Source organism: Acomys minous, assembly GCF_964271855.1.
Source record: "Acomys minous genome assembly, chromosome: 6".
Taxonomy (NCBI): domain Eukaryota; kingdom Metazoa; phylum Chordata; class Mammalia; order Rodentia; family Muridae; genus Acomys; species Acomys minous.
In genome coordinates, this window is record NC_140487.1 from 115,319,581 (window position 1) to 115,391,669 (window position 72,089).

At 42.4% G+C, this 72,089-nt stretch overlaps 1 protein-coding gene across 1 annotated transcript; it reads left to right on the plus strand.

The window, feature by feature from the left end:
- The first annotated feature begins 11,668 nt into the window (after positions 1 to 11,668).
- Positions 11,669 to 28,653, plus strand: LOC311599227 (phospholipase A2, membrane associated-like). The gene is made up of 4 exons (XM_084784946.1): positions 11,669 to 11,816; positions 26,433 to 26,574; positions 26,872 to 26,981; positions 28,293 to 28,653. Exons 2-4 carry the CDS (start codon positions 26,459 to 26,461, stop codon positions 28,433 to 28,435), a joined length of 369 nt encoding a protein of 122 aa, XP_084641072.1. The 5' UTR covers positions 11,669 to 11,816; positions 26,433 to 26,458; the 3' UTR covers positions 28,436 to 28,653.
- The last annotated feature ends 43,436 nt before the right edge of the window (positions 28,654 to 72,089 follow it).

A 72,089-nucleotide genomic window follows, 5' to 3' on the forward strand; every position in this document is an offset into this window, starting at 1 on the left:
AGGCCTTTTCTAACACCTCTCCAGCCAACCAACTCTCCAGGTGATAAAAAAACACTCTCTCCCACCCTAAAAGCAAGGTGGCGTGCTTCAGTCCTTCCCCAGAATGAGGCACCAAAGTGGTGCATCAGGCTGATCCTTTCCCAGCACACCACTAGCAACTCATTTCCTCACTTCCACCTTCCCCTTCCCAGCCAAATTCTCCCCACTACGAAAGAGAGTCCCGGGGCTCTCACAAATAAAGTCATGCAGCAACAACCATGTGCCTCTCTCTTATATCAAGACGAGTCGCGGATAGAAAGCATTCATGATGAGAGTACCTGCCTTGATACTGGCATGATGGCTCGGTACTTACCACAAACACATGAGTACATGTGTTCGACCTCCAGAACCCATGAATATAAAGCACACACCTGTACACAATCCTACAGATGGGAAGACAGAGACAGGGGAATCTCTGGGGGGTCAGTGCCAGGCTAGCTGAATCAGCAAGTTCCAGTCCAGTGAGGGACCCTGAAAAACAAGGTAGACTATGTCTCAGAAATGACATCTGTGCTTGACCTGTGGCCTCCCTACATACATGCACACATTTGCATGTATGTATAGGCACACACAAACATAGATGGGCACACACATGAGCAACTTCCAGGTCGCTATAGTAGGGTCCCACTCCCGGTACCTGCAGCTTTAAGCCTTGGTTCTCATATTCAAATGGAGATGCCCCTCAGAGCCTTTTGCAAGGCTGGTTTGAGAATCAATAGAGGCAAGAGATGTCTGTCAAGCAGTGTCCATCCAGCCTACAGCTGCCATCTCTGTTAATGGCAGACCTCTCTTTTCCTATCCTCAGGCCAGAGACAACTCTCCTGGCTATTAAAAAATCTGGAAGCTGTCAGAATAAAGTGGAGTTGCTTCTCTCCATGCTTAGCCACACTGAACTCAAAGAAAACAGAGAATATAGAGGATGGTACCTGTGCTCATATGCCTAATGCAGACCTACTACCAGAGGGCTGATGGAGCCATGGTGTGTGCAAAGTGGTCCACTCAGCACAAATAGATCCTGGGACAGGTGCAAGAGGTAAAACTGGATGCTTTGCAGAGATGCTAAAAATGCTCTGACAACTCAGAGGATCCTCTATACCTGTGACAGCAATCAGAAACCAGAGAATTCATATCCTGGTTCTTGGTACAATCCAAGGGATGATTGGAGGACCCACAGGTAAAGGTTTTTGACTGTCTGGTTCTGTTGATTCCAGCTGCCTATTTTGAATCTGCTAACTTTTTAACTAATATTAAGATAAAGACAGGCTGAGGTTACAAACAAAAAGGAAAAAATGTCAACTCCAAGATAAGAATTTTACTTTTGACATTTTGGCCAATAGAAGATGATATTTTTATTTCCTCCCACCACCAAATTCTGATTTTGAAACTTATAGCAAATCCTTGGAATCCCTGGCTTTCTAAGGTGTCCTTCAAAGAAATGAGAAGTCTGGATTCAAGACCTGAAATGAGGAGCTTCAAAAAATTGTTCAGGTTGAGCAAATGTTCTTGTTGTATGATAGAGCATCTTCTGGAAATATTCCAAGGAGTGGAATAGCTGGTTCTCGAGGAAGCATTATTCCCAGTTTTTTGAGATAGTGCCAGATAGATTTCCAAAGGGGTTGTGCTAGTTTGCATTCCCACCAGCAAGGAAAAAGTGTTCCTCTCTATTCATATCCTTGCCAGCATATGGTGTCACTTGAGTTTTTGATCTTAGCCATTCTGGTGGGTGTAAGAAGGAATCTCAAAGTTGTTTTGATTTGCATTTCCCTGATGACTAAGGAGGTTGAGCATTTCTTTAAGTGTTTCTCAGCCATTTGATATTCCTCCGTTGAGAATTCTCTGTTGAGTTCTGAGCCTCATTTCTCAATTGGGTTATTTCGATTGGTGGTGCTTGATTTCTTGAGTTCTTTATATATTTTGGATATTAGACCTTTGTCAGATGGAGGGTTGGTGAAGATCTTTTCTCAGTCTGTATGCTGTCACTTTGTTCTGTTGACAGTGTCTCCTGACTTACGACGAAGCTTCTCAGCCTCATGAGGTCCCATTTATTAAGTGTTGACCTTAAGGCCTGGGCTGTTGTAGTTCTCTTCAGAAAGTTGTCTCCTGTGCCCATGTGTTCCAGGCTCTTCCCCAATTTTTCTTCTAACTGATTTAGTTTCTCTAGTTTTATGTTCAGGTCTTTGATCCACTTGGACTTGAGGTTTGTGCATGGTGACAAATATGGGTCCAATTTCATTTTTTTTACATGTAGACATCCAGTTAGACCAGCACCATTTGCTGAAGATGTTATCCTTTTTCCATGGACTAGATTTTACTCAACCATGTTCATGGTAGCCTTATTCATACTAGCCAGAACATGGAAATAATCTAAGTGTCCCTCAGTAGAAGAATGGATAATGGTACATTTACACGATGGAATACTAAGCTATTAAAAACAAAGAATTTCCAAAATTTGTGGAGTTAAGGATTGAACAAGAAATGAGAATAATATGTGAATTAACCCCAGAAGCAGAAAGAGCTGGACACTAGGCCAAGAGGCATGTCCCATAAAAGTCTTCACTAACAAGGCAAGTGGGACAGAGGGGAGGACATCCTATTGGCACTCTAGGGGAAACAATCATGGGAGAATGGAGAAATACATGGATCCAGAGGGTCCTAGAAACCTACAAGAAGAACATTATGATAGGCAGATCTGTGCCCAAGGGTCCTACTCAAACTATGGCACCAGCCAAGGACAATTCATGCAGTGAACTTCAAGCTCCTACAAAGATCTAGCCAATGGACAGGACATTCTTGACAACTGAGTGGAGAGTGAAGTCTGACTTTCACACAAACTCTGGTGCCCCAAATTTCACCATGTCCCCTGGATGGAGTGGCATGGTGGCACTCAGAGGAGCGATAGCACGGTACCAATAAGAGACTTGATACCCTATAGCATGTACAGGGGGAGGAAATCCCCATCAATCACAGTCATACTGGATGGGAATAAGGGGAAAATGTTAGGGAGGGAGGGAGGAACAGGAGGATACAAGGCATGAAATAACAATTGAGATGTAATATAAGGAAATTAATAAAATATATTTTTTAAAACTAAATTAAATTAAATTTTCAAAAAAGAATTTGTTCTGCCCTTTAAATCACCTGGTGCTAGAGTCTGAGCCTTTTGCAATAAGAAGATCTCTATCTGACATGAAAAAATGAGACACACACACACAAAAAAAAAAACACACAGAAACACATTTTCAAAACTCACTCCAAAATGTGTCTTGCACTACTTCATAAGTCAAAGAAACAATCTACGTAACAAATAAAAGAGGAAAAAATGTAGGAGAAATGCAGGATTGGTGGCAGGTAAGCAAGATAGATTAGAGGTAAAAAATCTTACTAAACACTCCTACCAACCAGAATTTGATCCCTGGAGCCCCATGGTTGAAGAGGACAAAGTTGACCTCTAACCCACACATGTGTAACAGGCACCTGTGTGTTCACATTCACATATAAAATGTATACATACAAATGCATATACAATATATGAAAATAATTTTAAAAGACAACTTATTATTATTATTGTTGTTATTATTATTATTATTATTATTATTATTATTATTATTATTATTATTATTATTATTACCAATGTCAGGATATTTGGGCAGCATGCTCTATACTCAGGTGGACACTGATATGGAGTATCAGAGAGTTCACTCTCAAACACAACCAAAACTGAGCAGGCTCCAGGGAAGGATGTGTGCATTAGCATCAGCATTTATGGGAAGAGCAATACTAAAAAATTTAGTCCATGAACACAATTAAAACACAGTATATTGTGTGTGTGTTCTTAAGGGCACACATGTGTGTGTGGGTGTACTCACCTATATATGCACATGTAGAAGCCAAAATCTGACACTCTCAGTCTTTCTCCAGCTTATTTTTTGAAACAAACCCTCAGGAACCTGGAGCTCACTGAACTACAGCTTGATTAGCCAGATTTCTCCAGAATCCTCCTGTGCTTGCTTATATTCACACTGGGAATATATATTTATACTTTGAGCACCCAGAATTTACATGGGTTCTGTGCATCTCAGGCCTTGGACTTGCACAGAGTCAAGATCTTTCCATTTGTGTTTAGCCATGTCCACATACATGCCTGTTACATGTTGAGCCTACATAGTAACATCATAATCTTCTAGTTGGCTCATAGCTGAGTGATCATTCACTAGATTGAGACTATGTGGAGCAAAGCAATTATCACAATGCCTTTATCTCACATGACCTTAGCAAATTACTGGTAAATAAGAAGGCTTTGAATAGTTTGGTACAATAAAAGCATAGCATTCTTAGCAATTGTGAGCATGTATTTTTCCCTGGATTTTCTGGTAGATATGTTCATACTTGTCTGTTAGATATTTAAGGTCGTAAGCATATAAAGTGGTGCTAATACAGCATCTGAGCCTTCCTGTGTGCCAAGTCTAGCATTTAACTTTTTATGCCCTTCCTTGACCTCTGAATAACAGTGGATAAGGATACTTATCTACTCTCTCTGTTTTCCAAAAAACATAGCCTACCAATAACTGTTAAAAATAAAAAAGTTAGTCAAACTTTTAATCCCAGCACTCAAGTGGCAGAGGCATGTGAATCTCTGTGAGTTCAAGGCCAACCTGGTCAACAGAGTGAGTCCAGGACAGCCAGTGTGACAGAGAAACCCTGTCTCACGGATGGAGTTAGGGAGGTTCATCCTCACTGTGTCAACTGGACACAATTCAGACTCAAACTGGCAGCAGGGCCTCTGGGCTTGTCTGTGTAGTTATTTTTTGTTGTTGTTGTTTTGGTGGTGGTAGTGATGGTGCTTACAGGTTTTTGAAAAAGGATTCTTTGTGTAAAACCCATAGCTGTCCTGGGCTCATTCACTAGACAACATAATGACATGCTATGCAAAGGGCTCACTCGTAGGAGGCTCCTTTACAAATAAAAATATGTTCTGTAGTGAGCTGCTTTAACTGAGAAGGGATGTGTGCTTTTCTGATATCTTTCTCATTTGCCACATCCCAAAAGAATAGAAATTCCATGTTCTAAGAACTGGAGAGAAAAGATGGATGCAGTTCTCAGACCTCAGCAGACAGGTTACTCTGTGCAGGTGGCAGCAGTTAACATGCAAATTCATTCCTGATAGAGAACACGTGTCTGCTTCCCAGAGGTGGACCAGAACATCCAATCCTTCCAGATTCTCAAACTTTGGATCTGCTACAGTGACTAAGAACACTTCCCTTTGCTTTGCAAAATAACCATAACTGCTGAATTGTATTGTGCTTGAAGCTACCATGGTAGAGACAAATATCTTCCCTTCTTCTCTGCACAGGGGACAAGTATCATTGATATTTTAAATGATTAGCTGTTTCTTTTTCATGCCATGTGTGTGAAAGTGTAAAACACAGACGGCAGGTTTGTTCTTGAGAAAAGCTCTCAATCACCCACAGCATTCAGTTGTCCCTCTGTTGTTGGCCTGTGTAACTTAAAAACAAACAAACAAATACAAAAAGAGGATGAAGGGAGAAAGAAGAGAAAATATCCAAACAACCCAGCTTCTTTGCCCCTCACAGCATGTCTCCTGTGCTGCCATCTACTGGGCTCTGCACATCCCTTCAGCTGGGGTGAAGAGGGGAAATCCTCTTCCAGGTGTCCTGAGACTCTCCTAAGGCACAAAACATATCTTGTTTCCTTCCATTAATTTATAGTAGTTGGAGGCTGGATTGGGTATAAAGCCAATGGCTGAGGGACCTCTGCAACTAAAGGCTTCTCTGGGCTTTTTCAGATGTCAGCCAGAAAAAGGACGGAAGCTTAAACCCTAGGTTCTCAAACTGTGGGTGTGACTGCTTAGGGATTTGAGTGACATTTTCACAATGGTCACATGTCAGAGAGCCTGCATATCCAGTGTTGACATTACTATTCACAGCAGCAGAAAATTATAATTATGAAGTAGCAGTAAAAATAATGTTGTGGTTGGGGGTGCCACCACGAATGGACTGTTTTAGGAAACTTAAGAACTACTTATTGGGAGGCCTTTATGAAGGCTCTCTGTCCATAGGCATTGCTTTGTGTGCTCTGCTTCCGCATCAGAATCACATGGATTGCTGACACCATGATTAAACAGGATGTTCTGCTAAGTGTACACTCAAATGTCTTCAGACTTTCACAGAAAGTACACTGTGGCCTTCAGGTTGTGATTACAGTTTTTCCCATGAAAAGGTCAGCATTATCTCCTGAGAGTGACCTTCTGCTTTGTTTTCCCATGCCTGAGATGTGTATAAATTGAGGTGATGGATGAAGTGAAGGGGTCCTACAATATTGACTGAGGGCTCTCTAAATTTATCCTGTGTTTCTGGATAAGTCTTGCCTCAGTTTCTTATTTCCATTCTTTTATTTCTCAATCCTCAATCCTTGATCTAGCATTTCTTCGATATTCTTCAGAGGGGGCTTTGGCAACCACTGAACCACAGAGAACTTACCAGTAGACCCAGAGCTAAAAGAATGCTTGTAGATTTGGGGATAAGATATTCCTCATAATCAATTTGCATTAGTTACAGATGAGAGACCTGGCTTGGCCTCCATGCCCCTTAATCCCACGATGCAGAGGGCTGCAGTCTGCCAGTCTGAGGCCAGCCTGTCACACAAAGTGATGTCTCCTTTCAGAGGGGAAATAGAAGAAAAGAAGGGAGGGAGGAGGAAGAGATAATGAGAAGGGGAGAGCCTTTGTATGGAAGTGTTGGGTTAGGAGCTATGGTCCCACAGATGGAGCCACACCTCAGCAGCTGATACTGCCTGCAGGAGCAGACAGGTGACACTTCTGTGCCCATCCACCATGGGATAATCCTCCTCTGTCACCCAGAAGCACATACAGCCTGGTTATAAACTGGTACTCTGTGCTAACTACATTGCATGGGATCTTCCTCTGCTCTCTGAAACCATAAGGAGGAAACCTCACTTTGCCCTGTGGAACCAAACACTCTCTAAAACTCCTGCCAAGAGGTCTGTAGCATTAAATAACTTCGAGTAAATCTATGGCCTGAATGAGCAGTCTGGGGCTGGTAAGTTGGCTCATGGGTAATGGTACTTTCTCTAAGCATGACTACTGCCTGAGTTAAAGCCCAGGGATCCCCAGATAGGAGAAGTTATTGCCACAGATTTTCCCCTAAGCTACACATAAAAATAATTCAAATGTTTTTAAGGGTCAGTCTGTCTCAGTGTCCGTTTTAAACCAGAGGCTTTCAGAGTGAAACATAAGGAAAAGAAACTGTTGGGTGTGGCCTGCTGGAGTTGACAGTTCAGAGTTCAAAAGTAGACAAGGTTTACTGGACCTCAAGGTCAGCCAGAAAAGGATTGAAGTCAAAATTGTCAAACTACTCACAAAAGCGGGAAACGTTAGCTTTTTTTTCTGCACATTTCTCCAGGGATCATCTCTCCCCTCTTTCCCTGTCCTCTGGCCATTAGAATCACATTTAAGATGCCTTAAAGTCTTTTTTCTAATCTTTTCCCTAATATGGAAATAACAGGATGCTATTTGTTGTGCCCTGTTTTGTTTTCCATGACAGGGTTTCTCTGTGTAGCCTTGCCTGTCCTGGATGCACTCTGTAGACCAGGATGGCCTCAAACTCATAGAGATCCTCTTGAATCTGCCCCAGGAATGCTGAGAGTAGAGGTGTGTGCCACTAAGCACAACTTCCACAGGCTGTTTAAATAGTACTAATTTTCCCATTTACATAGATACTTACTCATCATTTTTCTCTTTACAAGATCAGTGGCACTCAGAGGAAGGAAATCAGGATACCACGAAGAGAGTTGACTCCATATGGACATATACAGGGGAAGAAGTCCCCCTCAGTCACAGTCATAGGAGAGGAGAGTAACAGGAAAATGGGAGGGAGGGAGGAATGGGAAGATACAAGGGATGAGATAACTCTTGAGATGTAATTGAAATGTAATATGAATAAATTAATAAAAAAACAAGATTGGAATTTTTCCATCCATGAGTTGCCTGCCTTTCATTCTCCATCTTGTAAGAAGTATTCTAGAGGCAACATTTTCAATGCTGCGATAATTTAAAACCATCTCCATTCAAATGACAAATACATCATTGTTTATAAGCTATGGGTTTAGCAAACACACACCTGCAAAAGTAGCACTCTTGGGTGAGTGTACTGGTCCTTCTGGAATGTTCCATATTGCAGGTGAGAGATTACCTGAGCCAACTTTATAACTGGACTCTCCTGATTTCAATTCTGTGTTTGTTTTGGGGTCACATATTAGGTTAGGGCTGGTAACTATGCAGTCAGGTTCACATACAGTAGCCTCTTTCTTTCCTTTCTCACTACAGGGAGATGGAAGGCTTCCGATTGAGATCCTCTCTGTGAACTCGGATCTGTCTTTTCCCCAGAGAAAGCTTTCCCAACACATCTATGCAAACTTCTAAGCACTCAGTAGGCCCAGGTGGACTGTGTGATGGGAATACATTAACTAAAGGGCAGTATGATGGTCCTGAGGTAACTAAAGGGCACTGTGGTGTGTATATTTAACTAAAGGGCAGTGTGATTAGGAATGCACAAACTAAAGAACAGTATGATGGGCATGCATTAACTAAAGCACAGTTTGACAGGCATGCATTAACTAAAGCACAGTTTGACAGGCATGCATTAATTGAAGAAAAGTGTGATGGCCATGCATTAAATAAGGCCAGTGAGATGGGCATGCATTAACTAGAAACAGTGTGATCAGCATGCATTATTTAAAGGACAGTGAGATGGGCATATATTAACAAAAGGACAGTGTGAAGGACATGCATAAACTGATGGACAGTATGATGGGCATTCATTAACTTAAGGAAAGTGTAATGGACATGCATTACCTGAAGGATAGTGTGATGGGCATCAACTAACTAAAAGACAAGGTATTTGTCATGCATTAACTAAAGGGCAACGTGATGGGTATGCATTAAGTAAAGGACAGTATGATAGGCATGCATTAACTAAAGGACAGTGTGATGGGCATATATTAACTAAAGGGCAGTGTGATGGGCATGCATTAGCTGAGCGAACTTCTGGTGGGCATGCATTAGCTAAGGGACAGTGTGATGGGCTTGCATTAACTTAAGACCTTTCCTGACATAACTTTTAATTTATATACAGACAGTGCTTATATTACTCATTATGTTCCCTCATTAGAGACTGTGGCCTTCATTACTAAGGCTATATCACTCTTTCTACAAATCCAAGCTGTCATTATGTCTAGATCTCATCCCTTTTTTATAGGCTACCTCCGAACCCACACTGGAATCCTGGGCTCTCTTTCAGAAGGAAAAGCACTTGCAGACCTTGCAACCCATACTGTCTGTCCTGTTGTTGACTCAGCCTTACAAGAGGCCCCAAAGGCACATTCCTTACATCATCTCAATGCTCACACTTTGAGGCTCATGTGCAAAATAACTAGAGAACAGGCTCATCAAATAGTTAAACAATACCCTGCCAGTGTTACATATTTGCCCACTCCTCATTTAGGTGTTAACCCTAGGGGCCTTCTCCCTAATGAAATCTGGCAAATGGATTTCACCCACATCCCATAACGTGGAAACCTCAGATATCTACATGTTACTGTTAATACTTTTAGTGGGTTTATTTTTGACACTCTACAAACTGGTGAGTCCGGTAAACATGTCATCACACATATCCTCGCCTGTCTGGCTACTATGGAAAAAGCAAGGACAATTAAAACAGATAATGAGCCTGGATATATTGACAAAATTTTTCAAACTTTCTGTTCTGCCTTACAAATAAAACATATCACTGGCATTCCCTATACCCTCAATGTCAAGGTATCATTGAGAGAACACACCAGATACTCAAGAACACTATCAAGAAGATAAAAAGTGGAGACTTATACCCTATTAAAGGGTCTCCCAGGAGTATTCTTGCTCATGCTCTGCTTATTCTAAACTTCTTAAATATGGATGTGAAGGAAAAATCAGCTGCAGATCATCTTTGACATCCTTCATCAAAAGACAATTATGCCTCGCTATTATGGACAGATCCATTGACCTACAAATAGTCTGGCCCTGAGCCAATGCTCATACGGGGTTGAGGGTCAATGTGCATATCCGATATAAAAGCTGGACTGGCAAGATGGCTGCCAGAAAGACTTGTAAAACAGGTTCTTATATTGTCCCTCCTGATAATTCTTGGTGGGCCTGTAGTGACAGATTGACACCTTGCATGACTGGAGATCTGATTAAGAAAAATCCATATATGTACAGTGTCTTGGTCCAATTAATTCCCAGGCTAACTTATTACTCAGAAGAACAATTTTCCCTGGCCTGGGATCCAAAAAATGACCACAGCCTCCTAAGAACAAAAAGACAGCCTATAACAGCCATCACACTTGCAATATTGCTGGGCCTTGGGGCCGAGAGGCCCGGGGTGTGTATAACCTCTCCTGTTCTTTCCAATAAGAACCAATAGGTCCAATAATTACTTGGACCTCCATCTGACAATCAATGAAGACCTTGAACAACTGGTATCTGCAATTTCCCACCTTGAAAAATCCCTTACTTCACTTGCTGAGGTTGTCCTTCAAACTAGAAGAGGTTTAGGCTTGTTTCTCCTCCATCAAGGAGGCCTTTGTGCAGCTCTTAAAGAAGAGTGTTGCTTTTACATGGACCACTCTGGTGTGGTCAAGGACTCCATGGCCAAGTTTACAGAAGGCCTGGAGCATAGGAAGAGACAGAGGGAACAAGATCAAAACTGGTTCTCCTCCTCTCCTTGGCTAACTACTCTTTTGCCCTCTTTGTTAGGACCCCTGATAGGTTTCTTACTTCTTATATCTTTCAGCGCTGGGCTTTTAAATAACTGACCAAATTCATGAAACAGCACGTGGAAGCCATCGAGGCTAATCGCATACAGGCCCATTATCACACACTGGAGCTTGCAGACCAAGTCTATTCAGATGAATAGCAGGCCATTCCTCAGGCCTAGGACAGGGCCAGGGGCCAAAAGGCAACCCTTGGACCCAATGACGAGTTACAGAGGGCACCAAGGGATCCAGAGCCAATGAGGGATTATGTACGATCAGTCCCATATCCAACCTAAGACAGAGATGTCAACCAATTTTTAAAGAGATCAACCTGTTGGCTTCTCTATGATGGGTAAGGAATAGTCTGATGAAATTGATGCAGCCTAAGACAGGCCTAGGCCACACACCCAGCTTAAAATATATAGAAAAGTGGGACCTGTGGAGAGCTGCCCTTAGCAGGTCTTGGCTTAAAACATAGGGCAATTCCACCTTGTCTGTAGATTCCATTTTTTTTACCTCTGCCTGGCATTTAGCAGGCTGAGGTCAACCCATGCTACTCCACCTGGACCTGGAAACTGCTGCCTGACACGTAGCAGGTTCTTCTAGATTCTGGGAGGCTGCTTGCTTATCTTGCTTCTGTAGCTGCGTTCCCTCAGAGTTCAATCCCTAATCTTGGAGTTCTTCCTGCCAATGATGGATGGCTAGATATCTACCATTAGGTTCTCACAGCAACCCTGCCCTTGCCCTAGATATTGCCTATATAAACCCTGTAAGAATTTTCAATAAACGGGGCTTGATCAGAGTTCAGACTTGCCCTCATTTCTTCGTGTCTCCTGTCCTTTACTTTCACTTGTGCACCTCATCCCAGGTTCCATTTGAAGACCCCGCTGGAAAGTGCCATGGACATGCATTAACTACAGGACAGCATGATGGGCATGCATTAAATGAAGGTCAGTGTGTTGGCCATATGCTACATACAGGGCAGTGTGATGGGCAAATGTTAACAAAAGGGCAGTGTGATGGGCATATGTTAACAAAAGGGCAGTGTGAGGGGCATATGTTAACAAAAGAGCAGTGTGAAGGGCATATGTTAACAAAAGGGCAGTGTGAGTGGCATATGTTAACAAAAAGACAGTGTGATGGGCATATGTTAACAAAAGGGCAGTGTGATGGGCATATGTTAACAAAAGGGCAGTGTGATGGATATATGTTAACAAAAGGGCAGTGTGATGGGTATATGTTAACAAAAAGGCAGTGTCAGTGGCATATGTTAACAAAAGGGCAGTGTGATGGGTATATGTTAACAAAAGGGCAGTGTGACTGGCATATGTTAACAAAAGGGCAGTGTGATGGGTATATGTTAACAAACGGGCAGTGTGATGGGCATATGTTAACAAAAGGGCAGTGTGATGGGCATATGTTAACAAAAGGGCAGTGTGGTGGGCATATGTTAACAAAAGGGCAGTGTGATGGGTATATTTTAACAAAAGGGCAGTGTGAAGGGCATATGTTAACAAAAGGGCAGTGTGATGGGCATATGTTAACAAAAGGGCAGTGTGAGTGGCATATGTTAACAAAAAGACAGTGTGATGGGCATATGTTAACAAAAGGGCAGTGTGATGGGCATATGTTAACAGAAGGGCAGTGTGAGGCACATATGTTAACAGATGGGCAGTGTGATGGGCATATGTTAACAAAAGGGCAGTGTGATGGACATATGTTAACAAAAGGGCAGTGTGATGGGCATATGTTAACAAAAGGGCAGTGTGAGGGGCATATGTTAACAAAAGGGCAGTGTGAGTGGCATATGTTAACAAAAGGGCAGTGTGAGGGGCACATGTTAACAAAAGGGCTGTGTGAGTGGCATATGTTAACAAAAGGGCAGTGTGAGTGGCATATGTTAACAAAAGGGCAGTGTGAGGGTCATATGTTAACAAAAGGGCAATGTGATGGGCATATGTTAACAAAAGGGCAGTGTGAGGGGCACATGTTAACAAAAGGGCAGTGTGAGGGGCATATGTTAACAAAAGGGCAGTGTGATGGGCATATGTTAACAAAAGGGCAGTGTGATGGGCATATGTTAACAAAAGGGCAGTGTGATGGGCATATGTTAACAAAAGGGCAGTGTGAGGGGCATATGTTAACAAAAGGGCAGTTTGAGGGGCATATGTAAACTAAAGGGCAGTGTGAGGGGCATATGTTAACTAAAGGGCAGTGTGAGGGGCATATGTTAACAGAAGGGCAGTGTGATGGGCATATGTTAACAGATGGGCAGTGTGATGGGCATATGTTAACAAAAGGGCAGTGTGAGTGGCATATGTTAACAAAAGGACAGTGTGAGGGGTATATGTTAACAACAGGGTAGTGTGATGGGCATATGTTAACTAAAGGGCAGTGTGACGGGCATATGTTTGCAAAAGGGCAGTGTGATGGGCAGATGTTAACAAAAGGACAGTGTGATGGGCTTATGTTAACAAAAGGGCAGTGTGATGGGCTTATGTTAACAAAAGGGCAGTGTGAGGGGCATATGTTAACAAAAGGGCAGTCTTTGTGCCTTCCCATATATTCTTGTCTCCTTTCATTTGCCATGATACAACACCCAGACTTAAATGCAAATTAGAGGAGAAAATAAATTACCTATCATACACTCCCATTTCCCCAAACAATGCTAGCATTAATTGAGTCAGGAATCTGGAGGAATACTGCTTACTGACACAATTTCTGCCTTAATTGGAAGGCTAACATAGGTAGTTTTCTACCCAGTCCAGGAGCATCCATTTAGGGAATGGAGCTACCCACACTGGCCTAGACCTTCCTGCATTAATTAATAATCAAGTCAGTCTATAACAGAAATGCAACAGACTAAATACAATCTAAATGATTCCTCAATCAGGGCTTTTCTCCCAGTGGCCTCCTCCTCAAAACCCTGGTGGACCTTGAATCTGCAGCTTCCTGAGAATCTTTTGTCAATATAAGGAAAAACCGTATATATAGCAAATAGTAGACCACTCAAATCCATTCACAATTTAAAATCAGCCCTTGGCATTGTACTTGCTATCCTGTGCTTGCACAGTGATCCTCCATGCTCATTTTTCTTAAGGATAATGAAAAATATGACCAACTTTTCCAAGACCAACTTAACCTGAGTTTCTTCTCTAAGTAACCAAGTATGGTGACTGGTGTGTGATCGATTCAGGCATCAATTTGACATAAACTGAGAGTCACTTGGAAAGAAGGAATGTCAGCAGAAAAACTGTCTTCATATTGATTGTAGGTTGATGTAGAAAGGTTCAGTCTTTTCTCGGCCCTGCCATCTCTAGGCTTTTGAGCCTGGGCTGTATAAGAAACACAGCTATAATGGGACTGTGGTGGCACACACCTGGGCAGAGGCCAGTTACTTTTTGAGTGCAAGGCCATTCTGCTCTACGGAGCAAGTTCCTGAACAAGTGTGCATAGAGAGATTCTATCCCAAAAGAGCCAAAAAGCAGTGGGAGGAGGGGGAGGAAGATGCACCTGAGCACTGATGCAAGGGGAGCAAGCTAGTAGGCAAGACCCCTCCATGTTTATGCCTCAGGATGCTACCTTGGCTTCTCTGATGGAAGACAGCAACCTGTAAGCTGAAATGCTCCATCCCTGCCACAACTGCTTTTGGTCATGATGTTATGTCCAGCAACAGAGAAGAAAACAAGGACACCCATCTTTTTCCTCCATCACTATGGATATTTACCTGTATGGCTCATATAGGCTGTTGGAGGAATGAGAGATATGAGTTAGAAAAATGTGGAGAAGACACTGAAGGCAGATATCTGAACTGACCATTTGGGGAACCTGGACACTGGCTGTGCACTGAATCAATCCAAGTCCAGCTTTAATTTCAAATGCTTAACAGAACAACACAAATGTACAAGATTCTCCTGGAGGCTGCCAGGGTGAAATACCACAAACTGGAGAGCTTAAGTAATATGAAAGATCCTACCTGGAGAACAGGAAGGCTGGATTGGGGGTCTGAGATCAGACTTCTGTCAAGTGCTGGCTTCTCAGCAGGGGTCTGCAGGGAGCTCTCAGATGCCCGCCTTCTCTCTGTGTCCTTCCAGTTTCTTTCCCTTGTCCTGACCTCTTCAGATGAGGAGAGCAGACATGCTGGTACAGCAGCCCCATGACAGATTCATTTGAACTCAATCACTATCTAAATCCCTAACTTACAATAAGATGAAGAAACTTTTCAAATACTGTAATATAAAGTACATTACTGGCATATCACACAGTCCTACAGGACACACAGTTGTAGAAAGAGCTAATTGTACCTTGAAAGAGGTGCTTATTAAACAAAAAGGAAGAGTAAAGACCCCAAGAGACAGACTAGATAATGCTTTGTAAATTCTAAATTTTCTTAATATTTGTGAAAAAGACACACAACATCGCAGAAACATTACGCTACAGTAAAAAGTGAAGAACCAGGACATCCAACATCCGATAAGGCTCCGTTGACAATGGAATGGAAACCTGTAATAGTTTTGAGATGGGAGCGTGGTTACGTTTATGTATCTACAGGGAAGAAAAAATATGGTTACGAACAAAACTCATAAAGTTTAGATCTGACAAGGAAAGACCTCCTGCTATGCAAAACATGAATGTCTTGCATAGCAAAGGAATCTTAGGGCTATCTGACCCTTGGGGCATGCCATTTTTTCATACAGTGTGAATATTACATCTCAAAAAGAGGTACAGAGGTGATGTCTTACGCCTGTTCAAAAATTGCACAAAAAATTATCTTTACATGATTTGTACACCTTGCATATATTTATATGTATATGTATGTCTATGTACCTAGACGAATATTTTTTAAAGTTTGCTCATTTTCAGAGGAGAAGACCAAATAAAAATGAACACAGAACAATTAGCCCAAGTGATTCAACTTCACAGACTATTTCCTCAGCTACTATAGTACGATTGACTGAAGCTCACAAGCACTTAAGGATAGTCCTTCAAGGGGACACACCAGGTCATTTCCATTGGGGATTCTTCAAGTCTGAAATGTGTAATGTCTTCAGCAATAGGGATTTACTCTCAGCCTCTGAGACAAATGAAGGGCTACAGAAGTAGCCTGTATTATTTTGGGACTCTCTTGGATTCCCCCATCCAACAGCTTTGAAAATGATTTTTCATACTTGATATTGTGATTTTGATACTCGTATACTTGTATGTATTTATTTTAATAAATAAAACTAATATGAGTCCTTGAAAAAAAGGACTACCCCAGGCCTAGAGAGATGGCAAATTCGTTAATGGCTACACTCAATACAACAGCAACAACAAAAACAAAAAACAGGTTTAACATAAAGTATCAATCCCAAAAAGATGGGACAGAGCTTTTCTTATGCTTGGCCAATATCTTAATTTTCTAAGGGTACCCAAAAGATGATTTTACTCCAAGACAGCAAAGAAGTAATTTTAACAATATGCCATCTCTGTTCCCAGTAGGTGGTGAAGGTGCTTGTGGTGAGGTACCAATAAGCTTATTGTCTAGGGGTTTTGGTTATAAATTAGTAAAGTTTACATTTAGGGATTTCTGTCTTTCTCCCCTCTATCCTTTTTTCTCTCTTATCTTTGTACGGTATCTAGTGCCAGGTGAAAGGAGGGGAAAAGGGAATGTTAAAATGGGAAGAAATATAGAATTATGGGATAAAAGTTAGATTATTAAATCCACTATTCTCAAGTATTTTATGCTGGTATTGTATATTAATACAAATTTTAGAGGATTTTGAGCAACATTTGCTTAGTGAATTCTACATATTATATATTGATAGAAATTTAAAATTATTTATTCAATTGTTGCTTAGTGTGTTGTATATATGCAGCTCATTTGAAAATATGATGCAACATTTTAGTCATTTGAAAGCTAATTATTGCAAACTTTTGAGGATGGTTGGAGATGCAAGATAGTTATTAGTCTCCTATAAATCTTACTTGTAGTCTTGTTAGATGCTACTTTATTAACATAATAAGCTTTATTTAGTATCTTGTATGTCTTCAAGGTTAAGCTAATAGTACTTAGCTAGAAACACGAAATGTTTGTCTATTTAGATAAACAGAGATAAATAAATAGGTTGACCAATCAATAAGTGGATAGATACAAGATAGATAGATAGATAGATAGATAGATAGATATGATTATGCACTAAACTAAATAGAAGATCATCAAATGCTTCAGAAATCTACAGAATACAACATAGTAATAAGGTGCTTTTCTGAGAGAGACACACATCTCCTAGCAGCACCTACAATCTCTTCAATGAAGATGATAGATGTAATAGAAACAAAGGTGATAAAGTTAGTCACTAGACCAGAAAACTGTTCTTACATCTACTGGTGATAGCCACTGACTGTTCCAACTGTTATCAAGCATGACACCGGGAAATGGATTATCCAGCATTGCAGAGTCGATATGGGCTAGTCCTTCACAGAAAAGTCTGTCGGATGCTCTGGGATGGGAGGCTGAAGACTGGATGCCACAAAGATATGGGAAAACCTCTGGTAACTATCCTGGCAGGCAGCGGTCTCTGTCATGTCTATAAATTTGGAAGCTGCTTGCTTAAATGACTTGATGATTTCATAATCCCTGGTGATGATTTTAAAGAATTTACAACTTGATTCAAGTAACCTAAAAACCTTCCTGCAGTATAGCAGAAACTCCTAGGACCACTGTGAACCTCTATATGTCAATCAATTGATTCACAGCAAGACAGAAAACAAGACTGAAAGAAATTAATAATCAAGGAAATACATTCATTCTAGGTTTACTCCAAGGATAAGACCGAGATGTACCCCAGGATAAGAAAGACCAAATGAACATAGATATAAAGGAAGTGATTATCTATACAAGACAAGACAGACACCCATTTCTTAGAAAGACCTTGCCATAAAAAACTTACTTTGAACACATAATGTACATTTCAAATAATGAGATAAAAAGTCTACTTTGAACTCATAATGAGCATATAGATAAAACCACCACTTTCTACTTATAATAAACAAAGTATCAAGTCATATATGAGAATAAATAGTCCTACTCTAACTCCCTCTTTACATAACAATTGTATATATTTTTGAATGAGGTAGTGTTCTATACATGGAGAGCCTGTTTTATTAGATCATATGAGAACACAAGACTGAAAGAAAAAAGTTGTTTAGCCCACCAACTTCATCAAAAATGTGTCTGTCAGCTTATATATCTAATTGTCTGTATATTTGGTGTACATAGACGTATATACCTGTATAGTTGTATTTACATCTGTATCTTTAAACATATGTGGATGAATGGTGTCTTTGAAAGCTCCCTGATTTCACCAATTGACTGTGTGTGTGTGTGTTTGAGTGTGTGCATGTGTGTGTGTGTGTGTGTGTGTGTGTGTGTGTGTGTGTGTGTGTGTGTGTGTGTTAAGGAGTTTGGAGTGTTGTATCTCCCTTCATCATTACCACTCTAGCTTTCAGCAAGCAGCTGTTCATTATTAAGCCATTAAGTTAAAATGATCGAAGGTTTTCCATTTCAAAACCACTCTTATTTATAGAAAGAACCTGTCAGGGTTGCAGGCCACTTGTATGAACTCTAAGTTAAAAGTTTAAAATTAGGACCCAATGCTATTAAACTTCTGCTGATATCCAGAGACCTGTATTGGTGTAGAAAAACCAGAAAATTGGATCGCTGAATTGATAAGGCTTTAGACATAAGTCTGAAAGATCAAGGTTCAATTCCGTCATACTTCTCTCTTCTTTAGAAGCCAGAAGCCCCTGGGAAATAACCTGCAGATGGAACTAAATTGTATGTAGAGAATTAAACTTTAGATATAGAGAGCCCCAAATAGTCAGGCTGCTAGACTGGAGGTTCAACAGTGAATATAGAGAGAGAGAAAGCCCCAAATAGCAAGGCTACCAGCCTTAAGGACTAAGAGATCAAGTATAGAAAGAAGCACCAGCCATTAGTGGTATTCTCAGAATGTGCAACCTGACTTGATTTACCCTGTGTGCTAGAGTTGCCCTCTGGAAAAGAGGGAATCACAGTTGAGGAATGGCTTCAATCAGACTGACCTGTGAGCAAGGCTGTAGGGGCATTGTCATGATGAGTGGGCGATGTGGAAGGGCACACAACACTCTCTGGGTGCTGTTACCCTTGGGCAGGTAGTTATGAGTTGCATAAGAAAGCAAGATAAGCAAGCCATGGAGAGAAAACAAGTAAGCAGCATCCCTCCACGGTCTCTGCTTCCCTTCCTGCCTCTAGGTTCCTGCTTTGAGCTCTTGCTTCCTTCAATAGTGGAGTGTGACTTGTAAACCAAATCAACTCTTCCTCCTCAAGTGGCTTTGGGTCAGTGGCCTATCTTAGAAATAGAGAACAAACTAGGCAACTCACAGGCAATAAACTACCATATGTCGGGTGTTTCTGCTTCTGTTTTTCTAGGGCTTCCCAATGTGTCATTAAGTCGCTTATATGGGATGTTTCCAACTTCTTTATAAAGACACTTAGTGCTATGAATTTTCTTCTTACACTCCGTTCAATGTGTTCGACAAATTTGGGTATGTTGTTCTTCCATTTACATTGAATTTCAGGAAGTCCTTAATTTCTTTACTTCCTCCCTGACCCAGGTGTCATTAAGTAAAGAGTTGTTAATTTCCATGTGTGTATAGGCTTTTGGTTGTTTCTCTTGATGAAGTCCAGTTTTAGACCATGGTGATCTGATAGGATACAGGGTATTATTTCGATCTTCTTAAATCTGCTGAGGCTTCCTCTGTGACCTAATGTAGAATCCATTTTGGAGAAGGTTCCATGGGGTGATGAGAAGAAAGTATAATCCTTGTATTTGGGTGAAAAGTACTGTAGATGTGTTAGATCGATTTGATATCTAAAGTTGGGTAGTGTCATTTTTTTCTATTTAGTTTCTGTTTCAATGACCTAGTCTTTGGAGAAAGTAGGGTGTTGAAGTCTCCCACTATTAATGTGTGGGGATTGATGTGTGGTGTAAGCGTTATTAGTAGTTCTTTTACAAATGTGGGTGCCCTTGTATTGGGAGCATAGATGTTTAGACATGTGATGTCATCTTGGTTGACTTTATCTTTCATGAGTATGTACTGACTTTCTTCCTCTCTTTTGGTTAAGTTTTGTTGGAAGTCTATTTTATTCTATATTAAAAGGGCTACACCAGCTTGCTTCTTGTATCTCTGTGCCTGAAATACCTTTTTCCAGCCTTTTACCTTAAGGCAATGTTTATCCTTATGGCTGAGGTGTGTTTCATGAATGCAGAGGAATGTTGGGTCTTGTTTATACATTCATTCAGTTAGTCTGTGCCTTCTTATTAGAGAATTGAGACCATTGAGGTTGAGGGATATTGATGACCAGTGACTGTTAAATCCCTTGACTTGGATGTTGGTTGCAGTAGAGTGTTTGTGTGGTCATGTTTTTGTGATGATGTAGTTATCTACTTCCTGTGTAATTTTGGTTGTAGCTTGTTGCTTTGGTTTGGAGGTTTCTTCTAGTAACTTGTGTAAGGCTGGATTTTTGAATAGGTATTGTTTGAATTAGCTTTTCATAGAATATCTTGTTTTGTTCATCAATGCTTATTACTTGTTAGTCTGAGTGTAGTAGGCTGGCCTGGCATCTGTGATCTCTTAGTGTTTGCAGGACCTCTGTCCTGCCCTTCTGACTTTTGTGGTCTCTGCTGAGAAGTTGGTTGTAATTCTGAGAGGTTTGTCATTATATGTTACTTGGCCTATTTTCCTTGCCACTTTTAATATTTCTCTTTGTTCTGGATATTTTGTGTTTTCATTATTAGTGGTGGGAGGATTTTCTTTTCTGATCTAGTCTACTTGGTGTTCTGTAGGCCTCTTGTATGTTCATATGCATCTACTTCTCTAAATTGGGGAAAATTTTCTACTATGATTTTCTTGAAGACATTTTCTGGGGCTTGGTGTCATCTTTTCATGGTGTCTGATTTCTTGGATGTTTTCTGTCAGGAATTTTTCGATGTAGCATTTTCGTTGATGGTTGCATCAAGTTCTACACTTGTATCTCCTAGTCCCAAGGTTTGTTCCTCCATCTCTTAGATTCTGTTAGAGCCCCTCACCTCTGTGTTGCTTGTTTTCTTTTCTAATGTCTCTCGTTCCCATTTTTTCTGTCTTTGCCTTTATCATTGATTCCATTTTCTTCTTCTGATATTCATCTGTTTTATTGGTTTCCTTCATGTGATTGCTTGTAATTTCCAGAATTTCATCCAGTATCTCTCTATTGGATTTTTTGTGTCTTCAACCTGTTTGGCTGCTTCTTCCTGCACTTGTTTGCAATTTCATGTGTTTCTTATATTATGATCTTCTTTACTAAGGATTTGAGGTCATTTTCAGGCATTTTGATTCTGTTTAGTTCTCAGGGTTGCTTTCTTTGGGATAGCTGGGATCTGGAAATGCCATATTGTCTTGATTTTTGTTGCTCATGTTCTTACACTGGCCTTTAGTCATCTTGCTGTCTCTAGTGTTGGGAAGTATCTTCTGGTGTCCTTCACTGGTCATTGAAAGCAGAAAGTTGGTGAGTGATTGTAGGTTGAGGGCCCTTGCCTATGAGGATCATGAAATTCTTCCCTGGAACAGGCAAGAGACCTGGTTTCTGCTCCAGCAGACTTTCCTCCACACCTTAGCCTCCCCCCTCAGTCACCAGATGTACACGTCCGCCCAGTCCCATTCAGGTAGCATAACTCTGGGCGTTGACTCCCTCTGAGTTGGGGTTTAGATCTCTGTCCTTACCCCTCAGGGCTCTCCATCCCTCTCCGGAAAGCATGGGAGACCCTGTCAGGTTGGGTAGCCTGGTTAGGCTGAATTTTATCTGCCCTGTTGTGTAAGCATGGTCTGCTGTGGCTGGTAGTTAGGTTCTGGTCCAGTCACATTCAGACTGTGCAACTTGGCTGGGTAGTGTGTTCACAGCCACCTGGGCTTCCATGTGGGCCCTGGGGCTTTATCAGGACTGGCACAGGGCAAATGGGGTGGGAATGAGAACAGATCCACTAAGTTCCCTGAGATTTCTCCAAGCCAGGAGCTCGGGTGCTTCACTGCCAGGAGCTCAGTGCCATATACCGAGGTCGGGTTTTAGAGCCTGGCTGCAGTTCAGGGAAGGTTCCAGCCCAGAGTCCGGGGTTGAGTCTCCCATCCTCCATGGCCTATTGGTTGAATCAGAGCCAGGTCCACCTGGGGTCAGCACTACAGGACCCCACTCTCCTACTGTTTTCCAGTTCATGTGGTCTGTGGCTCCAAGTAAGGTCCCTTGTCTCTATGCAGTAGTTCAGATATACTGCATAGTAGTTGATGCTACCTTGGAAAGTCTTTCAAATTCTTTTTCAATGGGAGAGGACAAAGGTTTTGGCATACATGAAATTGTACTCATGAGAAATCACAAGCATCAGCTAATGTACAGTGCGATGGGAAGGCCTCACCCTAGGAAAACCAACTTTTATGACTCCCCCCGCCAAGAAAATATTCAATGAGGCTTTCTAATAAGAGCAAAGCTCCCCAAAAGGAGTAGGCTAAGGGAAGTGAGATAAAAAGTCCAAAACCTGGAGTGACATGAAGACATCACTCCTATGTCTTGTTTGTCTTTCCTGTTGGCACAGGCACAATGTTCCACAAACAGCCCATAGAGCCAGAACAGCCTGTAGATATGATGGGGGCTTTCCTGAAGACATCTCAATTGAAACCTGTTAAAGACAAACTAACCCATGCCTACTTAGGGCCAACATGGTTTCTAAGCTTCATTTCCTTTTTTTTAGCACTTCTTTTTCCTGGCAACACCCCTCAAATATCTAACTTACAACAATGTTTTTAAAGGGGAATTCTTTAAGCCCTCAACTTGCTGTGAATTACACTGAGTGATGGGGGACCAAGGAGTGATTCTCCTTTGATAAGCCTGCATAAACACTGGAGATATCTCAGTCCTCCCCTGGACACCTCTCTAGTAATCTCTGTGCTTAGTGCCAATGCTTTAAAAGTCCTTTAATAAGATTTGGTTCCTGCTGCCTTACTCTGACACTTTTCCCATAGCAAAGCCAAGAACCCAGCCTCACCTGAGTGCAAACCCAAAGTTCGGAAGGGATCTCCACAGGCTACACAACCTGTAGTGCTGACCCTACTCCCTCACTGTAAGTACCAGATCTAATTGGCTTAAGAGTCTGAAGCAGAGACAAGAGGTGGCCTGATGATTGGATATCTGGGAGGGCTTGAAGTCAATCAGGATTTTCTGGCTGTAGTGACTGGCATCTTCAGCTCCTTCACAATGGGAGCCCATCTATGAATGCACATTTTTCTTTGGGTACAAGGATGAGGATTCTAATAGCCTCATCTGAACAATTAGTGTCTGTAATGACCCTATTTCTGATTAAGGTCAAATTCGAAGCCTCCAAGACATGAACAGGAAATGAGTTCATGAAAGGGGACAAAATTCAAACAATAAAATATTCAAAAAATCTCCGATAATTTTAAATCTTGGTTTATCAAGATAAAGTTTCTCTGTGTAGCCTTGGCTGTCTGGCCAACTTGTTCAGTAGTCCAGGCTGCCCTTGAACCCAAAGATACACCTGCCTCTGTCACTAGAGTATTCTGATTAAAGGCTTGCACCACAAGTGGGGTGGCATAAAAATCTGCATTTTAGCAAATAAGGTAAATTAGAATTTTTCAGGGAGACATTTGCTTGAATGAATCACAGTATAAACTACAGGGATTACCAAACTCATATATCAATAGTTTAATATAAAAATATTTCACCTCTTACTTATAGTTGGTTCTCTGATGGTAGCATAATATTCCAGAGTCATTGCCCTTCATTCCAGGACTCAGCGTCCAGTAGACTGCTTCCCCTTCAAGTAGTTCCAAGAGGAACGTGCAAAGGTCATTGGTTGTATCTGGTTCGTGTTTGTTCAGCCTGACCTTTTGACCCAGTGCTCATATCAGAAGCAGGTCTAGGATGTGACCTGCCATCAGCTAGTAATAGTGAGAAACGGAGTGTTCAGGTGCCCCAGAGCCTCTGCTACAAGGAACTTGTTGGACTAGTGTCAAGTGGTTTATTTAGCACTGTGGAAGGCCCATTCATAGCACAGGATGAAGAGCATGGGGAAAGATGTTTACTTTAGAAACAAAAGCTAAAGGTACTGTATCCCTGAAGACTGGAGAATGAAGACATCATGGAGCCAGGAAGCATCAGCAGGCCCCTCACAAACAAGTAAGGACTAGGGACAGTGGAGGCACCAGTTTGGTCAGAAACTCGAGAGTAGCCTCGGGATTTTTGCAGGCTTGAAAATTCATATGGGACTGGTAAGATAGCTCTGTCAGTAAAGTGCTTGCCTTGCAGTCCCAAGGACCTGAGTTCAGTCCCCAGAAGACATGGAAAAAACAGATGAAATAGCATACATTTGTAACCCTGTTGCCTAAAGCCAAGACAAGGACCCTTGGGGACAGGGATAAGCTGGCACAGAGTCAATGACACAGACTCCAAAGTCAGGCAAGTGGCATAAGCATAGGGATCTGCCTCATTGGCTTGGGTATTTCACCAGGTATGATGTCATTGGTTTCTGGACATGTATAGGTAGGCATCAGGCTGGCTCTATGCAGAAGTCCAGTAACATCACACAGAGGAGTTATTAGGAACACCTTCTGTTCCTGTAAAATGGCTGGTGTCGTTCCTCCTACATAACCCCAATGCTAGCTGGGGTGAGCAGCAGTGTCCACTTATCCAGCTTAACTTATTCTGTGAACTCCGTGCTGATGGGAAGCCCTGTCTCAGTAAACAAAGCACACAGCTCCTGAAGAACAAGCTCCACGGTTGTCCCCTGAACTCCCATGCATTCTCACACATATGCAAACATACCTTCTTCTGCATACACATGCATAGATGTGCACATACACAGAGGAACAACCAGAGACACATAAGCACACAGAAGATAGCCAGGAATTTTTACTCTTGCCTGTAATGAGAGCACATGTGAGGCTGAGGACAGCAGATCTTTGTGAGTTCATTCAAGGCTTCCCATGCTGGTCAGGACTGTGAAGAACCCAACAACAGGTCTCATCAAAAGACAAGACGATTGTGCAGCCTTGGGTCTTCACAGAGGCTTAGAATGCCCCTTCTGTGCTTGAATGAATGACTGATGGATGAAGTGAGCAAATGATACAGAATCAACGTACTCTTTCCTATTACCAGATGTCACAGCTTACCACAAGAAAGCAACAAGGCAGGTGTGCAAACACTCTCACTCTCTCCACAGTGCACAGTCCTTCTCACTCTTGGAAGTGGAAGCTGGGAGGTGATGGGCGGTCACACCAACACTGCCTTATGGAAGGTTCCCTAGACAGGAGCTGAGCCCTGCTTCGCAGCAGCTGAGGGAGTCATCACAATCAGATAAGATTTAATTTGGCATCAACCCATGGGATGAAGGATATTCTAGCCTGCAGGGCTGTCCTGCCAGATGCTGGGAGAATTACCTACCCAGGGGCTTGGCTATGGCCATCTGTGAGTACATTCTTTGGCCACACCTACTTTACTCCCTTTGCCACAACAACCTCCACCCCTCCAGAAAGGAAAAACTATTTAAGGGCAGTTGGAGTACCTGAAAAACAAGACAAGCACTTGAACAGGCAACTGCAGCAGCATCTGACAGGTAAATGGACAGACACTCCCGGGCTGCAGCTGCATTTGAAGAATTGTGCAGGTGCATGTGTGTGTATATGGATATGCCTGTGGATGGGAATCACAGCCAGCTAAACTTGTACAAGACAGTATTCATGAGCAAGAATGTTGTGTGGGTTCATGAGGGGGTTAGTGAGAATTTGAGAGCATATGTGTGCATAAGTTATGGAAAAGGGTTAGAAATGCTTGCAAAGAAAATGTGCAATTTTAGTGGGGAAGAGAAAATTGGAGTTCAGAACTCATGCTTGGGATTCCCAAGCCTTGAATCTGACATGAAGATCCATGTGGGGGATCTAGTGAGGGGAGGCATTGGCTCCCTTTGATGTGGAGTAAGTCCAGTCTACGAGGAGGAATGAAGGAAGTGCAAATCTGGTGCCTTTATTACACCATTCCTGTATTAGGACCTGCTCCACAGACCAGGAAAAGACAGGAGATGACAGGCGTGATACATGTTTGTAGGCCACACTGTATGTACACCATGCAAGAGGATATCTGTGCTCAGGGGTGGCAGAGTGGACAGCGGAGCAGGGTCTGGGGCAGACAGATGCTGAGACAGCATGGGAAGAAATGCCCAGGACTGTCCCTCTATACATCCTTCACAGAGCTCACATCATGAAGGTCCTCTTGCTGCTGACAGTAATGATCCTGACCTTTGGTAAGATTTGACCCCAAACAAAGAGGTAACCTGAGAAGGGAGGCACCCTAACCCAGAGTTTTCCTTTCTGTTGCCTTAGCCCCCTCTCTTGGTGACAGGAAGAAGGAAGACACTTCTAGGGAAAGAAGATAGCAGAGAGATGCCTTGTGGAGATGTATCAGTAGAGTGGAACCTTCCCAAGGATGTTTCTCCTTTTCTCTTCAGACCCAATACAGATCCAGGGGAGTTTTATGGAATTCAGTAAAATGGTCACGCTTCTAACAAAAAGGTCTGCAATTGAGTTTTCCAACTATGGATGCCACTGTGGCCCTGGTGGTGGAGGATACCCCATGGATGATACAGATCGGTGAGGCCACACAGTGCCCTTTATCCTCTATAACTCTGGCTAGGAAGGGACTAGGTGAGAGCCAGCAACCGCTGCCTCAGTGTTCCTGTGAGGGTGTGACAAATTCAGAGTTAGAATCCACAGCCTGATTTGGGGGGGGCGTCCAGGCAGCAAAAGTCACCACATTGAGACCTCTCCTCTGGACCATGCCTATATTCTTGAGTCTCATTCCCAATGGTCAAAGGTCAAGGGAAAGGATAAGCACCAGGATTCCAGGAATATGTGTAAGCAGTCTTAATAGGACATGTCCCCAAACAGGTGCTGCTTTCACCACAAATGTTGCTATGAAGATCTACCACATTATGGATGTCACAATACATCTCTGCACTACAAAAGCTCCTCCGATTGGAATAGTATTATCTGTGATGGTAAGAAAGACCCTGAGATGCAAGCAAGCTTCCTTCACATCTTTGTTGATCACATGCATCCTGGGGACTTTACTGGTGCAGGAGGGGAATTTCCTAAGAATCTCACAGTCAAGTATGAAGCCATGAAATGATGAAGAGAGTTGTGAAGCTTCCAATAGGAGAGCAGAAAAAGCCTTCACTCAGTCTGATGTTTGAGATGGATCCTGCAAGAAGTGGCATCTTAGCTGAGTCCTAAAGGACTCCTAGAGTCAATGAAGCACACATCTGCTAAAACAGGGGACACACAGCCATCCCCAAAGAGGGCCCAGTATGTCCAAAGGGTCAAGGAGGACTGTCAGACAAACTGTGCTATACAGTGGACATGTGAGGATGAGTCTCAGCTGAGTGGGCATAAGGTCAAACCAGGTCTTCATGGCCATTGTCTTGAGGTTTGTGTGCTCCAACAATGGGGCCTATTATTTAGCAAAGCAGCAAGAAGCACATTTGCAAAAGGAGGATTCACCCTGGCTACAGAGGGCATGTGCAACAGGGAGAGAGACACTTGTGTAAAACAGGCACATTCAGGTTGGAAAGATCTCACACTGGCGGATTTCCAGAGAAGTGTGCTGATGGATCTGGGCAACCTCTACAGAATAGGATCAGCCCTGCTCCTAAGATCCCACATTTTGCCAGCATCTGTGCTTCTATTATAAAAAAACACTAAAGATCCAAGAACCCTGGTCTCTGATGACCAGTGACCTTCAGCTCTAAAGATGAGAGGGAAAATGAACACATCCCAGAAGCCCCTGTTGAGTTCCTCTTTTGGCACTTCAGTCAGAATAAAGCTGCCTGTTACCCAAGGACAATCTCAGCCAAGGAAATTTTTGGATCATACAGCCTTTAACCATTACCACCAATCCTGAGGCCACTGAGGCTGGGGCCTACTAACACAAGCAGGCCTGTTAGCAAGAAGGCAGGCCAACAGTGTATCTCAGCTGCAACGTGATAGCCTCCCATGCTTCAGGGCCAGGGGTCCATCTCCAGCCCTGTAGGAATTGAGCAAGATTGATCATGTCTAGAGTCCCAGAGCTTATCATGTGGAGGGAGGACAGCCTCTGCTACATGAGACACTGTTTTTAACTTGAAGGAAAAAAGAAGTGGTAGTTAAGAAGTGAGGCAAACCTGTGGCAATCCCATTGGTTGTGGCTATGTGTCCCTTCAGATGGAGTCTTTCTGACAGTTCTAGTTCTTGTCTTGGAACAGAAAGGTTCTGACAAGCAGCCATGGGATATGAATAACTTGAGCTCAGTGTCTGTTTTTGCTTAATTTCAGAATTTCTGGATTTCTGTGAGAAAAAGCTGTGTATGTGTGATACTTCCACCGCTAGATGTTTTGCTGACAGCATGAAAACCTACAATCCTAAATACCAAGGCTACCCCAAGAATCTTTGCAAGGGAAGTTCCCCCAAGTGCTGAGAGAGCTGCCTTCCATGACCCCTGGACTCAGGCCTTTTTAAACACCTCTCCACCCAACCAAATCTCCAGGTGATAAAGAAACACACTCTCCCAGCCTAAAAGCAATGTGGCACTCTTCTGCCTTTACCCAGAATGAGGCACCAATACAGTGTATCAGGCTGATCCTTTCCCACCACCCCACTAGCAACTCATTTCCTCACTTCTACCTTCCCCTTCACAGAAACTTCCTCCCACTACATAAGAGAGTCCCAGGGCTCTCACAAATAAAGTCATGCAGCAACAACCATGTGCCTCTTTCTTATCTCAAAAAGAGTCCCTGACAGAAAGCATGCATGATAAGAATACCTGCCTTGAGGTTGGCATGGTGGCTCAGTGATTAACACAAACACATGAGTACATGTGTTCGACCTCCAGAACCCAAGAATATAAAGCACACACCTGTTCATACTCCTCCAGATGGGAAGACAAAAACAGGTGAATCTCTGGGAGTCAGTGCCAGGCTAGCTGAATCAGCAAGTTCCAGCCCAATGAGGGACCCTGAAACACAAGGTAGTCTATGTCTCAGAAATGACATCTGAACTTGACCTGTGGCCTCCCTACACACATGCACACATTTGCATGTATGCATAGGCACACACAAACAGATAGGCACACACATGAGCAACTTCCAGGTTGCTATAGCAGGGTCCCACTCCCAGTACCCACAGCCTTAAGCCTTGGTTCTCATATTCAAATGGAGATGCCCCTCAGAGCCTCTTGCAAGGCTGGTTTGAGAATCAATAGGGGCAAGAGATGTCTGTCAAGCAGTGTCCATCCAGCCTACAACAGCCATCTCTGTTAAAGGCAGACCTCTCTTTTCTTGTCCTCAGGCCAGAGCCAACTCTCCTGGCCTATTAAGGGATCTGGAAGTGGTCAGAATAAAGTGGAGATGCTTCGATCTATGCTTAGCCACACTGAACTCAAAGAAAACAGAGAATGTAGAACATGGTACCTTGTGCTCATATGCTTAATGCAGACCTACTACCAGAGGACTGATGGAGCCATGGTGTGCACAAAGCTGGCCACCAAGCACAAATTGATCCTGTCACAGGTGCACGTGGTAAAACTAGATGCCTTGCAGAGATGCTAAAAATGCCCTGACAGCTCAGAGGATCCTCTACGCCTGGACCATCAATCAGAAACTAGACAATTCATCTCCTGGTTCTTGGTACAGGTCATGGGGTGGGTGGAGGACCCACAGGTAAAGGCTTTTGATTGTCTGGCTCCGTTGATTCCAGCTCCCTATTTTGAATCTGTTAACTTTTTCACTAATATTAAGATAAAGACAGGCTGAAATTACAAACAAAAAGGAAAAAATGTCAACTCCAAGATAATAATTTTACTTTTGACATTTTGGCCAATTGAAGATGATATTTTTATTTCCTCCCACCACCAAATTCTGATTTTGAAACTTATAGCAAATCATTGGAATCCCTGGCTTTCTAAGGTGCCCATCACAGAAATGAGAACTCTGGATTCAAGACCTGAAATGAGCAGCTTCAAGAAGTTTTTCTGGTTGATCAAATGTTCTGGTTGTGTGCTGGAGCATATTCTGGGTATATTCCAAAGAGTGGAATAGCTATGACTTGAGGAAGCCTTATTCCCAGTTTTTTGATATAGTGCCAGATAGATTTCCAAAAAGGTTGTACTAGTTTGCATTCCCACCAGCAATGAAGCAGTGTTCCTCGCTCTTCACATCCTTGCCAGCATATGATGTCACTTGAGTTTTTGATCTTAGCCATTCTGATGGGTGTAAGATGGAATCTCAGAGTTGTTTTGATTTGCACTTCCCTGATGACTAAGGAGGTTGAGCATTTCTTTAAGTGTTTCTCAGCCATTTGATATTCCTCTGTTGAGTTCTGAGGCTCATTTCTCAACTGGGTTATTTGGTTTGGTGGTGCTTAAATTCTTGAATTTCTTATATATTTGGACATTACACCTTTGTCAGATGTAGAGTTGGTGAAGATCTTTTCCCAATCTTTAAGGTGTCGCTGTGTTCTGTTGACAGTGTCTCCTGACTTACAGAAGCTTCTCAGCCTCATGAGGTCCCATTTATTAAGTGTTGACCTTAAAGCGTAGGCTGCTGGAGTTCTGTTCAGGAAGTTGTCTCCTGTGTCCATGTGTTCCAGGTTCTTCCCCATTTTTTCTTCTAACTGATTTAGTTTCTCTGGTTTGATGGTGAGGTCTTTGATCCACTTGGACTTGAGGTTTGTACATGGTGATAAATATGGGTCCAATTGCATTTTTTTACATGTAGACATCCAGTTAGACCAGCACCATTTGTTGAAGATGTTATCCTTTTTCCATTGAATAGATTTTACTCAACCATGTTCATAGCAGCCTTATTCATACTAGCCAGATCATGGAAACAATTTAAGTGTCCCTCAGTAGAAGAATGGATGATGGTACATTTACACGATGGAATACTAAGCTATTAAAAACAAGGAATTTCCAAAGTTTGTGGACATAAGGATTGAACAAGAAATGATCATAATGAGTGAATTATCACCAGAAGCAGAAAGAGTCAAATGGTATATACTCTCTTATAGCTGGACACTAGGCCAAGAGGCATGTCCCATGAAAGTCTTCACTTACCAGGAAAGTGGGACAGAGGGGAGGACATCCTATTGGGACTCTAGGAGAGAGAAGCATGGAAGAATGTGCAAATAGAAGGATCCAGATGGTCGTAGAAACCTATAAAAAGAACATTATGATAGGCAGATCTGTGCCAAGGGGTCCTACTCAAACTATGGCACCAGCCAAGGACAATTTGTGCAGTACACTTCAAATTTCTAAAAAGATCTAGCCAATGGACAGGACATTCTTCACAATTGAGTGGAGAGTGGGGTCTGACTTTCACACAAACTCTGGTGCCCAAATTTGACCATGTTCCCTGGATGGAGAGGCCTGGTGGCACTCAGAGGAAGTATAGCAGGCTACCAATAAAAGACTTGACACCCCATGAGAATGTACAGGGGGATGAGTCCTCCTTACTCACAGTCATAGCGGACGACAGTAAGGAAAAAATGGGAAGGTGGGAGGGAGGAATGGGAGGATACAAGGGATGGAATAACAATTGAGATGTAATATAAGTAAATTAATACAATATATTTTTTTAAACTCAATTAATTTACATTTTCAAAAAGAAGTTGTTCTGCCCTTTAAATCACCTGTTGCTAGAGTCTGAACCTTGTACAATAAGAAGATCTCTATCTGGAACGAAAAAAATGAGTCACACACACAAACACACTTTCAAAACTTACTCCCAAAAATGCATCTTGAACTACTTGATATGTCAAGTAAACAATCTAAGTAAAAAATAAAAGAGGGAAGAATGTAGGAGAAATGCAGCGATGTTGACAGTTGAGCAACATAGCTTAGAGGTAAAAAATCTTACTAAACACCCCTGCCTACCAGAGTTTGATCCCTGGAGCCTCATGGTTGAAGAGGACAAAGTTGACTTCTGACCAACACATGCATGCAGTAACAGGCATCTGTGTGTTCACATTCACATTTAAAATATATGCATACAAATGCATATACAATACATGGAAATAATTTTTAGAAGACAACTTATTATTATTATTATTATTATTATTATTATTATTATTATTATTACTGGTATAATTGTTATTGTTATATTATTATTAATTATTATTATTATTATTATTATTATTATTATTATTATTACCATTGTCAGGATATTTGGGCAGTGTGCTCTATCCTCAGGTGCACGTTGACATGGAGCATCAGAGACTTCACTCTCAAACCCATCCAAGACTGAGCAGGCTCCAGGGAAGGACGGGTGCTTTGGCATCAGCACTTCTGGGAAGAGAATTACTAAAAACTTTAGTCCACGAACACAATTAAAATACAATATTTTGTGTGTGTGTTCTTAAGGGCACACATGTGTATGTGGGTGTACTCACCTATATATGCACATGTAAAAGCCAAAATCCAAGACTCTCAGTCTTTCTCCAGCTTATTTTTTGAGACTATGTCCTCAGGAACCTGGAGCTCACTGAACTACAGCTTGATTAGCCAGATTTCTCCAGAATCCTCCTGTGCTTGCCTATATTCAGACTGGAAATATATATTTGGACTTTTGTCACCCAGAATTTACATGGGTTCTGTGCATCTCAGGTCTTCGACTTGCACAGAGTCAAGATCTTTCTATTTGTGTTTAGCCATGTCACATACATGCCTGTTACATGTTGGGCCTACATAGTAACATCATGATCTCCTAGTTAGCTCATAAGTAACTGATCATTCACTAGATTGAGACTATGTGGAGCAAAGTAATTATCACAATGCTTTTTATCTCACATGACCTTAGCAAATTACTGGTAAATAAGAAGGCTTTGAATAGTTTGGTACAATAAAAGCATAGTCATCTTAGCAATTGTGAGCATGTATTTTTTTCCTGGGTTTGCTGTCAGAAATATGCATACTTGTCTGTTAGATATTTAAGGTCGTAAGTGTATAAGGTGGTGTTAATAAAGCATTTGAGCCTTCCTGTGTGCCAAGTCTAGCATTTAACATTTCATGCCCTCCTTGACTTCTGAATAACAGTTGATAAGGATACTTGTCTACTCTTTCTATTGTCAAAAACATAGCCTAGGAATAACTGTTAAAAATCAAAAAGTTAGTCAAACTTTTAATTGCAGCACTCAAGTGGCAGAGGCATGTCAATCTCAGTGAGTTTGAGGCCAACCTACTCAACAGAGTGAGTCCAGGACAGCCAGTGTGACAGAGAAACCCTGTCTCAGAGATGGAGTTAGGGAGGATCATCCTCACTGTGTCAACTGGACACAATTTACACTCACAGTGGCAGCAGGGCCTTTGGACTTGTCTGTGTAGATTATTTTTTCATTGTTATGGTGGTGGTGGAGGTGGTGGTTGTAGGATTTTGAGACAGGGTTGCTCTGTGTAACACCCATAGCTGAGCTGGGCTCACTCATTAGACCACATAACGACATGTTATGACAAGAGCTCACTTGCAGGAGACTCTTTTACAAAGAAAAATGTGTTCTGTAGTGAGCCTCTTTAACTGAGAAGGGATGTGTGCTTTTCTGATCTCTTTCTCATTCCCCACATCCCAAAAGAATAAAAATTCCAAGTTTCTAAGAACTGGAGAGACAAAGATGGATGCAGTTCTCAGACCTCAGCAGACAGGTTACTCTGTGCAGGTGGCAGCACTTAACATGCAAACACTTGTTGGCTTCCCAGAGGTGGACCAGCACATCCAATCCTTCCTGACTCTCAAACTTGGGAGCTGCTACAGTGACTAAGAACACTTCCCTTTGCTTTGCAAAATAACCTTTACTGCTGAATTGCATTGTGATTGAAGCTGCCATGGTTGCAAAAAATTTCTTCCCTTCTTCTCTGCACAGAGGAAAAGTATCATTGATATTTTAAATGATTAGCTGTTTCTTATTTATGCCATGTGTGTGAATGTGTAAAACACAGATGACAGGTTTGTTCTTGAGAAAAGCTCTCAATCATCCACAGCGTTCAGTTGTCCATCTGTTGTTGGCCTGTTGTGTAACTTAAAAACAAACAAACAAATACAAAAAGAGGATGAAGGGAGAAAGAAGAGGAAATACCCAAACAACCCAGCTTCTTTGCCCCTCAAGGCATGTCTCCTATGCTGCCATCTACTGGGCTCTGCACATCCATGCAGCTGGGGGGAGGAGGGGAAATTCTCTTCCAGGTGTCCCTGAGACTCTCCAAAGGCACAAAACATATCTTGTCTCCTTCCAGTAATTTCTAGTACCTGGAGGCTGGACTGGGTATAAAACCAATGGCTGAGGGACCTCTGCAACTAAAGGCTTCACTGGGCTTTTTGAGATGCCAGCCAGTAAAAGGACCAAAGCTTACATCCTAGGTCCTCAAACTGTGGGTGTGACTGCTTTGGGATTTGAATGACCTTTTCACAAGGGTCCCATGTCAGATAGTCTGCACATCCGGGGTTGACATTACTATTCACAGCAGCAGAAAATTGTAATTATGAAGCAGCAATAAAAATAATTTGGTGGTTGGGAGTACCACCACGAATGCACTGTATTAAAGGCTCTCAGCATTAGGAAACTTGAGAACCACTTATTGGGAGACCTTTGTGAAGGCTCTCTATACATAGGCATTGCTCTTGTGCACTCTACTTCAGCATCAGAATCACATGGATTGCTGACACCATGATTAAACAGGATGTTCTGCTAAGTGTACACTCAAATGTCTTCAGACTTTCACAGAACGTACATTGTGGCCTTCAGGTTGAGATTACAGTTTTTCCCATGAAAAGGTCAGCATTATCTCCTGAGAGTGACCTTCTGCTTTGTTTTCCCATCCCTGAGATGTGTATAAATTGAACTGATGGATGAAGTTAAGGGGTCCTACCATATTGACTGATAGCTCTCTAAACTTATCCTATGTTTCTGGATAGGTCTTGCCTCAGTTTCTTACTTCCATTCTTTTATTTCTCAATCCTCAATCCTTGATCTAGCATCTCTTTGATATTCTTCAGTGCTGGCTTTGGCAGCCACTGAACCACAGAGAACCTACCAGTAGACCCAGAGCTAAAAGAAGGCTTGTAGATATGGGGATAAGATGTTCCTCATAATCAGTTTGCGTTAGCTACAGATGAGAGAGCTGGCTTGGCCTCCAAGCCCCTTAATCCCAGGATGCTGAAGCTTGCAGACTGTCAGTTTGAGGCCAGCCTGTCACACAAAGTGATCTCTCCTTTCAGAGGGGAAATAGAAGAAAAGGTGGGAGGGAGGAGGAAGAGATAATGGGAAGGGGAAAGCCTTTGGATGGAAGTGTTTGGTTAGGAGTTATGGTCTCAGAGATGGAGCCACACCTCAGTAGCACATACAGCCTGGAGGACATGAAAGGTGTCTCTGTGACCAACCACCATGGGCTAATCTTCCCCTGCACAGATGGACTGGTTACAAACTGGTACTCTGTGCTAACTACTTTGAATGGGATCAACCACTGCTCTCTGAAACCATAAGAAGAAACCCCACTTTGCCTTATGGATCCAAACACTCTCTAACACATGCTGTCTATAGCATTAAATTGCTTCTAGTAAATCTGCTGCCTGAATGAGCAGTCTGGGGCTGCCATGATGGCTCATGGGTAATGGTAATTTCTCTAAGCAAGAATACTACCTGAGTTAGAGCCCAGGGATCCCCAGATAGGAGAATTTATTGCCTAAGCTAAACATAAAAATAATTCAAATGTTTTAAGGGTCTATCTGTCTCAGTGTCCCTCTTAAACCTGAGGACTTTCAGAGTGAACCATATGGAAAAGCAACTGTTCTTTGTGGGCCTGCTGGAGTTTACAGTTCAGAGTTCATAAGCAGACAGGGTTTAGTGGCCCTCACAGTCAGCCAGAAAAGGACTGAAGTCAAAATTGTCAACATACTCACAGAAGCAGGAAATGTTAGATTTTTTTCTGCACTGTTCACAGGAGATCTTCCCTCCCCTCCTTTCCTGTCCTCTGACCCTTAGAATCACATTGAAGATGCCATAGAGTCTTTTTTCTAATCTTTTCCCTAATATGGAAAAAACAGGATGTTATCTGGTTTGCCCTGTTTTCTTTTTCATGACAGGGTTTCTCTGTGTAGCCTTGCCTGTCCTGGACTCACTCTGTAGACCTGGATGGCCTCAAACTCACAGAGATCCTCTTGAATCTGCCTCAGAAATGCTGGGAGTAAAGGTATGTGCCACTATGCACAACTTCCATAGGCTGTTTAAATAGTATTAATTTTGCCATTTACATAGAAACTTACTTCTCATTTTTCTGTTTACAAGATTGGTGGCACTCAGAGGAAGGATAGCAGGCTACCAAGAAAAGACTTGATTCCCTATGAGCATATACAGGGGAACGAAGTCCCCTTCAGTCACAGTCATAGGGGAGGGCAGTAAGGGGGAAATGGGAGTGAGGGAGGAATGGGAGGATAGAAGAGATGGGATAACCATTGAGAAATAATTGAGGTGTAACATGAATAAATCAATTTTTTAAAAACAAGATTGGAATTTTTCCATCCATGAGCTGCCTGACTATCATTCTCATCATAAAGAGTGTTCTGGAGGCAATATTTTCAATGCTGCGATATTTTTAGATTAATCTCCATTCAAATGAAAAATGCATTTCATTGTTTCTAACCTATGGGTTTTGCAAACACACACCTCCTAAAGTAGCACTCTAGGGTGAGTGTACTGGTCCTTCTGGAATGTTCCATATTGCAGGTGAGAGATTACCTGAGCCAACTTTATAATGGACTCTCCTGACTTCAATTCATTGCTTCTATTGTCTGTTTTGGGGTAACGTAGTAGGTCAGGGATGGTGGCTGCACAGTCAGACTCACATACAGCAGCCTCTTTCTTTCCTTTCTTGCTACAGGGAGATGGATCCTCTCTGTAAACTCGGAACTGTCTTTTTCCCAGAGAAAGCTTTTCCCAACACATCTATGCAAACTTCTAAGCACTCAGTAGGCCCAGGTGGGAAGTGTGATGGGAATACATTAACTAAAGGGCAGTGTGATGGGGCAGAGGTAACTAAAAGGCACTGTGGTGGGCATATGTTAACTAAAGGGCAGTGTGATTAGGAATGCACAAACTAAAGGATAGTGTGATGGGCATGCATTAATTAAAGGACAGTGTGACAGGCATGCATTAACTAACAGACAGTATGACAGGCATGCATTAACTGAAGAAAAGTGTGGTGGCAATGCATTGAATAATGCCAGTGTGATTGTCAGACATTAATAAAAACAGTGTGATCAGCATTCATAAACTGATGGACAGTGTGATGGGCATTCATTAACTTAAGGAAAGTGTAATGGACATGCATTACCTAAAGGACACTGTGATGGGCATCCATGAACTAAATGACAGTGTGTTTGGCATGTATTAACTAAAGGGCAATGTGATGGGCATGCATTTCCTGAAGGACAGTGTGATGGGCATGCATTAAGTAAAGGACAGTATGATAGCCATGCATTGACTAAAGGACTGTGTGATGGGCATATATTAATTAAAGGGCAGTGTGATGGGCATGCATTAACCAAAGCATGCTGTAATGGGCATGGATTAACTGAAGGACAGTGTGATGGGCATGCATTAACTGAACGACCTTCTGATGGGCATGCATTAGCTATGGGACAGTGTGATGGGCTTGCATTAAATGAAGAACAATGTGATGGGCATACGTTAACTATAGGGCAGTGTGATGGGTACACATTAACTGAAGTACAGTGTAATGAGCATGTATTAACTAAAGGACAGTGTGATGGGCTGTGGGAAGCTGCCCTTAGCCGCTCTTGGCCTAAAACATTGGGCAATTCCACCTTGTCTGTACATTCCATTTTCTATATCTCTGCCTGGCAGGTAGCAGGCTGAGGTCAGCCCAGGCCACTCCATCCAGACCTGGGAACTGCTGCCTGACATGTAGCGGGCTCCTCCGGATCCTGCGAGGTTGCTTGCTTATGTTGCTTCTGGAGCTGCGTTCCCTCAGAGCTCAATCCCTAATATTGGAGTACTTCCTGACAAGGACAGGTGGCTGGACATCGGCCCTTAGGTTCCCACAGCAACCCTGCCCTTGCCCTAGATACTGCCTATACAAACCCTGTAAGAATTTTGAAAGAATGGGGCTTGATCAGAGTTCAGACTTGCCCTCATTTCTTCGTGTCTCCTGTCCTTTACTTTCATTTCAGCACCCCCTCTCAGGTTGCGTTGAAAGACCCCACAGGCCAGGGCTGAATTGGCACCCAAAGTGGAGCCTGAGGCTTGGGGGATCATGCAACAAGCACCTTCTTAAGACTGCACTCGAATCATACATTGAGGTCGCCGTGGAGATAGTCTACTCCATGAGTGAAGACCCGCAAAGAGGTTGACACAAAGAAATGCCCACTCTGTGAGTGAAGACCTGCACAGAGATCACCACGGAGAAGCGCCTACTCCGTAAGACAAGATCCGAGGTAAGCAGATGGCGATTATTATGGGACAGGAAATTAGTGTACATGAGAAATTCGTATGTGGACTTAAAGACATTTGTCCCTGGTTCCCACGGGAAGGAAACACAGACTTTTTTAAAAGATGAAAAAGAGTGGGTGATGCTTTACATGATTAAGTTTGATTGATTATATCTAGTGTGTTAGATACTTACATGAGGATGTTAAAAATGTATTAGATGAAGGTGAAATTTTTCTTCAGGAAGAACTTAGAAAAAGTCTGGGGAAATGTAAAAGCTGACCTACCCAGTCCTCCCTTCAGGATCCCCATTAAGGCCAAAGTCTGTAAATCTCGTCTGCCTAAAGAGTCCCCTCTAAGACACGGACTCTAGTCAAGGAACTACGTAAGGTGGCCGCCACTCTTCTTTGTCTGTCTTCTTTGTTTCTCTGTCCCTCCACGTTCGTTAGTTTCACTTTGGAGCTCCTGGAAAATTTGGATTAGTCACAATGTCAATATTACTCTTTTCCTCTGTGAGGAAATAGTGTACCTCCTGACAGGGAGGCTGCAAGACGTTCTTGACCTCCAGGAGGGGGAGTCAGTACCCCTACACGTGGGGAGCGCTCATGGCCTGCCTGATCACAGGGTCCGACCACTCACTTTGTGCTGGTTTTGGAGTAGTCCAGACTATTGTGGCTTTTGGTGCCATTTTCTGTTTCCGTGTGTGTGTGTGTGTGTGTGTGTGTGTGTGTGTGTGTGTGTGTGTGTTTGTGTGGACTTTCTCACTATGAGTCAGAAAGAATCAACCCCCTTGACTGTTGTCTTAGACCACGGGATGGACTGACTAGGGCACATAACTTGGCCTTCATTGTAAAAAAAAGACAAACTTGTCACTTTCTACTCTTGTCTTTGTCTGGTGTTTGAATGTTGTTTTATATATTATATTCTGCTGGAAAAAAAGAACAAAGTTTCATCAGCTGGCCATTAGCTCTAACTCATTTCAACGATTCTCAAAAAATGAAACAACAAAAACTGATAGACTACCTCTTTCCTTAGAGCCAGGCTGCCTGGATCAAACTGGCAGGAATCCTAGGGCTGCATGAACTCCTAATGATGTGCTCTAAACTCCAGCCAGCCCAAATCCTTCAAACATGGTAACTGCAAGGTCACTACCCACAACAGAAAAAATTAGGTGGCTAAAAAATGAGAGCTAATATGATGGGTCTTTCCAGGAACTACATGGTAAGCAGTGACCAGATAAAGCCACTGGTAAGGTCTTTTTCAGTCCTTCTCACTCCTTGGACTCCTTGGTGATGGGCTCTGAACAACTTTCACTATAGAGGCTGAGCACTTTCAACAGGGGCTTGTGCACAAAAACATCCTGGGTAGGACGCCAACCTCACATACTCCTAGTTTCTCTATTAGCTTTCAATGGTTCTGCCTTTATACATTAAACATTTAGGTATAACACCCTTTTAAATTATGCTATAAAATTAAAGAAACATTTTGTCAGTTTTACTACATATCTGTTTCTTATTGACTTTAAAGGTATTAAAACTGCATCTCCAGCATATATCTGTGAACTTTTATCTAAATATTAATGAATTGATTATTAATTATAATATCTAAAATTTAAGTTCAAACTCTTGTTTCTAATATATGAGTGCATGTACATTGGTAACATAGATATTATGTGATCCAATCCTAGTTCAAAGCACTGTAAAAGTCTGGTTTTAAGTTTTAAAAGTTATGCTTATACTCTAGGACTTCATTCTTAAACAGATGTAACAGGACTCATTTTTATTAATTACATTACAGTCAATATAAGGTATTAATAACCTTAAAGTTATCTATAACTTGTAAATTAAATATACTAGTACCACTGATAAATTTTCTTTACAAACTTGTATTCTATAATGATATGACCTATGGTAACCAAAAAGGTTTCTAAACCCTATATATCTTGTTGCTACAGTAAAATAACCTATTATTTAATGATTATCATTTTACTATTAATTTTTATGTAACTTCTCAGGATCTTATTGTACGCTCCAGGTGCAATGCCAGTCTGGTCTACAGAGCAAGTTCCAAACAACAAGTGTGCATAAAGAGACTCTGTTCCAAAAGAGCCAAAAAGCAGTGGGAGGAGGGGGACGAAGAAGCAGCTGAGCATTGATGCAAGGTGAACAGGCTAGTAGGCAAGACCCCTCCAGGTTTACACCTCAGGATGCCACCTTAGCTTCTTTGATGGAGGACAACAACCTGCAAGCTGAAATACTCCATCCCTACCACAAATGCTTTGGGTCATAATGTTATTTCCAGCAACAGAGAAGAAAACAAGGACACCCATCTTTTTCCTCCATCACTATGGATATTTACCTGTATGGCTCATATAGGCTGTTGGAGGAATGAGAGATATGAGTTAGAAAAATGTGGAGAAGACACTGAAGGCAGATATCTGAACTGACCATTTGGGGAACATGGACACTGGCTGTGCCTTATTCATAATAGCCAGAACATGGAAACAGCCTAAGTGTCCCTCAATAGAAGAATGGATAAAGAAACTGTGGTACATATACACTATAGAATACTATTCAGCTATTAAAAACAAGGAATTCCCGAAATTTGTGGATAAATGGATTGAGCTAGAAATGATCATAATGAGTGAGTTAACCCAGAAGCAGAAAGACTCAAATGGTATATACTCACTTATATCTGCATATTAGCCCAAGGGGCATGTCCTACGAAAGCCTTCACTTACCAGGAAACTGAGACAGAGGGGAGGACATTCTAGTGGGACTCTAGATGAGAGAAGCATGGGAGAATGGCAAAGTAGAAGGATCCAGAGGGTCCTAGAAGCCTACAAGTAGAACATTATGATAGGCAGATTTGGGCACAGGGATCCCGCTCAAACTAAGGCACCAGCCAAGGACAATGCAGGCGGTAAAACTTAAACCCTTACCCAGATCTACACAATGGACAGAACACTCTCCACAGTAGAGTGGAGAGTGGGATATGACTTTCTCACATACTCTGGTACCTCACCTTTGACCATGTCCCCTGTAGGGGGAGACCTGGTGGCACTCCGAGGAAGGACAGCAGGTTACCAAGAAGAGACTTGATACCCTATGAACATATACATTGGGAGGTAATCCCCCTCAGGAACAGTCATAGGGGAGGGGAATAAGGGGAAAATGGGATGGAGGGAAGAATGGGAGGATACAAGGGATGGGATAACCATTGAGATGTAACAAGAATAAATTAATAGGGGGATCCAAGATGGCGGCGAGCAGTGTGGACCGTGTTTGAAGGCTCCACTGAACAATTCAGGGAATTGCACAGATTTTTGAGCCAGGAACACCAAGGTCCCCACACCACGGCAGCAGAAGTGCTCCATGGTTCGAAGGGACCAGGGTGCGGAAGACCTGCTTGCCCAGGCACACGGGAGGAGCACGGACTTTCTCTGATCAGAGCAGCAGTGGCAGAGACAGCAGTGCCACCAGCGGCACCAGTGGCTCCAGCGGCTCCAGCGGCTCCAGTGGCTCCAACAGCACCAGCGGCGGTGGCTGAGGTTTGCAGCTCAGAGCCTTCTAGTGGAGGCAATTGGTGTGGTGGATAGTGGGAGTTGCTGCGGGAGAGGGGACTCTAGGCAGGATTTGGGTCAAGTGGTGCCTTGAGACCCAAACTGGACTCAGCAGACAGTTCAGCCCCAGAGTCCTGGGTTTGCTCAGTGCAGTGGAGAAGCTGGCTCAGCTCACCAAGCAATTCTGCCCGAGGCACAGCTCCCTTGCTGTGACACAGGCTGGGCAGAGTGCTCACTTCCACCCTAGGCTCCAGCTCAGCGCAGCCACAGTTTTCCTGCTGTGACAGAAGCTGGGCAGAGCGCTCACTTCCACCAGGTGCTTGCTCAGTGCAGTCGCAGTTTCCCTGCTGTGACACAGGCTGGGTGGAGCGCTCACTTCCACCCTAGGCGCTTGCTCAGTGCAGTCGCAGCTCTTCTGCTGTGGCAGATGGTTCAGGCCCTGAGAAACTACCTGAGCTTGACACGTGGTTCGGGCCCAGTATCCCTGGCTGGACTTGGCAGGGGACCCAAAAGGTTGTGGATACCTTGGCCTGATCCAACGCTCATTCAGAGACCCAGAACGATTGCAGGACCCACAGCAAAGGGGAGCTGAGGATCACTGGCTGTGAGAGCCCAAAACTACAGGGCTAACCTCCAGCCATCCACACCAGTGAAGTATCAGGGCTTCCAGCCTACAGAAATCGTGAGAAAACAAGTGAATCTATCATCAGACTCCCTCCACTCAACTCAGGAAGTTACCCAACAAAAACAGAGACGGCAAGATGCCTAAGGGACAGCGTAAAAGCATTCGCAAAAACCCCCAAAACAACATGACGTCTCCAGTTCCCAGCTATCCCAAAGAAAACAACCTGGAGAACTCACATACAATGGAAGCACAAGAAAATGACCTCAGATCCTTGGTAATGAGGATGTTAACGGAGGAAACAAATAAAATTCGAAATCAGATGCAGGAAGAAGCAGCAAAGCAGGTGCGAGACATAAAAGAAGCACATAGAGTGGAAATGGAAAATTTTCAGGAAAATATAAACAGCCAGATGAAAGAAATTAAAAAATCTGTTCAAGATATGAAAATGAAAATGGATTCAATGATAAACACACAGACAGAAGAAAAACGAGAACGTGAAGCCTCAGAGAAGAAGGCGAATGACACAGTGCTGAGCTTTTCTAACAGAATCCAAGAGATGGAAGAACGAATCTCAAGTCTAGAAGATACAATAACAGATCTTGAAGCAACCAGTAAAGAAAATGCCAAATCTGGAAAATTCCTGACACAAAACATCCAAGAAATTAAGGACACCATGAAGAGAAGAAATCTGAGGATAATACGCATTGAAGAAAGAGAAGATATCAGACTCCAAGGCCCAGAAACTCTTCTCTGCAAAATCATAGAAGAAAATTTCCCCAATCTAAAGAAAGAGATGCCTATAAACATACAAGAGGCATACAGAACACCAAATAGAATTGACCAGAAAAGAAAAACTGCCCGTCACATAATAATCAAAACCCAAAACATACAGAACAAAGAAAAATATTAAAAGCTGCAAGGGAAAAGGGCCAAATAACATTTAATGGCAAACCTATCAGAATTACCCCCGACTTCTCAGCAGAGACCATCAAAGCCAGAAGGGCCTGGACAGAGATCCTGCAAAACCTAAGAGACCACAGATGCCAGGCCAGACTACTTTACCCAGCAAAACTATCAATAAACATTGATGGAGAAAACAAAATATTCCATGACAAAACTAAATTCAAACAGTACCTATCCACAAATCCAGCTTTACAGAAGGTACTAGAAGGAAAACTCCATCCCAAAGGGTCAAGCTACAATCAAAACTACTCAGGAAATAGATAACTATACCATGGCAAAAACACAACTACACAAACGCTCAACTGGAACCAACATCAAAATTAAGACTCTTAATAGTAACTGGTCGTTAATATCTCTCAACATCAATGGTCTCAATTCTCCAATAAAAAGACACAGACTAACTGAATGGGTGCATAAACAGGATCCAACATTCTTCTGCATTGAAGAAACACATCTCACCCATAATGATAGGCATTACCTCAGGATAAAAGGTTGGAAAAAAATATTCCAAGCAAATGGACACAAGAAGCAAGCAGGCATAGCCATTTTAATATCAAACAAATAGATTTTCAACCAAGATTAATCAAAAGGGATGAGGATGGACACTTCTTACTCATCAAAGGTAAAGTCAACCAAGATGACATCACAATTCTGAACATCTATGCTCCCAATACAAGGGCACCCACATTTGTAAAAGATCTGCTAAAAAGGCTTAAACCACACATCGATCCCCACACAATAATGGTGGGAGACTTCAACACCCCACTCTCACTGAAGGACAAGTCATTGAAACAGAAACTAAGCCGAGAAATAACATCATTAACCAATGCCATGGGTCAAATGGATCTAACAGATATCTATAGAACCTTTCACCCAAACAAGAAAGAATTTACCTTCTTCTCTGCACCCCATGGAACCTTCTCCAAAATTGATCACATTGTAGTTCACAAAGAAAGCCTCAACAGATACAAGAGGATTGAAATAATACCTTGTATTTAATCAGATCATCATGGGCTTAGGCTGCAATTCAACAACAACAGAAATAACAAAAAGCCTACACGTATGTAGAAACTAAACAACTCTCTGCTAAATGACACCTGGGTCAGGGAAAAAATAAAGAAAGAAATCAAGGAGTTTCTGAAATTCAATGAAAATGAAGGAACAACATACCCAAATTTGTGGGATACATTGAAAGCAGTGCTAAGAGGAAAATTCATAGCACTAAGTGCCTTTAAAAAGAAATTGGAAGCAGCGCACATAAACACCTTAACGACACAACTGGAAGCCCTAGAAAAAAAAGAAGCAGAAACACCCAAAAGGAGTAGACGTCTGGAAATAATCAAACTCAGGGGTGAAATTAACAAATTAGAAACTAAGAAAACAGTCCAAAGAATCAACAAAACCAAGAGCTGGTTCTTTGAGAAAGTCAACAAGATAGAAAGACCATTAGCCAAACTAACTAAAAAGCAGAGAGACAGTATTGAAATCAACAAAATCAGAAATGAAAAGGGAGACATAACAACAGACACTGAAGAAATACAAAGAATCATAAGATCCTACTTTGAAGGCATATATGCCACAAAATTTGAAAATCTAAGGGAAATGGACGATTTTCTTGATCAATTTCACTTGCCAAAGTTGAGTGAAGAGCAGATAAACAAGCTAAATAGTCCCATTTCCCCTACAGAAATTGAAGTAATCATTGATAGTCTCCCAACCAAAAAAAGCCCAGGGCCAGAAGGCTTCAGTGCAGAATTCTACCAGACCTTCAAGGGCGAGCTAATACCGATACTCTTCAAGCTACTCCAAAAGATAGAAAGGGATGAAACATTACCAAACTCATTCTATGAGGCCATAGTCTCATTGATACCTAAACCTAACAAAGACTCAACAAAGAAAGAGAATTTCAGACCAATTTCTCTGATGAACATCGATGCAAAAATACTAAATAAAATACTTGCAAAACGAATACAAGAGCACATCAGAGATATCATTCATCATGACCAAGTAGGCTTCATTCCAGGCATGGACGGATGGTTTAATATACGGAAATCCATCAATGTAATCCACCACATAAACAAACTGAAAATAAAAAACCACATGATCATCTCTTTGGATGCAGAGAAAGCATTTGATAAAATCCAACACCCATTCATGTTTAAAGTTTTAGAGAGATCGGGAATACAAGGCACTTTCCTCAACATAATAAAGGCTATATATAGGAAGCCAATAGCCAAAATCAAAGTAAATGGTGAGATACTTAAGGAAATTCCTCTAAAATCAGGAACAAGGCAAGGCTGCCCACTCTCTCCATATCTCTTCAATATAGTACTCGAAGTTCTAGCCAGAGCAATAAGACAACATAAGGAGATCAAGGGTATTCAAATGGGAAAGGAGGAAGTCAAATTATCCCTATTTGCAGATGATATGATCGTCTACATAAGTGACCCTCAAAATTCCACCAGAGAACTCCTACAGCTGATAAACACCTTCAGCAAATTGGCTGGATAAAAAATTAACTCCAAAAAGTCTGTAGCCTTCCTATACACAAATGACAAGCTTGCAGAGGAAGAAATTAGGAAAACTACACCCTTCACATTAGCCACAAGCAATATAAAGTACTTAGGAGTTACTCTAACTAAGCAAGTGAAGGGCTTGATTGAAAAAAATTTCAAAACTCTAAAGAAAGAGATTGAAGATGACATGAGAAGATGGAAGGATCTTCCGTGCTCATGGATCGGGAGAATTAATATAATAAAAATGGCCATCCTACCAAAAGCAATCTACAGATTCAATGCAATCCCTATCAAAATACCTACACAATTTTTTAAAGACATTGAAAGTTCAATTCTGAACCTCATATGGAAAAAAAATCCAGAATAGCTGAAACAATCCTGTACAATAAAAGGTGCTCCGGAGCAGTCTCCATACCTGATCTCAAACTGTACTATAAAGCAATAGTAATTAAAACAGCATGGTACTGGCACAGCAACAGGCTGGTTGATCAGTGGAATCGAATCGAAGACCCAGATATGAATCCACTCACATATGGTCATTTGATTTTCGACAAAAAAGCCAAATCCATTCGAGGGAAAAGGGATAGCATCTTCAACAAATGGTGCTGGTCTAACTGGATGTCTATGTGTAAAAAAATGCAACTGGACCCATATTTGGCACCTTGTACAAAACTCAAATCCAAGTGGATTAAAGACCTCAACATAAAACCAGAGAAACTAAGTCACTTAGAAGAAAAAATGGGAAAGAGCCTGGAACATATTGGCACAGGAGACAACTTCCTGAACAGAACACCAACAGCCCAGGCATTAATGTCAACAATTAATAAATGGGACCTCATGAGGCTGAGAAGCTTCTGTAAGGCATGAGACACTGTCAAGAGAACAAAGCCACAGCCTACAGACTGGGAAAAGATCTTCACCAACCCTACATCTGACAAAGGTCTAATATCCAAAATATATAAAGAACTCAAGAACTTAAACACCACTAAAGCAAATAACCCAATTGAGAAATGGGGCTTGGAACTAAACAGAGAATTCTCAACAGAGGAACATCAAATGGCTGAGAAACATTTAAAGAAATGCTCAACCTCCTTAATCATCAGGGAAATGCAAATCAAAACAACTCTGAGATTCCATCTTACACCCATCAAAATGGCTAAGATCAAAAATTCAAGCAACACTACGTGCTGGCGAGGATGTGGGGAGAGAGGAACACTCCTTCATTGCTGGTGGGAATGCAAACTAGTACAACCACTTTGGAAATCTATCTGGTGCTATCTCAGAAAAATGGGAATAGAGCTTCCTCAAGACCCAGCTATTCCACTTCTTGGAATATACCCAGAAGATCCTCCAGCACACAACAAGAAAATTTGCTTAACCGTGTTCATAGCAGCCTTATTCATAATAGCCAGAACATGGAAACAGCCTAAGTGTCCCTCAATAGAAGAATGGATAAAGAAACTGTGGTACATATACACTATGGAATACTATTCAGCTATTAAAAACAAGGAATTCCCGAAATTTGTGGATAAATGGATTGAGCTAGAAATGATCATAATGAGTGAGTTAACCCAGAAGCAGAAAGACTCAAATGGTATATACTCACTTATATCTGCATATTAGCCCAAGGGGCATGTCCCACGAAAGCCTTCACTTACCAGGAAACAGAGACAGAGGGGAAGACATTCTAGTGGGACTCTAGATGAGAGAAGCATGGGAGAATGGCAAAGTAGAAGGATCCAGAGAGTCCTAGAAGCCTACAAGTAGAACATTATGATAGGCAGATTTTGGCACAGGGGTCCCACTCAAGCTAAGGCACCAGCCAAGGACAATGCAGGCGGTAAAACTTAAACCCCTACCCAGATCTAGACAAAGGACAGAACACTCTCCACAGTAGAGTGGAGAGTGGGATATGACTTTCTCACATACTCGGGTGCCTCACCTTTGACCATGTCCCCTGGAGGGGAGACCTGGTGGCACTCCGAGGAAGGACAGCAGGTTACCAAGAAGAGACTTGATACCCTATGAACATATACATTGGGAGGTAATCCCCCTCAGGAACAGTCATAGGGGAGGGGAATAAGGGGAAAATGGGAGGGAGGGAAGAATGGGAGGATTCAAGGGATGGGATAACCATTGAGATGTAACAAGAATAAATTAATGAAGAAGAAAAAATGTAAAAAAAAATAAAAATGGAATTTTTTTAAAAAGAATAAATTAATAAAGATGAAAAATAAAAAAAAGAAAGCAGAAAGTTGGTGAGTGATTGTAGGTCAAAGGCCCTTTCCTGTGGGAATCATGAAATTCTTTCCTGGAACAGGCAAGTGACTTGGTTTCTGCTCCAGCAGACTTTCCTGCACACCTCAGGCTCCCCCTGGTTCACCAGATGTAGACTTCTGCCTGGTCCCATTCAGGTATCACAACTCTGGGCATTGACTCCCGCTGAATTGAGGCCACTGTTTAGCTCTCTGTCCTGACCCCTCGGGGCTGCCCAGCCTCTCACAAAAGCATGGGAGACCCTGGCAGGTTGAGTAGCCTTGTTAGGCTGAATTCTATCTACCCTGTTCTGCAAGCATGGTCTACTGTGGCTGGTAGTTAGCTTCCAGTCCAGTCACATTCAGACTGTGCAACTGTGGCTGGGTAGTGTGTTCACAGCCACCTGGGCTTCCATGTGGGCCCTGGGCTTTTCTGAGGACTGGCATGGGGCAAATGGAGTGGGATTGAGGACAGATCCACCCACTTCCCTGAGATTTCTCCAAGCCAGAGGGTCTGAGGCTTCGCTGCCTGGAGTTAAGTCCCACATACCAAGTTCAGTTTTAGAGCCTGGCTGCAGTTTTTCGGAAGGTTCCACTCCAGACTGTGGGCACTAGTCTCCCGTAGTCCATGGCCTTTTGGTTGAATCAGAGCCAGGCCTAACTGGGGTCAGCACTATAGGACCCCACTCTCCTAGTGTTCTCCAGTTCGTGGGGTGTATACCTCCAAGTAAGGTCCCTGGTAACTATGCGGTAGATCAGATACAGTGCATAGTAAGTGATGCTACCTTGGAAAGTCTTTCAAATTCTTTTTCAATGGGAGAGAACAAAGGTTTTGGCATACATGAAATTATACTCAGGGGGAATCGCAAGCATCAGCTAATGCACAGTGCGATGGGAAGGCCTCACCCTAGGAAAACCAACTTTTATAACTTTCCTCTGCCATGTAAATATTCAATGTGGCTTTCTAATAAGAGCAAAGCTCACCAAAAGGAGTAGTCTATGGAAAGTGAGATACAAATCCAAAACCTAGAGTGACATGAGGACATCACTCTGATATCTTGTTGGTTTGTCTTTCTTGTTGGCACAGCCAGAATGTTCCACAAACAGCCTATAGAGCCTGAACCACCTGTAGATATGATGAAGGTTTTCCTAAAGACATCTCAATTAAAACCTATTAAAGACAAACTAAGCCATGCCTACTTAGGGCCAACATGATTTCTAAGCTTGATTTCCTTTTTTTTTTTTTTAGCACTTTTTTCCTAGCAACACCCCTCAAAAATCTAACTTAAAATAATATTTTTAAAGAGAAATTCTTTAAGCCCTCAACTTGCTGTGAATTACACTGACTGATGGGGGACCAAGGAGAGATTCTCCTTTGATAAGCCCGCATAAACACTGGAGAAATCTCAGTCCTCTCTTGGACACCTCTCTAGATATCTCTGTGCTTATTGGCAATGTTTTAAAAGTTCTTTAACGAGCTCTGCTTCCTGCTGCCTTGTTCTGACACTTTTCCCATAGCAAAGCCAAGAACCCAGCCTCACCTGAGTGCAAACCCAAAGTTCGGAAGGGATCTCCACAGGCTACACAACCTGTAGTGCTGACCCCACTCCCTCACTGTAAGTACCAGGTCTTAATTGGCTTAAGGTTCTGAGGCAGAGACAAGAGGTGGCCTGATGATTGGATATCTGTGAGGGCTTGGAGTCAGTCAGGATTCTCTGACTGTAGTGCCTGGCATCTTGGGCTCCTTCACAATGGGAGCCCATCTATGAATGCACATTTCCCTTTTGTGTACTAGGATCAGGATCCTAATGGTCTCATCTGAACAATTAGTGTCTTTAATGACTCTGTTTCTCATTAAGGTCATATTCTAAGCCTCCAAGACACGAACAGGAAATGAGTTCATGAAAGGGGACAAAATTCATCCAATAAAATATTCAAAAAATCTATTTTTTTAAATCTTTGTTTTTCAAGATAGAGTTTCTTTGTGTAGCCTTGGCTGTCCTGGACAACTTGTTCTGTAGTCCAGGCAGGCCTTGAACTCAAAGATACACCTACCTCTGTCACCTGAATATTCTGACTACAGGCTTACACCACAAGTGAGGTAGCTGAAAAACCTGCATTGCAGCAAATAATGTAAATTAGAATTTTTCAGGGAGACATTTGCTTGACTAACTCACGGTGTAAACTACAAGGATTACCACTCTCATTTATCGATAGTTTCATGTAAAAATATTTCACCTCTTACTCATGGTGAGTTCTCTGATGGTAGCATAATGTTCCAGAGTCACTGCCCTTCATTCCAGGACTCAGCGTCCACGAGACTTCTTCCCCTTCAAGATGTTCCAAGAGGAACGTGGAAAGGTCACGGGTTGTATCTGGTTCATGTTTGTTCACCATGACCTTTTTACCCGGTGCTCATATCTGAAGCAGGTCTAGGATATGACCTGCCATCAGCTAGGAATAGTGAGAAACAAATGGAGTGTTCAGGTGCTCCAGAGCCTCTGCTACAGGAAACTTGTTGGACTAGTGTCAAGTGGTTTATTTAGGGCTGTGGAAGGCCCATTCGAAGCACAGGATGAAGAGCGTGGGGAAATATGTTTACTTTAGAAACAAAAGCTAAAGTTACTGTACCCCTGAAGACTGGAGAATGAAGACATCATGAAGCCAGGAGGCATCAGCAGACCCAACCTCACCCAAGTAAGGACTAGGGACAGTGGAGGCACCAGGTTGGTCAGAAACTCGAGAATTGCCACGGGATTTTCCCAGGCTTGAAAATTCATATAGGACTGGTAAGATAGCTCAGTCAGTAAAGTGCTTGCCTTGCAGTCCCAAGGAATTGAGTTCAGTCCCCAGAACACATGGAAAAAACAGATGAAATAGCATACATTTGTAACCCTGTTGCCTAAACCCAAACCCAGGACTCTTGGGGACTGGGATAAGCTGGCACACAGTCAATGACACAGACTCCAAAGTCAGGCAAGTGGCATAAGCATAGGGATCTGCCTCATTGGCTTGGGTATTTCACCAGGTATGATGTCATTGGTTTCTGGACATGCATGGGTAGGCATCAGGCTGGCTCTATGCAGAAGCCCAGTCACATCACACAGGAGCGTTATTAGGAACACCTACTGTTCCTGTAAAATGGCTTGCATCGTTCCTCCTACATAACCCCAATGCTAGCTGGGGTGTGGGGCAGTGTCCACTTTACCAGCTGTGCTTACTCTGTGAACTCCATGCAGATGGGATGCCCTGTCTCAGAGAACAGAGCAGACAGCTCCTGAAGAACAAGCTCCAAGGTTGTCCTCTGAACTCCCCATGCAGGCTCCCACATATGCACACATACCTTCTTCTGTATGCACATGCACAGATGTGCACATACACAGAGGAACAACCAGAGACACAGAAGATAGCCAGGCATTTTTACTCTTTACTGTAATCAGAGCACATGTGAGGCTGAGGACAGCAGATCTCTGTGAGTTCGAGGTCATTCAAGGCTTCCCATGCTGGTCAGGACTGTGGGGGACCCAACAACAGGTCTCATCAAAAGACAAGAAGATTGTGCAGCCTTGGGGCTTCACAGAGGCTTAGAATGTCCCTTCTGTGCCTGAATGAATGACTGATGGATGAAGTGAGCAAATGATACAGAATCAACGTACTCTTTCCTATTACCAGATGTCATAGCTTATCACAAGAAAGCAACAAGGCAGGTGTGCAAACACGCTCACTCTCTCCACAGTGCACAATCCTTCTCACTCTTGGAAGTGGAAGCTGGGAGGTGATGGGCGGTCACACCAACACTGCCTTATGGAAAGTTCCCTAGACAGGAGCTGAGCCCTGCTTCGCAGCAGCTGAGGGAGTCATCACAATCAGATAAGATTTAATTTGGCATCAACCCGTGAGATAAAGGGTATTCTAGCCCTCAGGGCTGCCCTGCCAGATGCCGGGAGAATTACCTACCCAGGGCCTTGGCTATGGCCATCTGTGAGTACATTCTTTGGCCACACCTACTTTACTCCCTGTGCCACAACAACCTCCAACCCTGCATGAAGGAACAACTATTTAAGGGCAGTTGGAGTACTGGAAAAACAAGACAAGCACTTGAACAGGCAACTGCAGCAGCATCTGAGAGGTAAATGGACAGACACTCCTGTGTTACAGCTGTATTTGAAGGATTGTGCAAGTGCATGTGTGTGTGTATATGGATATGCCTATGGATATCAACTTGTAAAAGACTGTATTCATGGACAAGAATGTTGTATGGGTTCATGAGGGTGTTAGTGAGAATTTGAGAGCATGTGTGTGAACATGTTATTGGCAAAAGGTTAGAAAGGCTTGCAAAACAATACAGGCTGTAAACTTTAAACCCTTACCCAGATCTACCCAATGGGCAGAACATTCTCCACAGTTGAGGAGAGAATGGGGTATGACTTTCACACCTACTCTGGTGCCTCATATTTGACCATGTCCCCTGGAGGAGGAGACCTGATGGCACTCAGAGGAAAAACAGCAGGTTACCAAGAAGAGACTGGATATCCTATGAGCATATACAGGGGGAGGAAATGCCCCTCAGGAACAGGCATAGGGGAGGGGAATAAGTGGAAAATGGGAGGGAGTGAAACATGGGAGGATACAAGGGATGGGATAACCATTGAGATGTAACAAGTATAAATTAATAAAATTTTTTTTAAAAAGAAAGGCTTGCAAAGAGAATGTGCAATTTTAGTTGGGAAGAGAACATTGGAGTTCAGAATTCATATGTGGGATTCCCAAGCCTTTAATCTGAACTGAGGATCAATTTGGGTATCTAATGAGGGGAGGCATTGCCTCCCTATGCTGTGGAATGAGTCCAGTGTGCAAGGAGGATGGAGGAGGTGCAAGTCGGGTGCCATTACTACACCATTCCTGAATGAGGATCTGCTCCACAGACCAGGAAAACAAAGGACATGACAGGCATGATACATGTTTGTAGGCCACTTTGTGTGTACTCCATGCAAGAGAATATCTGTGCTCTGGGGTGGCTGAGTGGGACAGCAGAGCTGGGGCTGGGGCAGACAGATGCTGAGACAGCATGGGAAGAAATGCCCAGAATTGTCCCTTTGTACATCCTTCACAGAGCTGACATCATGAAGGTCCTCTTGCTGCTGGCAGCTATGATCTTGACCTTTGGTAAGAGTTGACCCTGAACAAAGAGGCAACCTGAGCAGGGAGGCACCCAATCCCTGAGCTTTCCTTCCTGTTGCATTAGCCCCCTCTCTAGGGAATAAGGTAACAGAGAGATGTCATGCGGAGATATGGCCATGGGTTGAAACCTTTCACAAGGACATTTCTCCATTTCCTTTCAGGCCCAATACATATCCAGGGGAGTTTTCAGCAATATAGTCGGATGATCACACGTGTAACAGCAAGGTCTGAAACTGAGTATTCCAACTATGGATGCCACTGTGGCCATGATGGCAGGGGAACTCCCAAGGATGTCACAGATGGGTGAGGCCACCCAGTGCCCTTTATCCTCTGTAACTCTGGCTAGGAAAGGACTAGGTGAGAGCCAGCACTTGCTGCCTCAGTGTCCATGTGAGAGTGTGGCAAGTTCAAAGCCAGTATCCACTGTCTGATTTTCCTGATGGATCTAGCAGCAACAGTCAACACATTGACACCTCTGCTCTGGACCATGCCTATGTGCTTGAGTGTCCTTGCTAAGGGTCAAAGGTCAAGGGAAATGCTAGGCACCAGAATTCCTGGGCTGTGAGCAAGCAGCCTTAATAAGACATGTCCCCACACAGGTGCTGCTTGAAACGTAAATGTTGCTACCGCACTCTACGACGTCATGGATGTAACACCACAAATCTGGACTATTTCTTTTTCTTCCATGGAAACAATATTATCTGTTACGGTAAGAAAGACCCTGAGATGCCAGCAAGCTTCCTTTGCATCTTTGTTGATCACATGCATACTGGGAACTTCACTGGTGCAGGGGGTGAATCTACTAAGTCACAGTAAAGTAGGAAGCAAAGAAAATGGTGAAAAGGATAGTGAAGACTCCAGTAGGAGAGCAGAAAAAGACTTCACCCAGGCTGATGCTTGGGCTGGATCCTGCAAGCAGTGGTTTCTAAGCTGAGTCCTAAAAGACTCCTAGAGTCAGTGAAACACACATCCACTAAAACAGGCAACACACAGCCATCCCCCAAACAGGGTGCAGTATTGCTAAAGTGTCAAAGAGGACTGTCAGCCACTCTGTGCTGTCCAGTGGACATGGGAGGATGAGTCTGAGCTGTGCGGATACAAGGTCAAGCCAGGTGTTCTTTGCCATTGTCTTGAGGTTTGTGTGCTCCATCAACAGGGACCTATTATTTAGCAAAGCAGCAAGAAGCACATTTGCAAAAGGAGGACTCACCCTGGCTGCAGAGGGCATGGGCAGCATGGAGAGGGACACTTGTGTAAAACAGGCACAGTCAGGTTGGAAAGATCTCACCCTGGAAGATTTCCAGAGAAATGTGTTGATGGATCTGGGCAACTTCAACAGAACAGAATCAGCCCTGCTCCGCTTGCCAGGATCTGTGCTTATATTATAAGAAACACTAAAGATCCAAGAACCCTGGTCTCTGATGACTGGTGGCATTCAGCTCTAAAGATGAGAGGGAAAATGAACACATCCCAGAAGACCCTGTTGAGTTCCTCTTTTGGCACTTCAGTCAGAATAAAGCTGTCTGTTACCCAAGGACAAATCTCAGCCAAGGAAATTTTTGGATCACACAGCCTTTAACCATTACCACCCATCCTGAGGCCACTGAGGCTGGGGCCTACTAACACAAGCAGGCCTGTTAGCAAGAAGGCAGGCCAACAGTGTATCTCAGCTTGCAGAGTGATAGCCTCCCATGCCTCAGGGCCAGGGGTCCATCCCCAGCCCTGTATGAATTGACCAAGATTGATCATGTCTAGAATCCCAGAGCTTATAATGTGGAGGTTGGACAGCCTATGCTACATGAGACAGTTTTTAACTTGAAAAGAAAAAGAAAAGGTGGTAGCTAAGAAGTAAGGCAAACCTATGGCAGTCCCATGTGTTCTTGTTATGTGTCCCCTTCAAATGGAGTCTTTCGACAGTCCTAGTTCTTTTCTTGGAAAAGAGGGGTTCTGACTAGCAGCCATGGGATATGAACAACTTGAGCTCAGTGTCTGTTTTTGCCTACTTTCAGACACTGGGGACTTCTGTGAGAAATATGTGTGTGAATGTGACAAAGTAGGCGCGATATGTTTGGCCGCCAACTCGAGAAGCTACAATCCTGAATACCGTGGATACAACAACACATTTTGCCAGGGATATTCCAGGGAGTGCTGAGAGAGCTGCCATCCATGACCCCTGGACACAGGCCTTTTCTAACACCTCTCCAGCCAACCAACTCTCCAGGTGATAAAGAAACACTCTCTCCCAACCTAAAAGCAAGGTGGTGCGCTTCTGTCCTTCCCCAGAATGAGGCACCAAAGTGGTGCATCAGGCTGATCCTTTCCCAGCACACCACTAGCAACTCATTTCCTCACTTCCACCTTCCCCTTCCCAGCCAAATTCTCCCCACTACGAAAGAGAGTCCCAGGGCTCTCACAAATAAAGTCATGCAGCAACAACCATGTGCCTCTCTCTTATATCAAGACGAGTCGCGGATAGAAAGCATTCATGATGAGAGTACCTGCCTTGATACTGGCATGATGGCTCGGTACTTACCACAAACACATGAGTACATGTGTTCAACCTCCAGAACCCATGAATATAAAGCACACACCTGTACACAATCCTACAGATGGGAAGACAGAGACAGGGGAATCTCTGGGGGATCAGTACCAGGCTAGCTGAATCAGCAAGTTCCAGTCCAGTGAGGGACCCTGAAAAACAAGGTAGACTATGTCTCAGAAATGACATCTGAGCTTCACCTCTGGCCCCCCTACACACATGCACACATTTGCATGTATGCATAGGCACACACAAACATAGATGGGCACACACATGAGCAACTTCCAGGTCGCTATAGCAGGGTCCCACTCCCGGTACCCACAGCCTTAAGACTTGGTTCTCATATTCAAATGGAGATGCCACTCAGAGCCTCTTGCAAGGCTTGTTTGAGAATCAATAGGGGCAAGAGATGTCTGTCAAGCAGTGTCCACCCAGCCTACAGCTGCCATCTCTGTTAAAGGCAGACCTCTCTTTTCCTGTCCTCAGGCCAGAGACAACTCTCCTGGCTATTAAAAAATCTGGAAGCTGTCAGAATGAAGTGGAGTTGCTTCTCTCCATGCTTAGCCACACTGAACTCAAAGAAAACAGAGAATATAAAGGATGGTACCTGTGCTCATATGCCTAATGCAGACCTACTAAAAGAGGGCTGATGGAGCCATGGTGTCTGCAAAGTAGTCCACTCAGCACAAATAGATCCTGGGACAGGTGCAAGAGGTAAAACTGGATGCTTTGTAGAGATACTAAAAATGCTCTGACAGCTCAGAGGATCCTCTATACCTGTGACAGCAATCAGAAACCAGAGAATTCATATCCTGGCTCTTGGTACAATCCATGGGATGAGTGGAGGACCCACAGGTAAAGGTTTTTGACTGTCTGGTTCTGTTGATTCCAGCTGCCTATATTGAATCTGCTAACATTTTAACTAACTATTCCAAGGAGTGGAATAGCTGGTTCTTGAGGAAGCCTTATTCCCAGTTTTTTGAGATAGTGCCAGATAGATTTCCAAAGTGGTTGTGCTAGTTTGCATTCCCACCAGCAATGATGGAGTGTTCCTCTCTATTCATATCCTTGCCAGCATATGGTGTCACTTGAGTTTTTGATCTTAGCCATTCTGGTGGGTGTAAGAAGGAATCTCAAAGTTGTTTTTATTTGCATTTCCCTGATGACTAAAGAGGTTGAGCATTTCTTTAAGTGTTTCTCAGCCATTAGATATTCCTCTGTTGAGAATTCTCTGCTGAGTTCTGAGTCTCATTTCTCAATTGGGTTATTTCAATTGGTGGTGCTTGATTTCTTGAGTTCTTTATATATTTTGGATATTAGACCTTTGTCAGATGGAGGGTTGGTGAAGATCTTTTCCCAGTCTGTAGGCTGTCGCTTTGTTCTCTTGACAGTGTCTCCTGACTTACAGAAGCTTCTCAGCCTCATGAGGTCCCATTTATTAAGTGTTGACCTTAAGGCCTGGGCTGTTGTAGTTCTCTTCAGAAAGTTGTCTCCTGTGCCCATGTGTTCCAGGCTCTTCCCCAATTTTTCTTCTAACTGATTTAGTTTCTCTAGTTTTATGTTGAGGTCTTTGATCCACTTGGACTTGAGGTTTGTGCATGGTGACAAATATGGGTCCAATTGCATTTTTTTACATATAGACATCTAGTTAGACCAGCACCATTTGCTGAAGATGTTATCCTATTTCCATGGACTAGATTTTACTCAACCATGTTCATAGCAGCCTTATTCATACTAGCCAGAACATGGAAATAATCTAAGTGTCCCTCAGTAGAAGAATGGATAATGGTACATTTACACTTTGGAATACTAAACTATTAAAAACAATGGATTTCCAAAATTTGTGGAGATAAGGATTGAACAAGAAAGGAGCATAATATGTGAATTAACCCCAGAAGCAGAAAGAGCTGGACACTAGGCCAAAAGGCATGTCCCATGAAAGTCTTCACTAACAAGGCAAGTGGGACAGAGGGGAGGACATCCTATTGGCACTCTAGGGGAAAGAAGCATGGGAGAATGGGGAAATAGAAGGATCCAGAGGGTCCTAGAAACCTACAAGAAGAACATTATGATAGGCAGATCTGTGCCCAAGGGTCCTACTCAAACTATGGCACCAGCCAAGGACAATTCATGCAGTGAACTTCAAGCTCCTACAAAGATCTAGCCAATGGACAGGACATTCTTGACAACTGAGTGGAGAGTGAAGTCTGACTTTCACACAAACTCTGGTGCCCCAAATTTCACCATGTCCCATGGATGGAGAGGCCTGGTGGCACTCAGAGGAGCGATAGCACGGTACCAATAAGAGACTTGATACCCTATAGCATGTACAGGGGGAGGAAATCCCCATCAATCACAGTCATACTGGATGGGAATAAGGGGAAAATGTTAGGGAGGGAGGGAGGAACGGGAAGATACAAGCCATGGAATAACAATTGAGATGTAATATAAGGAAATTAATAAAATATATTTTTAAAAACTAAATTAAATTAAATTTTCAAAAAAGAATTTGTTCTGCCCTTCAAATCACCTGGTGCTAGAGTCTGAGCCTTTTGCAATAAGAAGATCTCTATCTGACATGAAAAAATGAGACACACACACACACACACACACACACACACACACACACACAAACACACTTTCAAAACTCACTCCCAAAATGTGTCTTGCACTACTTCATAAGTCAAGGAAACAATCTACGTAACAAATAAAAGAGGAAAGAATGTAGAAGAAATGCAGGGTTGTTGGCAGGTGAGCAAGATAGATTAGAGGTAAAAAATCTTACTAAACACTCCTGCCAACCAGAATTTGATCCCTGGAGCCCCATGGTTGAAGAGGACAAAGTTGACCTCTAACCCACACATGTGTAACAGGCACCTGTGTGTTCACATTCACATATAAAATGTATACATACAAATGCATATACAATATATGAAAATAATTTTTAAAAGACAACTTATTATTATTGCTGTTGTTGTTGTTGTTGTTGTTGTTATTATTATTATTATTATTATTATTATTATTATTATTATTATTATCATCAGTGTCAGGATATTTGGGCAGCGTGCTCTATCCTCAGGTGGACGCTGACATGGAGTATCAGAGAGTTCACTCTCAAACACAACCAAGACTGAGCAGGCTCCAGGGAAGGATGTGTGCATTGGCATCAGCATTTATGGGAAGAGCAATACTAAAAAATTTAGTCCATGAACACAATTAAAACACAGTATATTGTGTGTGTGTTCTTAAGGGCACACATGTGTATGTGGGTGTACTCACCTATATATGCACATGTAGAAGCCAGAATCCAAGACTCTCAGTCATTCTCCAGCTTATTTTTTGAAACTAAGTCCTCAGGAACCTGGAGCTCACTGAACTACAGCTTGATTAGCCAGATTTCTCCAGAATCCTCCTGTGCTTGCCTATATTCAGACTGGGAATATATATTTATACTTTGGGCACCCAGAATTTACATGGGTTCTGTGCATCTCTGGTCTTGGACTTGCACAGAGTCAAGATCTTTCCATTTGTTTTTAGCCGTGTCCACATACATGCCTGTTACATGTTGAGCCTACATAGTAACATCATAATCTTCTAGTTGGCTCATAGCTGAGTGATCATTCACTAGATTGAAACTATGTGGAGCAAAGCAATTATCACAATGCCTTTATCTCACATGACCTTAGCAAATTACTGGTAAATAAGAAGGCTTTGAATAGTTTGGTACAATAAAAGCATAGTCATCTTACCAATTGTGAGCATGTATTTTTTTTCCTGGATTTTCTGGTAGATATGTTCATACTTGTCTGTTAAATATTTAAGGTCATAAGCATATAAAGTGGTGCTAATACAGCATCTGAGCCTTCCTGTGTGCCAAGTCTAGCATTTAACTTTTTATGCCCTTCCTTGACCTCTGAATAACACTGGATAAGAATACTTGTCTACTCTCTCTGTTTTCAAAAAAACATAGCCTACCAATAACTGTTAAAAATAAAAAAGTTAGTCAAACTTTTAATCCCAGCACTCAAGTGGCAGAGGCATGTGAATCTCTGTGAGTTCAAGGCCAACCTGGTCAACAGAGTGAGTCCAGGACAGCCAGTGTGACAGAGAAACCCTGTCTCACGGATGGAGTTAGGGAGAATCATCCTCACTGTGTCAACTGGACACAATTTAGACTCAAACTGGCAGCAGGGCCTCTGGGTTTGTCTATGTAGTTATTTTTTGTTGTTGTTGTTGTTATGGTGGTGGTAGTGATGGTGGTTATAGGTTTTTGAAAAAAGTTTCTCTGTGTAAAACCCATAGCTGTCCTGGGCCCACTCAGTAGACTACATAATGACATACTATGCAAAGAGCTCACTCGCAGGAGGCTCCTTTACAAATAAAAATATGTTCTGTAGTGAGCTGCTTTAACTGAGAAGGGATGTGTGCTTTTCTGATATCTTTCTCATTTGCCACATCCCAAAAGAATAGAAATTCCATGTTCTAAGAACTGAAGAGAAAAGGTGGATGCAGTTCTCAGACTTCAGCAGACAATTTACTCTGTGCAGGTGGCAGCAGTTCACATGCAAACTCATTCCTGATAGAGAACACGTGTCTGCTTCCCAGAGGTGGACCAGAACATCCAATCCTTCCAGATTCTCAAACTTTGGATCTGCTACAGTGACTAAGAACACTTCCCTTTGCTTTGCAAAATAACCTTTACTGCTGAATTGCATTGTGATTGAAGCTGCCATGGTAGTGACAAATTTCTTCCCTTCTTCGCTGCACAGGGGACAAGTATCATTGATATTTTAAATGATTAGCTGTTTCTTTTTTATGCCATGTGTGTGAATGTGTAAAACACAGATGACAGGTTTGTTCTTGAGAAAAGCTCTCAATCACCCACAGCATTCAGTTGTCCCTCTGTTGTTGGCCTGTGTAACTTAAAAACAAACAAACAAACAAATACAAAAAGAGGATGAAGGGAGAAAGAAGAGGAAATATCCAAACAACCCAGCTTCTTTGCCCCTCAAGGCATGTCTCCTGTGCTGCCATCTACTGGGCTCTGCACATCCCTTCAGCTGGGGTGAGGAGGGAAAATCCTCTTCCAGGTGTCCTGAGACTCTCCAAAGGCACAAAACATATCTTGTCTCCTTCCATTAATTTATAGTAGTTGGAGGCTGGATTGGGTATAAAGCCAATGGCTGAGGGACCTCTGCAACTAAAGGCTTCTCTGGGCTTTTTCAGATGTCAGCCAGAAAAAGGACCAAAGCTTAAACCCTAGGTTCTCAAACTGTGGGTGTGACTCCTTTGGGATTTGAATGACCTTTTCACAATGGTCACATGTCAGAGAGCCTACATATCTGGTGTTGACATTACTATTCACAGCAGCAGAAAATTATAATTATGAAGTAGCAGTAAAAATAATTATGTGGTTGGAGGTGCCACCACGAATGGACTGTTTTAGGAAACCTAAGAACTACTTATTGGGAGGCCTTTATGAAGGCTCTCTGTCCATAGGCATTGCTTTGTGTGCTCTGCTTCCGCATCAGAATCACATGGATTGCTGACACCATGATTAAACAGGATGTTCTGCTAAGTGTACACTCAAATGTCTTCAGACTTTCACAGAAAGTACACTGTGGCCTTCAGGTTGTGATTACAGTTTTTCCCATGAAAAGGTCACCATTATCTCCTGAGAGTGACCTTCTGCTTTGTTTTCCCATGCCTGAGATGTGTATAAATTGAGGTGATGGATGAAGTGAAGGGGTCCTACGATATTGACTGAGGGCTCTCTAAACTTATCCTGTGTTTCTGGATAAGTCTTGCCTCAGTTTCTTATTTCCATTCTTTTATTTCTCAATCCTCAATCCTTGATCAAGCATCTCTTCGATATTCTTCAGAGGGGGCTTTGGCAACCGCTGAACCACAGAGAACTTACCAGTAGACCCAGAGCTAAAAGAATGCTTGTAGATTTGGGGATAAGATGTTCTTCATAATCAATTTGCATTAGCTGCAGATGAGAGACCTGGCTTGGCCTCCATGCCCCTTAATCGCACGATGCAGAGGCCTGCAGGCTGTCAGACTGAGGCCAACCTGTCACACAAAGTGATGTCTCCTTTCAGAGGGGAAATAGAAGAAAAGAAGGGAGGGAGGAGGAAGAGATAATGAGAAGGGGAGAGCCTTTGTATGGAAGTGTTGGGTTAGGAGCTATGGTCCCACAGATGGAGCCACACCTCAGCAGCTGATACTGCCTGCAGGAGCAGACAGGTGACACTTCTTTGACGATCCACCATGGGATAATCCTCCTCTGTCACCCAGAAGCACATACAGCCTGGTTATAAACTGGTACTCTGTGCTAACTACATTGCATGGGATCTTCCTCTGCTCTCTGAAACCATAACGAGGAAACCTCACTTTGCCCTGTGGAACCAAACACTCTCTAAAATTCCTGCCATGAGGTCTGTAGCATTAAATAACTTCGAGTAAATCTATGGCCTGAATGAGCAGTCTGGGGCTGCCATGATGGCTCATGGGTAATGGTACTTTCTCTAAGCATGACTACTGCCTGAGTTAAAGCCCAGGTATTCCCAGATAGGAGAAGTTATTGCCACAGATTTTCCCCTAAGCTACACATAAAAATAATTCAAATGTTTTTAAGGGTCAGTCTGTCTCAGTGTCCATTTTAAACCAGAGGCTTTCAGAGTGAAACATAAGGAAAAGAAACTGTTGGGTGTGGCCTGCTGGTGTTGACAGTTCAGAGTTCAAAAGTAGACAAGGTTTACTGGACCTCAAGGTCAGCCAGAAAAGGATTGAAGTCAAAATTGTCAAACTACTCACAAAAGCGGGAAACATTAGCTTTTTTTTCTGCACATTTCTCCAGGGATCATCTCTCCCCTCTTTCCCTGTCCTCTGGCCATTAGAATCACATTTAAGATGCCTTAAAGTCTTTTTTCTAATCTTTTCCCTAATATGGAAATAACAGGATGCTATTTGTTGTGCCCTGTTTTGTTTTCCATGACAGGGTTTCTCTGTGTAGCCTTGCCTGTCCTGGATGCACTCTGTAGACCAGGATGGCCTCAAACTCACAGAGATCCTCTTGAATCTGCCCCAGGAATGCTGAGAGTAGAGGTGTGTGCCACTAAGCACAACTTCCACAGGCTGTTTAAATAGTACTAATTTTTCCATTTACATAGATACTTACTCATCATTTTTCTCTTTACAAGATCAGTGGCAATTAGAGGAAGGAAATCACCACGAAGAGAGTTGATTCCGTATGGACATATACAGGGGAAGAAGTCCCCCTCAGTCACAGTCATAGGAGAGGAGAGTAACAGGAAAATGGGAGGGAGGGAGGAATGGGAAGATACAAGGGATGAGATAACTCTTGAGATGTAATTGAAATGTAATATGCATAAATTAATTTAAAAAACAAGATTGGAATTTTTCCATCCATGAGCTGCCTGACTATCATTCTCCATCTTGTAAGGAGTATTCTAGAGGCAACATTTTCAATGCTGCGATAATTTAAAACCATCTCCGTTCAAATGACAAATACATCATTGTTTATAAGCTATGGGTTTAGCAAACACACACCTGCAAAAGTAACACTCTTGAGTGAGTGTACTGGTCCTTCTGGAATGTTCCATATTGCAGGTGAGAGATTACCTGAGCCAACTTTGTAACTGGACTCTCCTGGTTTCAATTCTGTGTTTGTTTTTGGGTCACATATTAGGTTAGGGCTGGTGACTATGCAGTCAAGTTCACATACAGCAGCCTGTTTCTTTCCTTTCTTGCTACAGGGAGATGGAAGGCTTCCGATTGAGATCCTCTCTGTGAACTCAGATCTGTCTTTTCCCCAGAGAAAGCTTTCCCAACACATCTATGCAAACTTCTAAGCACTCAGTAGGCCCAGGTGGACTGTGTGATGGGAATACATTAACTAAAGGGCAGTGTGATGGTCCTGAGGTAACTAAAGGGCACTGTGGTGTGTATATTTAACTAAATGGCAGTGTGATTAGGAATACACAAACTAAAGATCAGTATGATGGGCATGCATTAACTAAAGCACAGTTTGACAGGCATGCATTAATTGAAGAAAAGTGTGATGGCCATGCATTAAATAAGGCCACTGAGATGAGCGTGCATTAACTAAAAACAGTGTGATCAGCATGCATTATTTAAAGGACAGTGAGATGGGCATATATTAACAAAAGGACAGTGTGAAGGACATGCATACACTGAAGGACAGTGTGATGGGCATTCATTAACTTAAGGAAAGTGTAATGGATATGCATTACCTGAAGGACAGTGTGATGGGCATCCACTAACTCAAAGACAGGGTATTTGGCATGCATTAACTAAAGGGCAACGTGATGGGTATGCATTAAGTAAAGGACAGTGTGATAGGCATGTATAAACTAAAGGACAGTGTGACGGGCATATATTAACTAAAGGGCAGTGTGATGGGCATGCTTTAACCAAAGTACACTGTAATGGGCATGCATTAACCAAAGTACAGTGTAATGAGCATGGATTAATTGAATGACAGTGTGATGGGCATGCATTAGCTAAGGGACAGTGTGATGGGCTTGCATTAACTTAAGACCTTTCCTGACATAACTTTTAATTTATATACAGACAGTGCTTATATTACTCATTATGTTCCCTCATTAGAGACTGTGGCCTTCATTACTAAGACTATATCACTCTTGCAATGAATCCAAGCTGCCATTATTTCTAGATCTTATCCCTTTTGTGTAGGCTACCTCCGAACCCACACTGGAATCCTGGGCTCTCTTTCAGAAGGAAAAGCACTTGAGGACCTTGTAACCCATCTTGTCTGTCCTGTTGTTGACTCAGCCTTACAAGAGGCCATACAGGCACATTCCTACATCATCTCAATGCTCACACTTTGAGGCTCATGTGCAAAATAACTAGAGAACAGGCTCATCAAATAGTTAAACAACACCCTGCCTGTGTTACATATTTGCCCACTCCTCATTTAGGTGTTAACCCTAGGAGCCTTCTCCCTAATGAAATCTGGCAAATGGATGTTACCCACATCCCATAACTTGGAAACCTCAGATATCTACATGTTACTGTTAATACTTTTAGTGGGTTAATTTTGACACTCTACAAACTGGTGAGTCCGGTAAACATGTCATCACACATATCCTCACCTGTCTGGCTACTATGGAAAAACCCAGGACCATTAAAACAGATAATGGGCCTGGATATATTGACAAAATTTTTCAAACTTTCTGTTCTGCCTTACAAATAAAACATATCACTGGCATTCCCTATAACCCTCAAGGTCAAGGTATCATTGAGAGAACACACCAGATACTCAAGAACACTATCAACAAGATAAAAAGTGGAGACTTATACCCTGTTAAAGGGTCTCCCAGGAGTATTCTTGCTCATGCTCTGCTTATTCTAAACTTCTTAAATATAGATATGAAGGAGAAATCAGCTGCAGATCATCTTTGACATCCTTCATCAAAAGACAATTATGCCTCGCTATTATGGAAAGATCCGTTGACCTACAAATAGTCTGGCCCTGACCCAATGCTCATATGGGATGGAGGGTCAATATGCATGTCCGATATAAAAGCTGGACTGGCAAGATGGCTGCCAGAAAGACTTGTAAAACAGTCTTTCTGTTCTTATATTGTCCCTCCTGATAATTCTTGGTGGGCCTGTAGTGACAGATTGACACCTTGCATGTCTGGAGATCTGATTAAGAAAAATCCATATATGTACAGTGTCTTGGTCCAATTAATTCCCAGGTTAACTTATTACTCAGAAGAACAATTTTTCCAGCCTGGGATCCAAAAAATGACCACAGCCTCCTAAGAACAAAAAGACAGCCTATAACAGCCATCACACTTGCAATATTGCTGGGCCTTGGGGCCGAGAGGCCCGGGGTGTGTATAACCTCTCCTGTTCTTTCCAATAAGAACCAAAAGGTCCAATAATTACTTGGACCTCCAACTGACAATCAATGAAGACCTTGAACGACTGGAATCTACAATTTCCCACCTTGAAAAATCCCTTACTTCACTTGCTGAGGTTGTCCTTCAAACTAGAAGAGGTTTAGGCTTGTTTCTCCTCCATCAAGGAGGCCTTTGTGCAGCTCTTAAAGAAGAGTGTTGCTTTTACATGGACCACTCTGGTGTGGTCAAGGACTCCATGGCCAAGTTTACAGAAGGCCTGGAGCATAGGAAGAGACAGAGGGAACAAGATCAAAACTGGTTCTCCTCCTCTCCTTGGCTAACTACTCTTTTGCCCTCTTTGTTAGGACCCCTGATAGGTTTCTTACTTCTTATATCTTTCAGCGCTGGGCTTTTAAATAACTGACCAAATTCATGAAACAGCAAGTAGATGCCATCGAGGCTAATCGCATACAGGCCCATTATCACACACTGGAGCTTGCAGACCAAGTCTATTCAGATGAATAGCAGGCCATTCCTCAGGCCTAGGACAGGGCCAGGGGTCAAAAGGCAACCCTTGGACCCAATGACGAGTTACAGAGGGCACCAAGGGATCCAGAGCCAATGAGGGATTATGTACGATCAGTACCATATTCAACCTAAGACAGAGATGTCAACCAATTTTTAAAGAGATCACCCTGTTGGCTTCTCTATAATGGGTAAGGAATAGTCTGATGAGATTGATGCAGCCTAAGACAGGCCTAGGCCACACATCCAGCTTAAAATATATAGAAAGTGGGACCTGTGGAGAGCTGCCCTTAGCAGGTCTTGGCTTAAAACATAAGGCAATTCCACCTTGTCTGTAGATTCCATTTTCTTTACCTCTGCCTGGTACTTAGCAGGCTGATGTCAACCCAAGCTACTCCACCTGGACCTGGAAACTGCTGCCTGACACGTAGCGGGCTCTTCTAGATCCTGGGAGGCTGCTTGCTTATCTTGCTTCTGTAGCTGCGTTCCCTCAGGGCTCAATCCCTAATCTTCGAGTTCTTCCTGCCAAAGATGGATGACTGGATATCTACCATTAGGTTCTCACAGCAACCCTGCCCTTGCCCTAGATATTGCCTATATAAACCCTGTAAGAATTTTCAATAAACAGGGCTTGATCAGAGTTCAGACTTGCCCTCATTTCTTCGTGTCTCCTGTCCTTTACTTTCACTTCGGCACCTCCTCCCAGGTTCCATTTGAAAACCCCGCTGGAAAGCACAATAGACATATGTTAACTACAGGACAGCATGATGGGCATGCATTAAATAAAGGTCAGTGTGATGGGCATATGTTAACAAAAGGGCAGTGTGATGGGCATATGTTAACAAAAGGGCAGTGTGATGGGCATATGTTAACAAAAGGGCAGTGTGAGGGGCATATGTTAACAAAAGGGCAGAGTGAGGGGCATATGTTAACTAAAGGGCAGTGTGATGGGCATATGTTAACAAAAGGGCAGTGTGAGGGGCATATGTTAACAAAAGAGCAGTGTGATGGGTATATGTTAACAAAAGGGCAGTGTGATGGGCATATGCTAACAAAAGGGCAGTGTGATGGGCATATGTTAACAAAAGGGCAGTGTGAGGGGCATATGTTAACAAAAGGGCAGTGTGATGGGTATATGTTAACAAAAGGGCAGAGTGAGGAGCATATGTTAACTAAAGGGCAGTGTGAGAGGCATATGTTAAGAGGCGGGCAGTGTGATGGGCATATGTTTACAAAAGGGCAGTGTGATGGGCATATGTTAACTAAAGGGCAGTGTGATGGGCATATGTTAACTAAAGGGCAGTGTGAGGGGCATATGTTAACAAAAGGGAAGTGTGATGGGTATATGTTAACAAAAGGGCAGTCTTTGTGCCTTCCCATGTATTCTTGTCTCCTTTCATTTGCCATGATACAACACCCAGACTTAAATGCAAATTAGAGGAGAAAATAATTTACCTATCATACACTCCCATTTCCCCAAACCAATGCTGGCATGAATTGAGTCAGGAATCTGGAGGAACCCTGATTGCTGACACAATTTCTGCCTTAATTGGAAGGCTAGTGTAGGTAGTTTTCTTACCCAGTCCAGGAGCATCCACCTAGGGAATGGAGCTACCCACACTGGCCTAGACATTCCTGCATTAATTAATAATCAAGTCAGTCTATAACAGAAATGCAACAGACTAAATACAATCTAAATGATCCCTCAATCAGGGCTTTTCTCCCAGTGGCCATCTCCTCAAAACCCTGGTGGACCTTGAATCTGCAGCTTCCTGAGAATCTTTTGTCAATATAAGGAAAAACCGTATATATAGCAGATAGTAGACCACTCAAATCCATTCACAATTTAAAAATTCAGACCTTGGCATTGTACTTGCTCTCCTGTGCTTGCACAGTGATCCTCCATGCTCATGTTTCTTGAGGATAATGGAAAATATGACCAACTGTTCCAAGACCAACTTAACCTAAGTTTCTTCTCTAAGTAACCAAGTATGGTGACTGATGTGTGATAGATTCAGGCATCAATTTGACATAAACTGAGAGTCACTTGGAAAGAAGGAATGTCAGCAGAAAAACTGTCTTCATATTGATTGTAGGTTGATGTAGAAAGGTTCAGTCTTTTCTGGGCCCTGCCATCTGTAGGCTGGTGAGCCTGGGCTGTATAAGAAACACAGCTATAATGGGACTGTGGTGGCACACACCTGGGCAGAGGCCAGTTACTTTTTGAGTGCAAGGCCATTCTGCTCTACGGAGCAAGTTCCTGAACAAGTGTGCATAGAGAGATTCTGTCCCAAAAGAGCCAAAAAGCAGTGGGAGGAGGGGGAGGAAGATACACCTGAGCACTGATGCAAGGGGAGCAAGCTAGTGGGCAAGACCCCTCCATGTTTATGCCTCAGGATGCTACCTTGACTTCTCTGATGGAAGACAGCAACTTGTAAGCTGAAATACTCCATCCCTGCCACAACTGCTTTTGGTCATGATGTTATTCCCAGCAACAGAGAAGAAAACAAGGACACCCATCTTTTTCCTCCATCACTATGGATATTTACCTGTATGGCTCATATAGGCTGTTGGAGGAATGAGAGATATGAGTTAGAAAAATGTGGAGAAGACACTGAAGGCAGATATCTGAGCTGACCATTTGGGGAACCTGGACACTGGCTGTGCACTGAGTCTATCCAAGTCCAGCTTTAATTTCAAATGCTTAACAGAACAACACAAATGTACAAAATTCTCCTGGAGGCTGCCAGGGTGAATAACCACAAACTGGAGAGCTTAAGTAATATTAAAGATCCTACCTAAAGGACAGGAAGGCTGGATTGGGGGTCTGAGATCAGACTTCTGTCAAGTGCTGGCTTCTCAGCAGGGGTCTCTAGGGAACTCTCACATGCCCGCCTTCTCTCTGTGTCCTTCCAGTTTCTTTCCCTTGTCCTGACCTCTTCAGATGAGGAGAGCAGACATGCTGGTACAGCATCCCCATGATAGATTCATTTTAATTCAATCACTACTGGCATATCACACAATCCTACAGGACACACAATTGTAGAAAGAGCTAATTGTACCTTGAAAGAGGTGCTTATTAAACAAAAAGGAAGAGTAAAGACCCCAAGAGACAGACTAGATAATGCTTTGTAAATTCTAAATTTTCTTAATATTTGTGAAAAAGACACAACATATTCGCAGAAACATTACGATACAGTAAAAAGTGAAGACCCGGGACATCCAACATCTGATAAGGATCTTTTGACAATGCAATGGAAACCTGTAATAGTTTTGAGATGGGAGCATGGTTATGTTTATGTATCTACAGGGCAGAAAAAATATGGTTACAAACAAAACTCATAAAGTTTAGATCTGACCAGGAAAGACCTCCTGCTATGCAAAACATGAATGTCTTGCATAGCAAAGGAATCTTAGGGATACCTGGTCCTCACGAGATGCCATTTTTTCATACAGTGTGAATATTACATCTGAAAAAGAGGTACAGAGGTGATGTCTTACGCCTGTTCAAAAATTGCACAAAAAATTATTTTTACATGATTTGTACACCTTGCATATATTTATATGTATATGTATGTCTATGTACCTAGACGAATATTTTTTAAAGTTTGCTCATTTTCAGAGCAAAAGACCAAATAATAATGAACACAGAGCAATTAGCCTAAGTGATTCAACTTCACAGACTATTTCCTCAGCTACTGTAGTACGAGTGACTGAAGCTCACAAGCACTTAAGGATAGTCCTTCAAGGGGACACACCAGGTCATTTCCATTGGGGATTCTTCAAGTCTCAAATGTGTAATGTCTTCAGCAATAGGGATTTACTCTCAGACTCTGAGACAAATGAAGGGCTACAGAAGTAGCCTGTATTATTTTGGGAATCTCTTGGATTCCCCCGTCCAACAGCTTTGAAAATGGTTTTTCATACTTGATATTGGGATTTTGATACTTGTATACTTGTATGTATTTATTTTAATAAATAAAACTAATATGAGTCCTTTAAAAAAAAGACTACCCCAGGCCTAGAGAGATGGCTCAGTCGTTAATGGCTACACTCAATACAACAACAACAACAACAAAAAGGTATAACATAAAGTATCAATCCCAAAAAGATGGGACAGAGCTTTTCTTATGCTTGGACAATATCTTAATTTTCTAAGGGTATCCAAAAGATGATTTTACTCCAAGACAGCAAAGAAGTAATTTTAACAATATGCCATCTCTGTTCCCAGTAGGTGGTGAAGGTGCGTGTGGTGAGGTACCAATATTTGTTATTGTCTAGGGGTATTGGTTATAAGTTAGTAAAGGTTACATTTAGGGATTTCTGTCTTTCTCCCCTCTATCCTTCTTTCTCTCTTATCTTTGTACCCTATCTAGTGCCAGGGGAAAGGAGGGGAAAAGGGAATGTTAAAATGGGAAGAAATATAGAATTATGGGATAAAAGGTAGATTATTAAATCCACTATCCTCAAATATTTTATACTGGTATTGTATATTAATACAAATTTTAGAGGATTTTGCGCAACATTTGCTTAGTGAATTCTACGTATTATATATTGATAGAAATTTAAGATTATTTATTCAATTGTTGCTTAGTGTGTTGTATATATGCAGCTCATTTGAAAATACGATGCAACATTTTAGTCTTTTGAAACCTAACTATTACAAACTTTTGAGTATGGTTGGAGATGCAGGACAGTTATTAGTCTCCTATAAATCTTACTTGTAGTCTTGTTAGATGCTAGTTTAGTAACATAATAAGCTTTATTTAGTATCTTGTATGTCTTCAAGGTTAAGCTAATAGTACTTAGCTAGAAACATGAAACATTTGTCTATTTAGATATACAGAGATAAATAAATAGGTTGACCAATCAATAAGTGGATAGAGACAAGATAGTTAGATAGATAGATAGATAGATAGATAGATAGATAGATAGATAGATATGATTATGCACTAACCTAAATAGAAGATCATCACATGCTTCAGAAATCTACAGAATACGGCATAGTAATAAGGTGCTTTTCTGAGAGAGACACACATCTTCTCCTAGCAGCACCTACAATCTCTTCAATGAAGATGACAGGTGTAATAGAAACAAATGTGACAAAGATAGTCACTAGACCAGAAAACTGTTCTTACATCTACTGGTGATAGCCACTGACTGTCCCAACTGTGATCAAGCATGACACCGGGAAATGGATTATCCAGCATTGCAGAGTCTATATGGGCTAGTCCTTCACATAAAAGTCTGTTGGATGTTCTGGGATGGGAGGTTGAAGACTGGATGCCACAAAGATATGGGAAAACCTCTGGAAACTATCCAGGCAGTCAGCGGTCTCTGTCATGTCTATAAATTTGGAAGCTGCTTGCTTAAATGACCTGATGATTTCATAATCCCTGGTGATGATTTTAAAGAATTTACAACTTGATTCAAGTAACTTAAACACCTTCCTGCAGTATAGCAAAAACTCCTAGGACCACTGTGAACCTCCATATGTCAATCAATTGATTCACAGCAAGACAGAAAACAAGACTGAAAGAAATTAATAATCAAGGAAATAC

Coding starts and splice junctions, on each gene's coding strand:
- LOC311599227 (XM_084784946.1), top strand. CDS start 26,459: ATGGAATTCAGTAAAATGGTCACGCTTCTAACAAAAAGGTCTGCAATT. Junction 26,575..26,871: donor CCCATGGATGATACAGATCG/GTGAGGCCACAC, acceptor GTCCCCAAACAG/GTGCTGCTTTCACCACAAAT. Junction 26,982..28,292: donor GAATAGTATTATCTGTGATG/GTAAGAAAGACC, acceptor GCTTAATTTCAG/AATTTCTGGATTTCTGTGAG.